At 47.6% G+C, this 65,097-nt stretch overlaps 3 protein-coding genes across 5 annotated transcripts; all 3 read left to right on the forward strand.

Moving 5' to 3' along the window:
• Positions 1-7,465: 7,465 nt before the first annotated feature.
• Positions 7,466-28,441, forward strand: LOC136529681 (subtilisin-like serine-protease S). The gene is made up of 12 exons (XM_066522757.1): positions 7,466-7,933; positions 8,047-8,056; positions 8,218-8,321; positions 8,418-8,515; positions 25,108-25,266; positions 25,574-25,691; positions 25,766-26,300; positions 26,389-26,483; positions 26,562-26,804; positions 26,876-26,990; positions 27,078-27,264; positions 27,340-28,441. Exons 1-12 carry the CDS (start codon positions 7,845-7,847, stop codon positions 27,900-27,902), a joined length of 2,316 nt encoding a protein of 771 aa, XP_066378854.1. The 5' UTR covers positions 7,466-7,844; the 3' UTR covers positions 27,903-28,441.
• A 186-nt stretch (positions 28,442-28,627) lies between these two features.
• LOC136527772 (cellulose synthase A catalytic subunit 5 [UDP-forming]-like) lies at positions 28,628-34,744 on the forward strand. Of its 3 annotated transcripts, none has more exons than XM_066520612.1 (14): positions 28,628-28,865; positions 29,424-29,622; positions 29,709-29,905; positions 29,986-30,061; positions 30,148-30,322; positions 30,683-30,949; positions 31,031-31,376; positions 31,783-31,920; positions 32,132-32,257; positions 32,345-32,557; positions 32,651-32,912; positions 33,005-33,192; positions 33,345-33,695; positions 33,796-34,744. In XM_066520612.1, the coding sequence occupies exons 1-14, from the start codon at positions 28,785-28,787 to the stop codon at positions 34,378-34,380; spliced, it is 3,204 nt and encodes a 1,067-aa protein (XP_066376709.1). In that variant the 5' UTR covers positions 28,628-28,784; the 3' UTR covers positions 34,381-34,744. The 3 variants fall into 3 exon arrangements, with proteins under 3 accessions (XP_066376709.1, XP_066376710.1, XP_066376711.1); XM_066520613.1 differs by having other exon boundaries at positions 33,848-34,130; XM_066520614.1 differs by lacking the exon at positions 33,796-34,744 and having other exon boundaries at positions 33,005-33,161; positions 33,345-33,625.
• A 4,362-nt stretch (positions 34,745-39,106) lies between these two features.
• Positions 39,107-41,843, forward strand: LOC136528764 (galactan beta-1,4-galactosyltransferase GALS1-like). The gene is made up of 2 exons (XM_066521747.1): positions 39,107-40,380; positions 40,806-41,843. Exons 1-2 carry the CDS (start codon positions 39,215-39,217, stop codon positions 41,149-41,151), a joined length of 1,512 nt encoding a protein of 503 aa, XP_066377844.1. The 5' UTR covers positions 39,107-39,214; the 3' UTR covers positions 41,152-41,843.
• Positions 41,844-65,097: the final 23,254 nt, after the last annotated feature.

Here is a 65,097-nt window from a genome sequence, read left to right on the forward strand (position 1 = left end):
AGCGCCGATCCGGCCAATTTTACCGGGAACGGACGCCCGGCAAGAGAGAGACGCCGCCGGATAAGCGCAGGTGCCCACGGCCCCTTGCCGCGCGCGCACAATGCATGCATTTTGTCCCCCTGTCGATGGCTGCGTGCGGCGGTGCGGCGGCAAGAGTACCGTCTGCGAGTGTTGGGAGCAAACACGAGCTCGCGCCATCGCGTCGGTGCGCGCTGCCGCCGCGGCACCGTACCGGACCTGCGCGACGCAGCCGCGCGCGAGACGTTTCCACACGGCCGCACGGTGAACTTGCCCCGTTGTCCCGGTTCCCAGGTCGTACGTCGCCGATTCATCATCGATTGGAGACGAGACGGTGCACCAGTTCGCACGAGCAACTTAAAAAAGTTACGGCATTAAGCGTGATGTAAACGATGATGTCTCAGCAGGGATTCCTGACCTCTGCTAGTAGAGTGCTAGTGAAAAAAAAAGGTTCTACTCTTATGTGTGCAGTGTAGGTGTGGAATATTTGGTGGCAAGTCATGTCAAACATGGAAGAAAACCGTGTCATCGTTTTGTCATTTTTTTCCACCTTAGGGCACGGAGCAGTACTGCATATGTCTAGCGTGCGAAAACAACTGGAGGATATGACGCTGATTTCAGCTGGTCATGGTCTCACCAGGATATTACGGTAATCAAGAGTTTTGATTATAATAATCCATCGTATAGTCAATCTTTTTCGAATCAAAATTTGATTATATAATTCGATTATTATAATGAGAGGGATATCCAAACAGGGCTGAAGTGAGTGATGGATGCCCTGTCCTGACATATGTGATTCTTTCCGTTTGTGTATCAATTTACAATTCCATGTTCAATTGGAGGATGCTTACTTCGTTAGGATAAGACTTTTGACCGTGTTTACTTTACTACCGTTTCATTTATAGTATGATTTAAAAAATGGAATATTATATATTAGTAAAAAAATGTTGATCAAAGTTTTGTTCTAGCAAAACAAAATTGGCCTTGTAATTAATTTGAAATGGAGAGAGCACTGTCATGTAGCACATGGTTTGGTCATCTTGTCCTTAATGACTCATGGATGAGTGTGTATATCGGGACAAATTCCAAATTAAAGGGGAAATTGCTGCGGTGACCCTACCTTGAACCTCAGCTACTTCCTATGTCTCCAAATGTAATTAAGCGCCCTGGCTAATAGGCATAGCTTTAAATTAGCTAGCTAGGGTGTTTAGATCCCATTATCATAAGGACTGACTGGCCCAAGACGGAAGTAAATTGGACCCTAAAAATTTAAAGCAATAACTTTAGCCTATGTAACAAGTCTTCAATAGTATCTCAATGAAATCCAACCAAAAACACCGGTAGCGCTCAAGGCTCACTCTCAATGTTTACTTCTTGGATTGTTGTAAGCACCAAAAGACCCCAAGAGAGAGGTGAATCAGGGATCTAAAAATTTAACCACGACAACCTTAGCCTATGCAATTCTATCACACCCCATTGTAGCTCTTGCCTAAGGACAAAACGATTCACAATAACATCAAGTTCTTATGGCCATCATCATACTAAACATGTCCTTAGCAAATGGCACGCTATAATATAGTCCTTAGTTGCGGAACGGAGCCCTAAAACTAAGCACACTCTATTGTGCGATATAATCCTAACAAAGAATTAACTCATATTTATTTCCAAAGTTTGTAAAGGGGCGAGGGAAAAGCTTACTTGGCCTACCTTGCTGATGAGCAACCTGTGTGCGATAGTTCTGATTGGTTTTTGCCAACTAGCAATTGTTTTGTTGTTGCCTTGTTGGATTGTTTGTGATAGTGAATAGAATATTTTTAGGGTTAGACAGACAAATCAAATTGCTTTGAGTAGTTAAATGGTCGATCCTTTTGCAAATCCACTCCTCATTACTAATGTTTTGGATTTAGATGTCTGAATCATCCGATAACGTATTCAATAAAACGTTAATACATATATCCGTATTTGTATCCAGTTATATTGTGGGATTCTAAATGAATGTATCTGAATCCATTTTTCACTACTATTCTCTATCCAGTTCCAGATCTATATTAAAAAATGTGAAATATCTAACATCATCTATATCCATGAAGAACAAACTACCAATGAAACCATCTAAAACTTATATCTATGACTAATTACGAATATAAGTGATATAAATTTTAATATTACAAATTGTATGCAATATAAAGTTTAAGTTTAATTAATTTTAATATGGCCGGTCCCAATCCATCCAAGGCCTTCTCTTTTCGGCGCATGCTCGCCTGCTCGGTGCTCCGTAGCATCAGTGACGTGATCCTAAGCTCATCTATTTGGCAGCCGCTAGATCTCTCAGGTAGGAGTAGCTAGGTAGGAATAATAACATAGGATGTCCTCAAAGGACTAGAAAATCTGAAAATGCCATGTTGTCTTCGTCCTGTGGACTGTGGCGTACGTAGGCACTAGGCAGGATCGCAGTAGCCGTAGGCTGATGATGTACAATATATTCCGCGGCGTGAAGAGCGGCAATCAACGGGAGGCGTGTTAATTATTTTTCTAACCTAACGCTAATAATTCAGCCGGCGTCCGCTTAACCTTCTCTGGACAAATCTCACAGCGGCGTGCGGTCACAGCAAAACAACACGTCTGTCTCCGGACTTGTTTTGTTTGGATTGACTAGTTGCTATTTCAAAATTAAAAAATAGTTATTTAAAGTTTAGTTAACTAATAAAATTTAGTTAGATGAGGTTTAGATCTTAACTATCTTTTATGAACATTTATTAACCCATTATATATGTAGTTTACTCAAGTGATGAATTAGTTATTGCAAACTGAGCGTAGCTTAGCTGGTCGTGGATTTTACTGTGAAATTTATCCACTTGGGTTTAAGTTCTCAACTTGACATGAGTGTTTGTATTTTTCTAAATTTTTTCAGAGTTTTTCTTTCAAGCACTCAACTCGACACGGGTGTTCGTATTTTTCTGAATTTATTCTAAGAATTTTCGGCGTTTTTCTTTCAGCCACAGGTGATGTGCCCATTGACAGATGCTCAGAGGCATAGCGTGTGTATGAGTGTCTATGTCTATATTGTGATTCTTGACTAACGTTTAGCCTTTTCATTATTCTGAATGTGTGACCGCAGCTCGGATGGTTTGGGTTCTTTGTGGCAAAACATGTCCAACGGGTTTAAACTCTCGATCTGATGTGGGTGCTCACATTTTTCTAAAATTAATGTAGGCTTTAAAGGTGTTGTTCTTTTATGAAGAGCTTGTAGCAACTTCGAATGTGCTCATAGTGAAAGGGCACTCATAGCTTCGCCCTGTTCGTTTGGACTTATTTGGCTGATAAGCCATGACTGAAAGTACTGTTGGCTAATTTGGTGTGAGAGAAAAATATTGTTTGTTGGCTGAAAAAATATGGTTTATAAGCCAAGCAAGCCCAAATGAACAGGGCACTTGTTGGATTTATTCAGTGTCTTGATTAATCTTGAGATCGCTGGCTTAATCTTTGTTTTTCGAATGTGCTCGTAGTGAAAGGGTATATGTGTATGTTCATAGTGATAAGTATGTGTATGTGTGAATGTCTACGATGTAATTCGAAAAAAATTCCAGCCCATAGACCCCATCCCTAGTCCGGGGCGTGATGTCCGTTAGCAGAGGACCAACAGCCCGGCACCGAGCCCACGAGGCCGAGGCCGTTGTTCGGTCTGCCCGCCGCCCCGAGCACGACGAGGCCGACTGGCCGAGGTCGCTGGGCTCAGCTGGCCCTGGCCCGCTCCAGGCGCGAGCGCCAGCCAGGACAGGACAGCACACAGCAGGCTCCCGGCCTGTGTCCTGGGCGCGGCAGACCTTTTCCGCTTCACGTGCGCCACGGCAGCCGTCCGTGCGGCGGGCGGCAGTACAGCGCCGCACCATGGCGTGGCGCGGTGTGCTGTGAACCGCGGGAGCGACACCACCGGACCGTTGGTTCTCGCATAAACCAGCCTGTTATTATCATCGTGAAGCGCACAAGCACAAGGGAGCACAAAGCAGGCCGTAGCGTTCACTCCAAGGGCCCGTTCGTTTAGACTGATTTTCAGCCGGAACGCTTCCCGATGATGATTGGTCGTATAAAATATAGCTACCTTCTGATCCGGATCGGTTCCGGCACTCCATTCCCTGCAAAACAAACATGCCCTAAAAGGAAACAAAAGCCACCGCCAACGATCTAAAATTATCCACCGCTTCTTATATAGGATTACTCTACTTGCATTAGGTTACAGTAGCACATAACACGCGCTCCGCTGCACGGCATAATGAACAGTGCAAACAAAAAAGCACGAACAAAGTGAATAGTAACAATAATGCTCTCCTCGAAGCGTCCATCGCTCTAGACGTGCAGTAACAGTAATGCTCTCCTCGTAGCGTCCATCGCTCCGGACACGCTATCCTGGGCCTACGGAGACCAATATGCCCGCTCCCTACTCTTACACGCTCCTATTCTGGTGGACCCCACAAATAAACAAGGGAGAACAAGAAACTGCTCAACTGGATCTAGATGCGGCGCTAGCCCCTCTTCTCTCGTTGCGCCACTCTCTCTCCCTTCCCCGGTCATCATTCCCCCCTCCCTTCTGGCCTCTCGCGCCGCACTCCTAGCTCCACCAACGCCGCATCAGGCTCGTAGTTCCCTCTGTGCATGCTCGCCGAGCAAATCTCACCGCCGCCCCTTTTCCTACTCGTTGTGGCTATAGGACAGGAATCGTGGTGAGTCTGTCCCTGGTGACCCTCCACCCAACTAGCCACGCTACCTCCGCGTCCGCCTTGCCTCCCTCCATCTCCTGCATGCGTTCATCGGGGTGGATATCTGCCAGCACATCGCCTGCTGGTATACGCGGTCGGCCCTACACTGAGCCTCCATTCGTCCAAGCAGCAAGTAGATGTTGCGCCTAGAAGCGAATGTTGCAAGCGTATGTTTCGAATGTTTTAGATTTTTTAGAGGTATGTTGCAAGTGTTTCATATGGATGTTGCAAAAGTAGATCGGGATGTTTCATATGTTGCAATGGATGTATAAGTATTTTGCAAGCGTCTGTTCGATATGTTTCATCCGTTTTTCAAACATATGTTGCAAGCATGTTTATCTGAATGTTGCATATATGTTTCACACATATGTTGCAAGTGGTTTATCTAGATGTTGCATATGTTTTTCAATGTCTTTTCAAGTGTTTTCAGATGTGTTTTGTAAGTGTTTTAGACACTTGTTTCAAGTGTTTCATCTCTCTTCAGACATATGTTACAAATATTTCATCTGGATGTTTCAAAAATAGATCGGGTGTTGCTGCTGGGACCCACCTGCCACAGCAGGTGTCCATCCGAACAGGGAAGTAGAGGGGGCACGAGCGGTCTCTGTGTGGGGTCGGGAGGCGCGGGCGACGTTTGGACGGGCGCAGGCCCCCATGTGGGCACGTGAAACGGTCGCGAGCGTCCGGGTACCGGCGTTCGGATGCTAGCACTGCCAGAATAGTAATCAACAACGCTAAATAGTGTTGAATAGAGGAATGATTCAATGAATAGTATTAGACAGTACTAAAATAGTGGCGTGTAGTAAAGGAAACATGGATGCATGAGGCCCTTGATGACCTTCATTTTATTTCCTGTTGAGATGGCCTTCATTTTATTCCATCTAATGGCTATTATTGTCAATGATGAATAGTGCTGATCAAATATATGGCTGGATGTTTTCTGTTTTTTAAGGAATTTTTATGATTAATCTTTTTTTTATAGCTTGTCTTGTGAATAATAACGTAGAGGTATATTACTGTAATAGTAAGATTTAATCTAGTGACGCGAAGTAGGAGATTTAAGCAGACATGTCAGAGACCAAAACGAGTTTGCCTCTCAGGGCCAGAGTGCAATCGCGTCATAATCAGCTCAGCTGCCCCCCTCTCCTGTGCACTTTGCAGAGCCAGTGGTACGAGTAAGTAAAAGATGGTTAATTGGATAAACAGTCTGGTCTGGAGCAAAGTTGCCGTTACAGCAAAGGTAAAAAGAATGGGTACTGGCGTACTGCGTGTATTACTTACGCGGCCGCCACAAGTGCGATCCAAGGCGATTAACGAAGTGCGGGGCTACGCTAATCCCACAGCAAAGAGCGGTGGATACAAATGCACTGGGGAAGTTTTGTTCATTAGCTTGGCATGTGTTGCCTCGTCGAATAAAGATGCAGAGCAGAGAGCAAGGCGGCTCGTTTGGTACTCCGGTTAGAATACTCCGAGGCCCGTGCAGGCGAACTTTTTTAGCTTTTTTCTGTTAAGTTCAAGCAAACTGAAATGGCTCTGGCAAGGCAAAGCTTGCCCAAACGAGTGAGGCGACGCGAGCTTTGCGAAATAACGAAACGTGTGCGGTATTGTTGAACTCATACGCCTGGGCACGATCATTCAGCCCGTTCGGTTGGCTGGTTCGTATAATTGCTGGTTCGTGAAGAAGTACTTCTGACTGGTTTATGTGAGAGAAAAATACTATTCCGGCTGAAAATTTACGATCGTTTACGACAAGACACAGCCAAACGAACCGACCGATTGTGGTTGAAAATGAGGGGTGCCCAAGATGAATAGTATTTGGTGTAAGATCTAGAACAGGAAAAATGGCTTTGATTGTTTTCTTAGTAAATTGATCTACCTGTTTACTGAGTCGACAGATGATTCTTACCAGAGATGCTCAATTTCTTACAGGCCTCGCATAGTTATTCGAGCATAATTATCCATATGCAGTGATCAGGGGCGGAGAAGTGGGGCGAGCAGGGGCACATGCCCCCATATGAATGTAAATTTTCCATTTATTTTTTTAATTCAAATAAATTTTGAAAACTTAGTAGTACTGGCCCCTCCTAAAGTTCAAAAAATCAACTTCCTGACTCCGTCCCTGGCAGTGATTCTATCATTGTTTCATATCTCTATGGTAATGTTCGTTGTTCTTGGGCTATATAAGCTCTAGATCAACTATGATGCTAAATGCATTAGGCAATTCACTGTTCACCTACTCTAGATCCATTGTGATGCTAAATGCATTTAGTATAACAGTGGATCTAGAACTTATATAACTCAAGAACTGTGAATACTACCGCAGATATATGAAACTACGATAGAATCACTGTATATAGATAACTAAGTGAGCAGAGGACGAGGACATAGGTAACGGCTGGTCTGAGGCATCCATGCCTTTCCGGAAAGCAACCGTGCCTGTCCGGATTGATGCTGCTTGCGTTCTTCAGGATACCGAGGAACCATGACCCTCACCTCAGCATCTAGATTGTATTATTGTAGACTTCATCACTTGACAAGATGTATACATACAGAGAATAAAATACAACATGTACAGTAGTTATTTTAATTCCTCTTTTGCAAGAAGGAGGGGAAAACAGATCCAGCTCTGACAGTAGATCTACTATAATAATACTCCTATTATACTTCATATGTACAGGTATTATCCCCGAAAGCAGCCATTCTACATGTTCTTTGTATCTCCGAGATCGGATACCCTATTTGTCATGCTGTCACTAGCTGAGCTTTCTTGTTCCCATACCGCATCAAGACGCTTTGGACATCTTTGTCTGCATTTATTTATGAACTCTTGTTGCCATCTTGCCTACGATTGCGAGTGGCAGGGACGAGGAAAAGTGCAGTTAACGGCCACCCGTTCCATTCCTCCGGGATTCCAGTACAGGCTTTATTTTCCCACGCATCCAGTAACTTAGCAGCAGTTTCAGGAAGCTGCTGCTTTCATACAACAGATCTCCTATACACACTTGCCATCCAAACCGCAGTCCTTCCCTTTGTATCTGCGCTGCGCATCCTGTATGTGGCTGCGTGTCTGTCATGGCTTCTTCTCCAGGCAGAGCTATGTTCTTCCTCGGGCTATCCCTGGTGCTACTAGGAGACCTTCGCTGCAGTTCTTCACACTGTTCGTTTCGGCTTATTCGCTCGTATCTGGCTTATAATCCACGGCTTGAACAATATTTTTCTCTCACACCAAACCAGTCAGCAGTACTTTCAGTCATGGCTTATAAGCCAATTCCAGCAGTTCTCAGGTTTGTTTCGGTACAATCAGTACTCTACCAACTCCAATGCACACCACTGCTTTGTTGGATTATCTCCACTGTAGTTAACTCTTCTGCACTTCATGAGCTGCCACTTCTTTCTTGAGGTTTTCCAGTGGTTGTAACACTTCCCAAATGGATGCCAACTTCAGGTGTATGTGGTTTACATGGGCAAAGGGCCGCAGGGAAACAGTGATGGCCAGCATGACATCTTGAGGCTTCACCACCAGATGCTGGCTGCTGTTCACGATGGAAGGTCCATAACAAATTCGTTTTCATTCCTTGGCTGTCGATCCCCCTCTAGCTTCCAGTGCTGTATCATGTATCTTGAGTGGATGCTTCCTCTCCACAGCTCAGAGAAGGCGCAGGCATCACACGTCTACAGTTACAGCAGCGTTTTCCAAGGATTCGCGGCCAAACTGAACAAAAGGCAAGCCATGAAATTAGCCGGTAATTTCACAACACATGGTTTCTACTTTGAGTATGTTATTATATGTACGTAGTGTTAGATTGATCTATAATCCTAAACTAGGCCTAACAGTTCAGTTGGGCCTTTCATCCGCGCCCTGATCGGGGGCACCCAATCCACTATGGCTGGAGGACCCCTGCCTCACTGCGCAATAAATAGAGATGGGGGCCGACGGCTCTACGCACGAGGTTTGCCTGAGCCGAGCTCCCCACCGACAAACCCTAAACCCGATCTAGTGAGGGGCGTATTCAGTGACGGAAGCACCTCCACTGCACAACGCCGCCATCGGTCTTCACCGCCGGTCGCCACTGCTCATCACCGACATCGTCTTCACCGACCGTCGCTGCCCTAGCGCAGACACCGACGCAACGCCCATAGCAGACGTCTCTGGATTGAAGGCCTATGATGGTCGGTAACCAAGCACTACTCCTCCCTCTAATCTCTGTCTATTTCATGTACTAGGACATGCAATTCATTTACAAGAAGTACCCGACTAGATCTATGACCTTGTGATTAGAATGGTTTTAACAATGGTATCAGAGCCAAGTTTTTCTAAGGTTTTAGATCTAGAATGGGTGAACAATAAAACACAGAGTAGATCCGTTCGGATCTGAGAAAAGAAGAGGGTCACCGAACCCTAATCCTAATCGGGTGAAGAACAGAGAAAATAAAGGGTCTCGGATCTCAAAGCCGAAACCTAACCTGCGAATCAATCACGAGGAAGAAGAACAGTGAAACCCTAACCCTAACCAAACCCTAATCTCGATCCTAACCCCATCCCCAACCCTAAATCGGATAGATCCAAGAAAAGAAGAAAGAAAAATCAAAGGAAAAGAAAAGGGGAAGGGGAAGAGACCTACCTCACCGCCGCCTCGTCGGCGCACGGGCGGGTGCTCGGGCAAAGGGCGCCGCGGCCAGGTTGCTCGACGGCGACGCACTCACCCGCTAGGGAGCGCGCGCGTCGGTGAGAGGGCCGGCGACGACGCCATCATCGTCTCCGTACCATCGCGGGACCGAGACAGAGGAGGAGGAGAAGAGATCAGGGTCAGATATAGGGTTTTGGAGGGGATCAGGGCACCGCCGCCTAGATCGCTCGACGGCAACGTGCTCACCCATTCGGGAGCGCGCACACTGGCGAGGGGGGCGGCGACGGCGCCATGGCTGCCGCTCATCGCTTGCGTTTCGCTCGGCTGCTTGCTGCTGCTGCGCTGAGGAGAGAACGGAGCGTGGCGAAGGGAGAGAAGAGAACCGAATGGTCTAGGGTTTTAGTGTCAGTCGCGGCCAGGGGGGTTTTGATCCTGCGACATCGACACTTGGCCGTTGGATCAAAACGGACGGCGTCGGTTGATCGAGTCGACTTGCGGCCCAGGCGGACGAGCGCGCCGCGTGGCTTTGCCAGCCTAGGCCCAGGTTGCGGCCTGGGTGCGGGCAGCGCGCGCGCAGAGAAGTGGGCCGAGCTGGTTTTCCTTGCTGGGTCAATGAACAGTGCTGAAATTGAGTCTTTTTTTACTTTTTTATTTTCCAGTAAAAGTTTTTTTTTCTAGAAAATGGATAAATGGCTCAAAGAAAATAGAAAATAGTTTTTCTCCTATGGGTAAAATTCATTAAATTGAATTAATTTTTCGCTGCGTATTCAAAGTTGTTATTTTCATTATTAAATTCGAACCAACGGGAGAATTTAATTTTTAAAAATGGATATGTTTTTTAGTTTATTATAATATTATTATTATTTTGACCAATGTTGATTAATGGCAATATTATGATGTTATGTCATGCATTAATTCTATTTCTGCCCAACGGTGATGTAGAATTAGTGTAGAGGACAATTGTATGTTTTAATTTTGACCAATATTGGAACTAAGGCATGCAATTTGTTATTATTATGTTTATGTTCTCACTTCATATGAATTATGTTTTCAGGCGGATACACCTTGATGGGTTGTATCAAAGAGATCTCCACTCTCAAAGGTGATACCTACACGGAGTGGAAGAAAAAGATTGACCTGGCCTTCATCTTAGCTGAGGCAGACTAGGTAGTCTTCTCACCGTGTCCCACTAAGCCTGTGGCACCGATGAGGGAGACAAACGAGGCTGATGTCGCTTGGGCAACTAAAGAGAGGGATTTTGCATCCCAAAAGATGTCCTATGACCTTGAGCATAGGAAGTGGATCACTGCCAACAAGAAATATATGGCTGTGATAAAGAACATGATTGAGCCTACAATTGTTGGCTTAATCCCAGAGTGTGACACCGTCATCGAGTACCTTGATAGAATAAAGAGTCAGTTCACTGGCTCTTCAAAGACATATGCTACCCAGCTAATAAAGCAGCTGGTGACAGAGAGGTACTTTAGAAATAGTGGCATAAGAGCGCATACCAATGATGAGCAATTTGGCATCCAAGCTAAAATCAATGGATCTAGCTCTAAGGAAGAGTTCCTTATCCATCTGATTTTTGCTTCTTTGCCTAAGGAGTTTGACACTTTTGTTGTCAACTACAACATACAGCCCGAGAAGTGGGACTTAGAGAGGCTCATGGCTATGTGTGTGCAAAAGGAGGAGAGAATGAAAGCTGCCAATGGTGGCACTATCAATTATGTGAAAGATAATAAGAAAAAGAATAATAATTATCGGTGCAGAAAGTGACCAACTAGTAAATATTTGTAGTTTTGCGGTACGTTGTGATCGGAGGTGGCCTAGCACTCAATGACACAAGATTTATACTGGTTCGGGCAACGTGCCCTACGTCCAGTCGAGGTCGGTCGGTGACTTTATTCCTGAGCCTAGGTGCTAGAAGTCTGTAGTGGGGTTACAAATGAGAGAGAGAAAGATGGGGTGTACAAGAGGTCAGGTTGGCTCCGACTGGAAGGGTTGCAGTCGGAATTTGGTGGTCCTGCGGTTGTGAGGTGTTGATATCGATCTAAGAAACTCTGGCCTCCCTTGAATCGGTGGGAGCGCATCCCCTTTTATAGATGAAGGGGATGGCTTTACAGGTGAGAGGGAGAGGGTACAGATGTCTTCGAGCCTTGTTGCCCACGTCACTGTTGATGTCGCTGTAGAATGTCAGATGCGCACGGAAGGTCGTGCTATATTCTTCAGGAAGGATGGACGCCGGTACCTACAAATACTATTTGATGCCTAGTGGCATGTGAGGAGTCGCGCTATGTTCACCTGGTACGGCAAATCCTGGTGCCCATACCGCTATCGATGTCCAGAGACACGCGGGGGGCTTACCATATGGGAGTTTTAGTGGCCCCTACAAAAACTGTGGGGGGGAGATGTCGGCGCCTACTATACTGTTTGTGCTAGGGTGGCTGTAGAGTACTGTTTTGTGCAGGGTATGGTCCCTGGTATAGTGGTTTTGACTTGTGAGCCTTGCCTTGCCTTTCTTCGCACATCCTCTGGTTCCTTCCGAACGGGGTGCCCTCGGTCGGATGGCTCCAGTCGGCTCTGAGTGCGCCGGTCGAAGAAGAACGGTGAGCAGGGTTCCTACAAGCTCCTAGTTGGAGGGACGCGGGGTCAGAGTTGGAAGTAGGGCTCCTACGAGCTCTCGATCGGAGGGACGCGGGGTCGGAGTCAGAAGTAGGGCTCAGGGCAGGCCTTCCGACCGGAGAGGCCATCCGAAGATGGCTGAAGCCTAAATTGAGTGCTCCAGTCGGAAAGGTGGGCTGAAGTAGCCGAGGAGCGGGCGTTGCTCTTCTTGGGCCTGGCCTTCCGATCGGTTGCTGGACCATTCCTTTGCCCTGTTGTTTTTAGACTCTTGGACCAAGTCTTGGCGCAGAAGCCAGTCCCCAAGGGACCCCGGGTTTATGAACCCGACAGGAGCCCCTGAGCCCCCGGGTGATTTGGCTAGAATCGTCCGGGGGATTTTTGTTTTGTCGATGGGTGCGCGCGAGCACACCCGCAGGTGTAGCCCCCGAGCCCCCGGGTGGTTCGGGCAGAACCGTCTGGGTGGTGTTGTCTCAGCAGGCGGGCGTGTTTTTAGTTTTGAGATGTGATTTTGTCAACCAAGGTGACGTTGTGTAGTCAAGGCGTTTTTAGGCGCGAAGATAGGATTGAAACATAACTTACTGATCCTGGTGTTGGTGCGTGCCGTGGTTTTGAAATGGTTAGTTCTGGAGATGGACGAGACGGAGCCCGTGGGTCCTGATGTTGGTGCGGCCTGGGCAGCTGAGGTAGTTAGTTCAGTTAGTTTTTACACGAGTTCGGAGTTGCGGTCCCTGGCCAGGGTTTCTTGGAGTGCAGTCGGTAGTGAAGCCGTTATGCGAGTTCGGAGTCACGGTCCCAGGCCGCAGCCGAATGTCGTAGATCCTGTCGATGCGAGTTTGGGGTTACGGTCCTAGAGTTTTGTCGGAAGTGAAGTTGTTATGTGAGTTCGGAGTCACGGTCCCAAGCCGTAGCCGGATGTCATAGATCCCGTCGACGCGAGTTTGGGGTCGCGGTCCCAGGGTTTTTGTCGGAAGTGAAGCTATTACGCGAGTTCGGAGTCACGGTCCCAAGCCATAGCCAGATGTCATAGATCCTGTCAACGCGAGTTTGGAGTCACGGTCCCAAGAGCCGTAGCCGGATGTTGCCGATCCTGTCGACGTGAGTTCGGAGTCACGGTCCCATGGTTTTTGGCATTTGAGCCCCCGAGCCTTATCGGGCCTTCGTGGGGGTCGATGTGAGTTGTTTTGCGCTACCCCATCTGGTTCCTCACAACCAGAGGGGCTGAGTTTCGTCGCCTGTCCTGATCGCTCAGGCTCAAAGACTAGCTCGGTGAGCTCGCTAATGGGTGTGATCGAGCGAAATCTGGGTCCATCGTTTATGACGGGGTCGACATAGCCCTCTTGTGGCATTCCACTACTCATTTACCTGCAACCTGGTAGATGTCTGGGTCATTCCAGAGACTGACCCGGGTGGCCTAATGGCCTCCCCTCGATGGAGATTCTGTGGGCTTGGCGAGAGGTTTAGTATCAAACGAGAAGGTTGAGATGACCCGGTTTGCCAGACCGGGCGAAGGCCGCACGGTGCTCATCTATGGTTTTCTCCCTTGGCTCTGTTGTTTGCTCATGTCGAATGAGGCAAACGCCGCTTCATGGCGCAACACGGAGCGTTCTGGTGCATTTCGCTGCACGTGCGATGCTTAGTTCTCGAGCCCCCAGGCGGTTCATGCTCTAACCGTTCGAGGGGTTCAGGCGTAAGAGATAAATGCGCGTATGGATGTATGAATGATTTGTAAAGAAATAGAGGAGGTAGTGTTTACCTTGACGACTGGAGTGACGGGGCTCGGAGAGCCTCAGTCGAAAAAGTTCGACTGGGACCTTAACGACCTGAGTGACGGGGTTCGGAGAGCTTCAGTCGGAAATGTCCGACCAGGATCCATGCTCGTCATCCACGATGGAGTCGGCGTGGCCTACATGGGGTGCCCCTTTGCTTCCTTACCTATCATCCGGTGTCTACCCTTACCTGTCATTCGGGTTCTTTTAGGTCTGGCCTAGGGAAGTGGGGAGCCACCCGCGTGCGGTGGTGCTTCGGTTCCTATGCCCGTCTTGTGGTAGTGGTTGATCGTGCGGTAGTGGTGGGCCATGGCCAAGCCATGTCCCTTCTGATCAGGAGCCGTTCCGTCAGGCAGAGCACGTCTCATCGGTCAGGGCACGTCTTATCTGCATTAAATGAAAGAAAGAAAATCTCGCCCCGTCGTTCCGGCTTCCCTGATCGGCGCGTCCCTCCATAACCGTTGCTCCCTTTTCCTTAAGTAGGAGAGGGGAGAGGGTTTTTGTTTCATTCTTTTGCCTGTTCTTCATCTACCGCTGCCTTCTCTCTTCCTCTTTGCCGTGAGCGTTCCTAAGAGCCGCGGAGGTTTCTAGGAAAGAAGGGGAGAGAGCGAGGGAGAAGAGAGGAACTCACCGACCTTTTTCTGATCCGGAGCAAAATGTTGGACTGGCGGACGTCCAACGTGAGGAATTCGGTGCTGGAGGCTTTCGTCATGAAGGGGTTTCTACCGCCGTAGGAGGTGGCACACTGGAGGGTCCCTAGAGGGGAGGAGTTCCCGCAACCTCATCCCAATGAGGTGGTTTCTTTCCTTACCTTCCACGAGTGTGGATTAGGATACCCCGTGCACTGGTTCCTGCGCGGGCTCCTCAACGAGTGGGGTCTAGAACTACAACACCTCAATCCAACGGGGGTGTTGCACATTGCTGGTTTTGTGACCGTCTGTGAGGCTTTCCTCGAGATGGAGCCGCAAGCGGATCTCTTCCAGCTCTTCTTCTTTGGGAGAGCTATGGTGGACTGGAGTTTGGCCGAGATCGCACCGGTTGGAGGCTTCGCCCTGCAGAGGAAGCCGTGTGCGGGAGGCTCGTATCCCGCATATTCCCCATGTGACTCCAACCGGGGATGGCATGGGGAGTGGTTCTACATTAGGAATCCGGCGGGGGCGCCGTTTCTAGCGTTTACCGGTGGGAGGCTGGTGAAACAAAAGAGTTGGTCGTGGGGCTGCACCCACACGGAGAGGCATAAGGTGGAGGCCATCGAGGAGGAGCTCTAAAAGCTCATAAGGGGTGGCCTCAATGGATTGCGGGTGTTCCACACCCTTTACCGCCGCCGGGTTGCGCCGTTGGTGGAGAGGACGCACCCGATGTGGACGTACGGCGGCCGATCGGACCCAGACCACGCGTCGCCGGAGGAGCTACCGGATGACGAGATCTGGAGTCGCGTCGGCCGAGTGCTGCAGTTGAGGCCCGGAGAGACAGTGGTGGGAAAACCCATACCGTTCAATGCCTCGATCGTGCCCACGCTGGTACGCTCCCTTATTTTGTTCGTGCTTTTTCTCTAGTCCCTTTCTTTTTTGATTTCGGTTCATTCATTCCGTAGGGGCTTGGGAGGTACAAGTCCCGGCCACACCTTCCCAAGGGACCAGCGGGCCAGGCCCGGCAGGCCGCCTAGAAGGAGGCGACAGACACCCAGAAGAAGAAGAAAACCAAGGAGGTTCAACGGAAAAAAGAGAAGAAGAAGGAGGTCGCCCGGCGCATGAGGTCCGGGGAACGTGGGAGCGACGTCAAGTCGGAACTCGCGTCGGATGATCCTACGGATTTGGACGACATGGTCTTCTCCGACGAGGAGGAGCAGGAGGTCGCGCGGCGTGCGGAGGTTCCTACGTCGAGGAAGCGTGCGGCGAGCGCGGACGCCGTTGGCGAGCGAGCGGTGAAGCAGACGTGGTCACCGCGCCTCTCGGCGGTGTCGCCGGTCCCGTTGTCGCCTGTGGCGGACGTGGTTGGGGGAGCCGGGTGGCCCGAGTAGCGGACCGATGCTTGTGCGGCGACGGGGCCGGTGCCAACGCCGGACTTGCGGCCAGAGGAGGCCCCACCTACCGTGGGTGCGGTCGAGCAGTCCGGGCGGTCTAAGGGGCAGACTGGCACCCGATCGACGCGCGACTCATAGTCGGGAGATGCCCCGCCCGCTGCTTTGGTCGGGGAACCCCGAGTCGAAGGTCGTAGCGACCTGTAGGCCGGGCAGGAGCCAGTTGGGACGACTCTGACCTCGCCTGAAGTGAGGGGGCGCGGGTCGCAGTCCAGGAGCGGTTCTCATCCTATGGGCCCATCGTTGTCGGAGCCTGCCTTCAGAGTAGTGCCGCTCGCCACCCGGTATGTTTCCTTTTGTTGCTTCTTCAACTTTTGGTGGTTGAGTCTTTTTGGAGTGTGGCTTACCCGTGATTTTTGTCAGCGGCCGGAGGATGCCGGGGTTGAGCATCGCCCCGACCCCCATGTGGGAGGTTTGGAGGCCCACTCTGCAGCGTGTTGTGGTGAGTTAAGGGGGTAGCAGGGTGGCGGTGGCGAAGCCTTCCCTCGCGGGGGTGGTGCCCCCCGGGGCGGCTGCTGATAATGTGATAGCGGCGGCGACGCTGTTGGCGGCGATCCTGGTGCCGATGGCGGAGGTGGCGTCAAAGGTAACTCTTGCGGCCCCTCCTCCGCCGGTCGCGGTGGAGGAGACTAGGGGGGCGAGCTCCCTACCTCGCTGGGTGGAGGGCTTCATGACCCATCCTTGCCGTCGGAGCCGAAGGCGCCGAAGGGAAGCGTGGCCGGGACGGAGTTGGGACGCCCGGCGGCATCTCATGCGAGTGAGGTGGTGGAGATCCCGTTTGACGACGACGTGAATACCGTGGCGGAACCGCTGGTGTCGCTGTGGGAGCTAGCGGTGGTCCGGTCAAAGGCTGGGCCCTCCGGTAGTTCATTGGAGGGTGACCTAGAGTGGCCCTACCCTGAGGACCCATCGAATGCGTGGTTCGTCCTCTAGGATTCCCGAGAACGTCAGCTCTGGGACATTTTTGGGGGGCAAGGGCATGCCACGGTGTCTGAGCTCACCAAGCTGTCCGCGAAGCTTGAGAACGCCTAGAAGCAGGCTCAGTTTGCTCGGCAGCTAGTTGAGGTCGACCTGCAGCTCACCGCGGAGGTGAGTTTTTGGTACTTCTCCTTGCCCTTTGAACTTTTCATCGGTTGTTTTTAGCATGCCTATTTTCATAGGAAATAAGGAAGGTGCCGTCCAGCAAGTCTTACTTCCTCCAGGTGGAACACGCCTAGATGGCCGAGCTTGAGCGCCGGGTGGAGTCCGCTTGCCACGAGTCCCAGCTCCGGGCGGCCAAGGCGGCCGCGGCGCTGGCGGAGGGACAACGTGCAGCGGAGCGGGCGACTGCCGCCGAGCAAGGGCTCGAGGCGACGAAAGCCCGCTAGGCGGAGACTGAGGTGGAGTTGCGGGCATCCCTGGCGAGCACCGAGACATCACTTCAAGAGGCCTTGGCAGCCCTTGAGCCAAAGCAGGCCGCCCTAGAGTCGGCACAGAAGGCCCTGGAGGCGGAGCAGAGGGCCCGGTCAGAAGCGGATCGGGAGGTGCTCACGCTCCGGGACCAGGTGATGGGGATGGAGGACGCGAGTGCCCGGCTGCTCAAGTAGGTGGCTCGGTAGGCAGAGGATCTCTCCACCCTTGAGGCCTCTCGCATCGGTGCGTACCTTTTCGTTTTCTCATGGTGTTGATTTTTCCCCCAGCCTGTTTCTGAGCTTGTCGCCCTTCTTGCAGAGCTGGGTGAAAAGGTGAAGGCGCTGGAGCGAGACCTGGAGATGACCAAGGCGAACTTTAGACGAAATGTCGAGGAGCTGGCCAAGTCCCATGAAGAGCGACGTGCTCTCGAAGGGGAGCTCAGCCAGATCCACAACGCTGCCCAGCTCGTCATCTCGGAAGTCTTCGGGTCAGCGCCAAGTGCCAGCGCGCCCACGGTTCAGCTGGTGGAGGTCCCGGACATGGTCAAGGACCTTGTCAGGAGCGGGCTGTTTTATGGAGCATCGGGGGTGCTGACCTCGGTGGCGATGTACCACCCGAATCTGGACTTCGTCACTATCTGCAGCGGGTATGCTAAAGACCTGAGCATGGAGGGCATCCAATCAATCGGGGAGAGCTTGCTGCCGCACACACGGTCGGTGTTAGAGCAAGTCTCTACCGAGTGGGTGATGGATGTTCGCCGTCAAGACATGGCCCGAAGCATGCGCGGGGAGGATGTCTCTGAGCCTACAGATAGCACAGAGCCTGGTTTGAGGGGGGGGGGGGACGTCGCCTCGGCCCCGATCGAGCCGAACGTCGTGCTGCCGGGGAGTGAGCAGCATGTGCCTTCATCGATCGCGTCGTCAGCAGATGCCGCCAGGTCGGTTTAATACCTTGATAAATATAAGTAGTTAGTAAATGTAAGAAGTTTAAGTTTGTGGTGAGGGAACCCCTGTGTAAAACGTTCGTGTGTGTTTTAATGACTGCAATCGGTTTTTGTTTTTGTGATAGAGTTGCTCCGTTCGGGGAAGCTTATTCCCTTTCGTTCCTTAGTTCTCCCTTAGCATAATTTTGTTTTAAATTTCTTTCTCTCTCGTACCTGCCCGTTTGTTCTGTAGGCTGCAACTTTGCGAGCCCGGGGTGTGGCCCGCGAGGCTCGGCCGGTCTTAGCCATAGGAAAAGGCAGGGTGCGATCAGTCGGAATGTTCTAAAGCAAAGTTACGTAAGGTAAATCAAAGGAACGGACTGCCCTTTTGTTTTGGGCAGGAAGGAGTTCCTCCATATGAAAGTAAAAGAGTACTTAAAGTAAAAACAAAAATAGAGGGGTAGTAGATCCCCCTAGTGGAGCCCCCGAGCGCCTCGAGTCGAAAAGTGTTCGGGTTGGGGTGCTCTTATAGGAGCGTTCGCTAAGTAAAGGTAAGACTGAAACTTAGGAAAAGAAGAAATGACATAGCTATTCCAAGGTCCTCAGAGAGAGCGTCATCGTTGTCGTCCTTCAGTCGGTAGGCTTCCGGTCGAATCACTTCAGTCGTCAGGATCCTTGCCCGTTGCGCCCCCTTCTTTGGTTGCTGCTTCCTCGCCTTTTTCTTCCTTTGGCCTGCCAACTTACCTCAGCAGGCGCTTGAGGAGCAGGTAGTCCTTGTAGAGATGGTTGACGGGATAGTTGTGGTTGGTGCACGGGCTCTCCATGAGCTCATGAAAGTGGCCCAGAGGGTCTTGCTGGGGCTGAGTGCCCATGTAATCTACCGCGGCGACCAATGCGGAGTTGGCCGGTCGATGGCGATCCTTTCTATTCTTTTTCCCCTCTGCGTGGAGGGGCCCTCGTCTTGGTCCTGGCATTTGGCCTTACCTTTGCCGTGGCCCCCATTGAAGCGCGGTGGGAACGGCGCTTGCTGGGGGTGTTGGACAAAGGCCCGTGGTTCCAAGCTGTCAGGGCTGGGACTCCTGTCGATGCTGCGCGTCTCGGTTTGGTCCGAGCCACGCGTAGATAGGTGGTTGGTGTGGAGCGGTCATCAGGTTAAGACAAGGTGCTGTTGTGGCCTCGTGTGGCGCGCTCAACGGCTGTTGCAGTGACAGGGTGTAGTGCCCCATCTGCTGCGTCCCTGGCTTCTCACGGAGGTGGAGTATGCCGAGTCGGTCGGCAACGAAGTCCAGGCTTCCGAAAAGGAAGGCCTGGGATGGCTCGAAGGCATGTGGAACCCACATCTCGGCGGGCGGGAGTGTGGGAAACTCCAACGAGCCAAAGCGAATCGTATCGCCCAAGCCCGTCACGGCGGGGGTGGTGAAGAAATGGGCCATCCGATGACCAAAAAGTGTTGAACGTACAGTGTTTATCCCACGGATGGCGCCAACTGTCGGTGCAGAAAGTGACCAACTAGTAAATATTTGTAGTTTTGCTGTACGTTGTGATCGGAGGTGGCCTAGCACACAATGGCATAGGATTTATACTGGTTCGGGCAACGTGCCCTACGTCCAGTCGGGGTCGGTCGATGACTTTATTCCTGAGCCTAGGTGCTCGAAGTCTATAGTGGAGTTACAAACGAGAGAGAGAAAGATGAGGTGTACAAGAGGTTCGGTTGGCTCCGACCGGAAGGGTTGCGGTCGGAACTTGGTGGTCCTGCGGTTGTGAGGTGTTGATATCGATCTAAGAAACTCTGGCCTCCCTTGACTCAGTGGGAGCGCATCCCCTTTTATAGATGAAGGGGATGGCTTTACAGGTGAGAGGAAGAGGGTACGGATGTCTTCAAGCCTTGTTGCCCACGTCACTGTTGATGTCGCTGTAGAATGTCAGATGCGCGCGGGAGGTCGTGCTATCTTCTTCAGGAAGGATGGACGTCGGTACCTGCAAATACTATTTGATGCCTAGTGGCATGTGAGGAGTCGCACTATATTCACCTGGTACGGCAAATCCTGGTGCCCATACCGCTATCGATGTCCAGAGACACGCGGGGGGCTTACCGTATGGGAGTTTTAGCGGCCCCTTCAAAAACTATGGGGGGAGATGTTGGCGCCTACTATACTATTTGTGCCAGGGTGGCTGTAGAGTACTATTTCATGCAGGGTATGGTCCCTGGTACAGTGGTTTTGACTTGTGAGCCTTGCCTTGCCTTTCTCCGCACGTCTTCCGATTCCTTTCGAACGGGGTGCCCTCGGTTAGATGGCTCCAGTCGGCTCTGAGTGCGCTGGTCGGAGAAGAGCGGTGAGCAGGGTTTCTACGAGCTCCTAGTCGGAGGGACATGGGGTCAGGGTCGGAAGTAGGGCTCCTACGAGCTCCTGATCGGAGGGACGCGGGGTTCGAGTCGAAAGTAGGGCTCGGGGCAGGCCTTCCGACAAGAGAGGCCGTCCGGAGGCGGCTAAAACCTAAATTGAGTGCTCCGGTCGGAAAGGTAGGCCGAAGTAGCCGAGGAGCGGGCATTGCTCTTCTTGGGCCTGGCCTTCCGATCGGTTGCTAGACCGTTCCTTTGCCCTGTTGTTTTTAGACTCTTGGACCGAGCCTTGGCGCAGAAGCCGGTCCCCGAGGGACCCCGGGTTTATGAACCCGACAATAATGCTAACTCCTCAAAGCCAAAGGGAAAGGGTCCCATGCTACATCAGCCTCATCAGAACAAGTCCACAGTAGAGAAAGACCAGTGTCTCTATTGCAAGAAGACAGGACATTATAAGAAAGTCTGTTCCGATTACTTAAAGATGATCATAGCAAAGAAAGGTGAGAACATTATTACGTTCATAAATGGATCTCTGTATGTACAATATTCGAAATCTACTTGGTGGATTGACTCAGGTGCAACTGTTCATGTTGCTAATTCCTTACAGGGAATTTGTTCGACGAGGACTACGCAAATAAGAGAAAGACACGTTAAAGTTGCAAATGGAGTCCGAGCAGATGTCGAAGCCATTGGCGATCTTTCTCTAGAGCTTGCTGATGGCTTCACACTTTTACTTAGAGATGTACTTTATGTTCCCTCTTTATAGAGAAACTTGATTAGTGTTTCATGCTTGGACAATGATGGATATGATTGCCATTTTGAAAATGACAAATGTATGATAACATTTAATAATGCATGTGTTGGTCTTGCTATCTTACAAAATGAGCTTTATTTGTTATCACTACGTGATGATGTGAATGTTGTATGCGATGATGGGAACGTTGCGTGCGACAATGAGAAAGTATCCTCGTCTACGGATGTAAATAGAAAACAAAAGAGAGCTCACGATGCGTTGTTGAAATTATGGCACTGTCGTTTAGGCCATATTTTGAGGGGGAAAATAGAAAGCCTAGTTAAGAATGATATTCTTCCTCCATTAGAGTTCTCAGATTTAGAACAATGCAGAGAATGCATAAAAGAAAAGTATATAAAGAAAATTAAGAAAGATGCCAAACGAAGCGCAGAAATTTTACAGATTATTCACATAAATATCTGTGGTTCATTTCCTGTAAAGAGTGTGGATGGTTATGATTCGTTCATAACATTCATAGATGATTACTCCCATTATGGCTACATTTATCTTATCAAAGAAAGAACAGAAGCATTGGATAAATTTAAGATATTTAAGGCAGAAGTTGAAAACTAACACAATTTAAAGATTAAGATAGTAAGGTCCGACCATGGGGGGAGTACTACGGTCGGCATACCCCATATGGCCAAGTTCCTGGACCTTTTGCAAGGTTCTTACAGGAGAATGGCATAGTAGCTCAATATTCTACACCGGGCAAACCTCAGCAGAATGGAGTAGCTGAAAGACGCAATCGTACGTAGTATGATAAGTTACTCCACCTTACCATTGTGCCTGTGGATGGAGGCATTAAAAACCGTCATTCATATTCTTAATAGAGTACCAAGTAAGTCGATGCTCAAAACACCGTATGAGTTGTGGACAGAAAGAGTACCCTTACTAAACCACCTCTTACGTGTGTGGGGGAGTCCTGCTGAGGCTAAAGTATTTAACCCAAACATTAAGAAGCTAGATCCCAAAATAGTAAGTTATCATTTCATTGGTTATTCAGAAAAGTGAAAAGGTTTTCGTTTCTACTGTCCGGATAGATATACAAAGTTTATGAAAACGAGACAAGCTGTCTTCCTAAAGGATGAAATGATGAGGGGAGCACGGTAGCTCAAGAAATTGACCTTGAAGAGAGGCGGGTGTATGCGCCTACTCCGATGATTCATGAGCCACTTTTCTCACTACCTGCTATCGCTGCACCAACAGTGCAAGATACTGTGGTGCCAGCACCTGTTGTTATTCCGCCTGTGGCAACAATGAATGACGATGAGGAACCTGTTCTTTAGGATCCTATAGAACCTATTGCCACACATGAGGGGGAGCAACAACAGCCTCAAACAGAAGATGTGCCAAATGTGGAGGCCCCTAGGAGGTCTCAAAGAGTTAGAAAATCAGCTATTCCTGCTGACTATGAAGTATATAACACTGAAGAATTTCAAATAGAGGATGATCCCACCTTATTTGAAGAAGCCATGAGAAGTGATCATTTATCAAAGTGGCTTGAGGCCATGGAAGATGAAATGAAATCAATAAATGTCAATAAAGTTTGGGACTTAGAAATAATTCCTAAATGAGCCAAAACAGTAGATTGTAAATGGGTCTACAAAACAAAACTTGACTCTCAAGGGAATATACAGAGATATAAAGCGCGACTTGTGGTAAAAGGCTTTACGCAAAGAGAAGGGATTGATTACAACGAGACATTTTCTCTAGTCTCATGTAAAGATTCCTTCAGAATCATAATGGCATTAGTGGCACATTACGATTTAGAATTACATCAGATGGATGTAAAGACGGTATTTCTCAATGGGGACTTAGAGGAAAATATTTACATGGCACAACCAAAAGGTTTTGTCATGGAAGGAAAAGAACGAATGAGATGCCGCCTAAAGAAGTCCATTTATGGATTAAAATAAGCTTCAAGACAGTGGTACTTGAAGTTTGATCAGATAATAAGGAATTTTTGGTTTAAAGAGAATGTTGAGGACAATTGTGTCTATGCAAAGTTTAAGAATGGAAAGTTTATCTTCCTTGTCCTGTATGTGGACGATATCTTACTAGCTAGTAGTGATGTCAGTCTACTACTGGAGACAAAGAAGTTTTTGTCCTCAAAATTTGATATGAAAGATCTTGGTGAAGCCTCATTTGTTCTTGGGATCGAGATTCACCAAGATAGAAGTAAAGGGGTATTAGGACTGTCACAAAATGCATATATAGAAAGGATCTTAAAGAAATTTAGTATGCACAAATGTAGTCCCTCACCTGCTCCTATAGTCAAGGACGACATATATGGGGATTTTCAAGGCCCCAGGACCAATATGAGATCGATCAAATGAAAGCGGTTCTATATGCTTCAGCTGTCGGAAGCTTGCAATATGCTCAAGTATGTACGCGTCATGACTTGGCATTTGTTACCGGATTACTTGGCAAATTCCAGAGCAATCCTGGAACAGAACACTGAAAATTAGTAAATAAAGTCTTGCGTTATTTGCAAGGAACGAAAAGCCTCATGATGACGTATAGAAGGTCTGATTCACTCCATATAGTGAGATATTCAGATTCTGATTATGCGGGAGATGATAGAAAATCCATGTCTGGATATGTATTCACTCTCGCAGGGGGAGCTATTTCATGGAAAAGCTCAAAGCAAACCGTCACTACATCGTCCACAATGTATGCCAAGTTTGTAGCGTGTTATGAGGCAACGGGGCAGGTGAACTGGCTAAAGAAGTTCATACCCGGTTTGAAGGTGGTTGACGACATCTATAGACCACTTAAGTTATACTGCGATAATAATCCGGCAGTATAGTATGCTCACAAAAATAAGTCAAGTGCTGCTGCCAAACACATTGACATAAAATATTATGTTGTGAAAGATAAAGTCCGGAATCATGTCATAAGTCTTGAGCATATAAGTACCAAAAAGATGCTCGTGGATCCGCTTACAAAAGGCTTACCACCCAACGTGTTCAGAGAACATGTAGCCGGCATGGGTTTAAGGGAAAACCTATAATTCCTGGCTAAAAGAAGGCCCAAAGTTAAGTATCTATTTCAGAACAGAGTGGTGTGTTGTAGCTGTTAAATCTATCGGCAATTTACCATGACGATGAAACATGCTCTATGCGCTAATCTGTAATGGAATGAACAAAAGTAAATGATATGAAATTGAAAGATGGTAGGAGATCAAGGGGGAGATTGTTAGATTGATCTCTAATCCCAAACTGGGCCCAACGGCCCAGTTGGGCCTTTGATCCGCACCCTGATCGGGGGCGCCCAACCCACTATGGCTGGAGGGCTCATGTCACACTGCGCAATAAATAGAGGTGGTGGCCGACGGCTCTACGCACGAGGTTCACCTAAGCCGAGCTCCCCACCGACAAACCCTAAACCCGATCTAGTGAGGGGCGTAGCCAGTGACGGGAAGCATCTCCACTGCACTGGGCCGCCATCGGTCTTCACTGCCGGTCGCCACTGCTCATTACCGACACCGTCTTCACCAACCGTCACTGTCCTAGCGCAGACACCGACGCAACGTCCATGGCAGATGCCTCTGGATCGAAGGCTTACGATGGTTGGTAACCTAGCACTACTCCTCCCTCTAATCTCTGTCTAGTTCATGTCCTAGGACATGCAATTCATTTACAAGAAGTATCCGGCTAGATCTATGACCTTGTGATTAGAATGGTTTTAACACGTAGCACACTGAACAAAAGGCAAGCCATGAAATGAGTCCAGCTGTGACGGCAGTGATGCCAAAAAGCTAACTCTGATGTGCGTTTCTTCAGAGATGCCTGGTGTCGTCTCGGTGTTCCCAAACACAAAAAGGAGATTGTGCACCACCCATTCTTGGGATTTCATGGGCTTGTCCACCAATGCAGAGGGTGAGGTCCCTGGATTGTCCACCAAGAACCAGGAGAACGTCATTGTTGGATTCATTGACACAGGTGAGTAGAATTGCAATAGCATACTCAGTTCAAATTGTACTGACATTTTTCAGTCAGTGTGAATATTTGTTATGTTCTTTCCATCAATAATTCCAGTTGTACTCTAGCTTACAAACTACCAAGACATGTCAGCGTTGCAACGGGCAGTATGCACCTTTCCTTCCACATGATGTTTGTGTTGTCATGTTTAAATTACGCATCAAATGATTGTTTGGCCATAAAGTTAGAAACAAAAAGGATGGCATCAGATTGATATAAACCTGTCCATCAAAATCATGAAATTCTAGTTAACTGTTTACCTTCACAGGAATTTGGCCAGAATCCCCTAGTTTCAGTGATCATGGGATGCCTCTGGTTCCTAAAAGATGGAGAGGGCAATGCCAAAGCAGAGAGGCAAATTCACCATCAAATTTCACCTGTAACAGGTACATGCTTTAAAATTAACGCACAGTATCCAGTATTGATTTTATAAAGTCACCCATTTACCCAAATACAATAGGAAGATAGTAGGAGGTAGATATTACCTCAATGGATACCAAACAGAAGAGAGTGGTTCAAGTAAAAATGCCATCAAGTTCATATCTCCAAGAGATAGCTCAGGGCATGGCAGCCATACTGCCTCAATAGCATCTGGAAGATTTGTCAGAAACATGAACTACGGAGGTTTGGGCACTGGAGGAGGTCGGGGAGGAGCCCCGATGGCAAGGATTGCAGCCTATAAGGCCTGCTGGGATTCTGGTTGTTATGATGTTGACATTCTCTCAGCATTTGATTATGCCATCAGAGATGGCGTCGACATTATATCTGTGTCTCTAGGTCCAGACTATCCTCAAGGTGACTATCTCAGCGATGCCATATCCATTGGGTCATTCCATTCGACAATCAATGGAATACTGGTCGTTTCTTCAGCAGGAAATGCTGGGAGACAGGGCTCAGCAACTAACCATGCGCCATGGATGCTCACAGTAGCTGCAGGAACAACTGATAGATCATTTTCTTCATATATCAGACTGGCAAATGGTACCTTCATAATGGTAATTTTCATTCTTAAAAATGACACCTTCAGTCTTTATTACTTATGCAGTCTTAAGAATACTTTTGAACAATGTGCCTTTCATGAAGGGTGAGAGCTTGAGTACATACCACATGAAAACTTCCATTAGAACTATTTCAGCTTCGGAAGTCAATGCAGGCTATTTCACCCCTTATCAATCCAGGTAAACAAACAACTATCTCAAAAGACAATCATGATTTCAATTATCAACCAACTGAATTTCTTGTGGACTTGTTGTTAGCTTGTGTCTGGATAGCTCTTTAAATAGTACCAAGGCCAAGGGAAAGATTCTTATTTGCCGCCGTAATGAAGGCTCCTCTGAATCACGTTTATCAACGAGTATGATTGTAAAGGAAGCTGGAGCAGTTGGGATGATTCTGATTGATGAGATGGAGGATCATGTTGCTAATCACTTTGCTGTTCCTGGAGTCACTGTTGGGAAAGCCATGGGTGACAAAATTCTTTCTTATGTCAAACGTACAAGGTTGTCTAAACTTACTATAGGAAGTGCATTTTATTGGCATGCCAATCTTTTATCTAAAGTCAATTTTACAGGCACGCCAGTACAATGATCTTGCCAGCAAAGACGATCTTAGGGTTGCGAGACGCCCCACGGGTAGCGGCATTCTCTTCAAGAGGTCCAAGTTCATTGACACCTGAGATTCTGAAGGTAACCAGCACTAAACTGAAGACTAATATAGGTGATAAATTGATTGGCATCCTCCTTAGTTTCTTCTCCATGTGTGCATTTTTGTAGCCGGACGTCGCTGCTCCTGGGCTGAACATCTTGGCGGCATGGTCTCCTGCTAAGAATGATATGCACTTCAACATTCTGTCTGGGGCTTCCATGGCATGTCCACATGTTACAGGAATAGCAGCTCTTGTGAAAAGCGTATATCCATCGTGGTCTCCTTCAGCCATCAAATCAGCAATCATGACAACAGGTAGGTATTAGTGGATAACCTGAAACTCTGAAGATAAACTAGTGTTGCAATCAATCTCATGAATCTTATTTGCAGCAACTGTCCTGGACACTAAAAGGAAAACCATAGCAAGGGACCCTAACGGGAGGACTGCAACGCCGTTTGACTTTGGCTCGGGTTTTATGGATCCCATCAAAGCTCTGAACCCAGGGATCGTCTTTGATGCACAACCTCAAGACTACAAGTCATTCTTATGTGCCACAAGCCGCGATGATCACTCCTTGCATCTAATTACCGGAGACAACAGTAGCTGCACCCACAGAGCCTCCTCTTCTGCCACTGCTCTGAACTACCCATCAATCACCATTCCATATCTGAAGCAGAGCTATTCAGTCATGCGAACTATGACCAATGTGGGTAATCCAAGGAGCACTTACCATGCTGTGGTGTCAGCTCCGCGAGGCATCAGCGTGAGAGTGACACCAGAAGTTATAACTTTCGAGAACTATGGTGCAAAGAGGACGTTCACAGTTAGCTTACATGTGGATGTGCCTCCTCGAGGTTATGTTTTTGGCTCTTTATCTTGGCATGGAAATGGAAGAGGTGCTCGCCTGACGATGCCGTTGGTAGTGAAAGTACAGACTTCTGACAAGGCCTGATTGAAGTTGATCCCCTGGAAAGATGCTTGAAAGAGGTTGCTAGAATGCTAGATTAGGCTACGAATGTAGTGTAAAGTGGTAGAACTGAATAGATGAGAAGCTAACCACGATCAATTTGTTATAATATCATATTGGTATTTGATTTGTAAATGTCTTGGATAGAATGCAACCACAGACCAAGATTCTTTTTCCCCTGATGATTGTTGTAAAATTTTCATTTCGTGACTAAATCCAAATCTTAAGAATGCAGGAGTTGCTGGATTTAACGTTCAGCTAACGAACGCCCCAAGGCTTTACCCACCAGGATTCTGCTCCTTGAAATGATCACGGATCCAAACAGATTCGAACAGATTCCTAGTACTGAAACTTGGTCGCCCCGATGGAGGAAGTGCCCATGAGCTGATTCCCCCGTGTGGCAGTTGAATGGTCGTGAAATTAGGGAGAGAAATGAAGAGATGGCCAGAGCTCGGGTCTCACCTGTGACATGTCTCCTCGCTGCGCCGCAATGGCGCCGTCGTCCCCCTCCTCGACCTCCATGGTTGCCGCATTGGCGTATTGTGTCTGGTTATCAGACTGAAACGACAGCGTGTGCTCTCATTTATCAGGCTGCCGCGAGGCACCGAGAGAGTCCGAGACCGCCCGATGGTGGCGGAGGCGGACGCGGACGCGGGGGAGACGGGTGGCGGAGGTGCCGATGGACGCGGAGGTCGTAACAGGGAGAGTGAGAGCGGGAAGGAGAGGTGGAGTGTACCCTGTGATGCGCGTGCGGCGGCGCGGGATTCACGGGGGAGGGGTTCTAACTTGGGGTTGGCGCGAAGATGGGGGGGAGCTTGGTTGGTTGCGCAGTGGACCGTGGCGTAGAGGCGGAGGCGCATCGGACGGATGGACGCTGGAGGGCTCGGTTTCCTCGTCGCGGGCTCCCGGCGCGAGTTCGTCGTCCTCAACGTCGACGACTTCTCCAAGGTAAGCCGCCGGACGTCGAGCCGGTTAACTTTTTCCCATTTTGGCTTCTTTCCAGCCTAAACGGATTGTGGGATGGTGCCAATTTTGAACACTAATTTTCCATTATTTTTACACGAAAAACATAAACTAAGCTTGATCGCTTTGTGGATATTCCCCAGTGCCACTGCCCACTGTTGGGCTCATTTATCTTATTTTTCTTGTTTTGATGTTAGATTTGGCATACCATTTCCTGGTTCCTGGTTTTCCCTCGTTGGTAAATTTCGCGGATGTTTTGGTTTGGAGGGTTTAGGTGGTTGTACTTGGAAGAAATGTTAGGGGGTGAAAGAAATGGAGAAGCATTGTACCATAGTTGGAGGAAACCCTCGTGGTGATTGGTGAAATAAATGGAGCAGCAGGCTTGTTTCACTGCATATCATGTTGCTTTAATATCACTTTTGTTACTTGAGCATGTTAGTCTGTAGGCTCTTGCTTAGTATATGGCTAACAAATCATATTTTGTTATCAAACTTTCCTTGAGCTCTCACTGTTACTAATATTTGTATTGGCGTCACATTGCAGCAAGGATCTTCACAGGGCTGTCCAGACTATATTTGTCAGATATGCGGAGATGACATTGACATACTCCAGGAAGAAAATGAGTATTTCGTCGCATGTAATGATTGCGCTTTCCCTGTTTGCCGCACTTGTTATGAGTACGAGCGTCAGGAGGGCACACAAGCATGCCCTCGCTGCAAGACCCGGTACAAACGCCACAAAGGTATGGCTTTTGCTCCTTGCGCTTGTATCAGTTTTTCAGCTTTGTTATATCCAAAATGAGAGATTAAAGAGTATTTCATCTGTTAGGTAGTCCTCGAGTCCATGGGGATGAGGAAGAAGAAGGTTCTGATGACATTGAGAGTGAGTTTGCTTCCAGTATAGCTGGAAGATCAAATATAGTGCATCCATACCGTGTCTCTGTCGCAGAAAGCTCCATCAACTCATGGGACATTGATAGTGTCAGTATCACAAACAGTGGAACAAGTGTCCATTTCTATGAAGAGGTAATGAACTTTGAAATCCCAATCTATCTACCACTGATTCTAGTAGTACTGGTGATAAGGTCACATGTTTGCTTTTGCAGCATGTTGGAACTCCAACAAATCATCATGCTCTTGTTGTTCACCCTAACACCGGAGAAATTATGCGATATAATCCCTGTACGTTTCCCTTTCAGATAGTCTTAATTTATTTTTCTTGTGCTACTGCATCGGTAGCTTACGATTTGGTTTTGCTGTTGTTTTAGTGCAAACGAGACCAATAAATCCCAATAGAGACCTAGCATTGTATGGCTATGGATCGGTTGCCTGGAAGAACAGAGTTGAGTGGAAAAGAAAACAACAGCATAAAATGCAAAAGGTCTCATCTGATGGTGAAGGATCTGATTTAAATGATTTTGACAGTGATCACGATATTCCCAGGTGAGCACATTATATTTTATCAGTAGTATCAGCAAATGTGAAAGAACGCCTTGTGCAATTGATTGTGCAAAAAAATGTTCTGTTAGTTTTCTCAAGAAACTCTCTGCTTTGGACCTTGTAAGGGCATAATTTCCCTACCTAAAGTAAGCATAGTTATATCATGTCACTATTGGTAGTCATCATGCTTTCACCTAGAGGAAATTTTAGAATTAAGCCATAAATCATTTTGGTGCCTTTTGCCAGACCTTCTGGAATCAATAGAAATATTGGCTTTTGAAATGTTTTGTTCTATCCTACATCTTTTGGTTTGTATAAAGCAAGTACTTGCTTTCTCACTGACAAGTGTCTAATACATTCTAGGTGTGCTGAAAGCAAGCAGCAACTGTCAAGGAAATTACCTATTCCATCTAGCAAAATAAACCCTTACAGGATTGTAATCAGTTTGCGGCTAGCCATTCTTGCCTTATTTTTCCACTATCGGATTCTCAATCCTGTACATGATGCTCACTGGTTGTGGTTGACTTCAGTTATTTGTGAAATTTGGTTCGCTTTTTCTTGGATTTTAGACCAATTTCCCAAGTGGCACCCAGTACAGAGAGAAACATACTTGGATCGATTATCATTAAGGTAAATTATCTACCTAAACTAAATATAGGCATAGAATCAGTTACATTTTTGTATAATTTTGTGAAATTTTGCCCCCCTTAGGTACGAGAAGGAAGGAAAACCACCAGAACTGGCTCCGATCGATGTATTTGTCAGTACAGTTGATCCAATGAAGGAACATCCTTTAATTATTGCAAACACAGTTTTGTCTATACTGGCTGTGGATTATCCTGATGATAAAGTTTGCTGCTATGTGTCGGATGATGGTGCTGCAATGCTTACTTTTGAAGCACTTACAGAAACATGTCTATTTGCACGAAAATGGGTTCCCTTCTGTAAGAAGCACAAAATTGAGCCTCGGGCTCCTGAATGGTATTTTGCTCAGAAAATTGACTATCTAAGAGAAAAGGTTCACCCAGAGTTTGTTCGAGAACGACGTGCAATTAAGGTTAGTTCATATGGCAGACTAGGGAAGTAAAGACTATTTGGACTTCATTTAATAGGCTTTTTGTTTGTTCATGACTCACTAGACCTTTGCTAAAATGAAACTGTACTTAACATCATCCATAGCATTCATACGGCCTATTAATGAGGGTGGGTGGGGGGGGGGGGGGGGGGGGGGATGAGATTTGCAAGAATAAGAACATTAAATGATGCAATTTTACTTTCACATTCTCTGTTCTGCTACTGAGAATGATGCAATATCTGTACAAGCATGCTTGCGTGCCTAAGTGCCTGCTTACAAGATTGTTTTTGCATTCTGATCTCACCTTGGTTTAATACACATTATACTTGTTGATGTGTGTTTGCAACTAATTAGACTATTTTTAACCTGCATTTTGGTTTTCATACAGAGAGAATATGAAGAATTTAAGGTTCGTATAAATGCAGTAGTTGCTAATTCATGCAAAGTTCCCGAGGGAGGATGGTCCCTACCAGAAGGAGCTCCATGGCATGGAAATAATGTTCGAGACCATGCCGGGATGGTCCAGGTTGGGTGCTTTATTTGTCTCTAAAAGCCAGCTTTTTTTAATACTGCATTTACTTTTTTTTATTGCTTGATGCACTTTGTTATGCTTTTTCTTTGTCAAACTTTGTTGAGCCTTGAATTTCCATAGAAAAAGTAATATGCAAAATGTGATTCATGCTGTTTTGTTTTGTAATTTTGAATTGTTCTTCTTACATGTCTTGTGATTTCACCAGGTCATCACTGGCCATGATTGTGTCCTGGATGATGCTGGAAATAAGTTGCCTTGGTTGGTCTATGTTTCACGAGAGAAAAGGCCTGGTTATGATCATCATAAAAAGGCTGGTGCCTTGAATGCATTGGTATGTCTTTTCTTTGAGCAAGAGCAATCATATGAAGCTGTTACATCAGTCACTTCCTCCAAGTAACAATCTCCCTTTTTATTTTAGCTGCGAACTTCAGCAATTCTGTCCAACGCACCTTTTGTCCTGAATGTGGATTGTGACCACTATATGAACAATAGCAAAGCACTACGGGAGGCAATGTGTTTTCTGATGGACCCAGTATTGGGAGAGAAGATTTGTTACGTTCAATTTCCTCAGAGATTTGATGGCATTGATCAACACGATAGATATTCAAACCACAATGTTGTGTTTTTTGATGTATGTGTGGCATGAATTGATTCTAACTTTATCCGAAAGACATAGAAGATAGTATTCTGAACAAGTTTCTGCATTATCTACTTTTCTGTACAGATTAACATGAAAGGTCTTGATGGGATCCAAGGACCAATATATGTTGGGACTGGTTGTGTTTTCAGAAGACATGCTTTGTATGGATATGATGCCCCAACTGCAACAAAACCTCCTAGCAAGACATGTAACTGCTGGCCGAAGTCATGCTGCTTGTGTTGTGGATCGAAAAGAAAATGTTCCAAAGCTAAGAAAAAGCAAGAACACCAGAAGAAACTGAAATGCAGGGATGCGTCCAAGCAAGTCCATGCTCACGAAGTGGCTGGTGAGTTTGGTTCTGTTCCGTTGCTCCTATTCTTCATTTTATGTTCTCCAAAGTACTTATGGAGCCTGATCTGCATATCTCAAAATAAATAGGAAGAGAAACTGCACCCCCTGTGCCTCAAGAAAAGTTTGAGAAGAGATTTGGGCAGTCAGATGCATTTTTGGCTTCGACATTGCAAGATAATGGTGAAGGTTGTCGCTTTGACATGCTCAAAAGCCTTGATGATTGCATCCATGTGCTAAGTTGCGGGTACGAGAATAAGACACAATGGGGGAAAGAGGTAACTTTTTGCCCCATCCTGTCTTTGTTTTTCCTTTTTCAATGTAGTTTCCAGATCAGACTCTTGAAATTGTGTTTGTGCCCTAGAAATAAAAGAAAAATTGCAACGTAGCATCCAAGAATCCTTTTAGCTAACTCGATGTAAATAACTAGGTTGGTTGGATTTATGGATCTGTCACTGAGGATATCCTCACGGGCTTCAAGATGCACTGCCATGGTTGGCGATCTGTTTACTGCATGCCCAAGAGACCAGCATTCAAGGGATCCGCTCCTGTCAATCTCACTGATCGTCTCCATCAAGTTCTAAGATGGGCACTTGGCTCTGTGGAGATCTTTCTTAGCAAGCACTGCCCAATATGGTATGGGTATCGATGTGGTCTGAAACCATTGGAGAGATTGTCATATATCAACTCTGTCATCTATCCGTGGACATCAATTCCTCTGCTAATTTACTGTTCCCTGCCCGCATTTTGCCTGTTATCTGGGAAGTTTATGGTGCCTGAGGTACTGCACAAAACAATAATATCGCTCTATGCTACTCTGCTTGTAGGGTTTTGTTTATAGATTATAGATGATGATATATATTTCTTCTTTCCTTTTACAGATGAATATCTATTCGAGCATATTGTTCATAGCTCTATTTGTCTCCATAGCAGCTACCAGCATCCTTGAGATGCAGTGGGGAGGAGTCAGAATCGATGATTGGTGGAGAAATGAACAGTTTTGGGTTATTGGCGGTGTCTCCTCACACCTCTTTGCACTGTGCCAAGGGCTTCTTAAGGTTCTTGGTGGTGTGAATACTAAGTTCAGGGTGACTCTGAAGGGAGGCGACACGAATGAGTTCTCAGAGCTGTATGAGTTCAAGTGGACCTGGCTGTTGGTCCCTCCAATGACATTGCTCTTGCTAAACGTTGTCGGAGTCTTGGCTGGTGTATCCAAGGCAATAACCGATGGATACGAAGCCTGGGGTCCACTGCTTGGCAAGCTGTTCTTCTCCTTCTGGGTTATCCTCCATCTCCACCCGTTCCTCAAGGGCGTGATTGGCAAGCAGAACAGGGTGCCAACCATTGTTGTTGTATTGTCAGTGCTACTAGCATCCATATTCTCTCTTTTGTGGGTCCGTGTAAGTCCGTTCGCCACCAAGTTTGATGGCCCAGTTCTAGAGGTTTGTGGTTTGGAATGTGAATGAGGTAGAAGATACAGTTTATATAGGCAATAGATTTATCATTTTCATAGCGTAGAGTAGTGAGAGGGTTATATTCTTTCATTAGTTACTCAACTTGTTTTTATTCTTTGGTGATTGCTGATTAGCATAGGTTTTAGTGAAGTAACGTTTTAGGAAAATATGTGTTTATGAACAGGAGGAAAATAGAAAAGGGAGAAGATAGTGCTACTGTTGTAGATATTGAGACAGGCACAATAGACTGACACTGAGAGAACTGTCCATTTCACTTGCACCGTTTCAAACTTTGAATGTGGCCGTGCTTCTTCAATCGAATTTTGGGGGTACTTGGTAGCAATCCCAGTACACAAGGTCAAGAGTTTCAGGTAAATGCCAAAAAAAAAAAAGCTCCTCCCTTTGTAAGTATCAGCTTGTCCGTCTCTAGTTTCTTTATGTTTCTGTTATGGTCTTTTCTTGCCGGTTTGCAACGACAACTGTTCCTGCTTTCTTATGTGTTCCGATTTTGTAAATTGTGTTAGTCGAACTATACTTGTCAGCTCACCTTGTGTATTGATGGAAAAAAGAAGTGAGACAGTGCTCGCTAATTTGAGCACCCAATGGAACTCAGGATTTGTGTTCCAGGAAGGACTGGTACTCTGAATTCCCATGGTAATTGCTATTGCTAAGGCCTGTTGTGCTCGATGGCGCGGCTCTCTATTACTGACGGACGCCATGCCAAGCAAGACTATGAACATCATAGGGTTATCAAGCTCCGTGTTGTTTCTGGAGGTGACTTGGAGTAGTAGTAGTATATATGTGCAATCCTTGGAAGACTAAAGCGTCTCGATTGAGCTGGATCAAACTTTGCGAAAGTAGACCATGGTCATGGCGCCAAAGCACGGGGCATTGCTCGACTTGATCGAGCAGCAAATGTAGTACTCAATTTGTTACGGGCCTCACATTAATGGACGGAGTCGACAGATGATTCTTACCAGCGATGCTCAATTTCTTATAGGTCTCACATAGTTATTCGAGCATAGTTATATATACAGTGATTCTATCGTAGTTTCGTGTCCCTACGGTAGTGTTCGCTGTTCTTGGATTACACCGGCTCTAGGTCCACTGTGATGCTAAATGTATTAGCAAGAGTAATGTTCAGTGTTCACCATCTTCGTGGTATATACTCACTGCATGAGGACTAAGAGTAGGTGAAAAGGGTCCACCTACTCTTAGCCCCAGTACCGTGAGTATATACCTCATAGTATTCAGCTAAGCCTAAAGTGGAACGTCAATGCAAGAGGAGGGGATGCTAAAGAGGGAACTAGTATGTTAGGTAGAAAAAGTAATAATGGAGAGTTAAGCACACATCCGTAGCACGTCGTCGTCAGAATCAAAGAGGACCGACCATGCACTCTCTTTCGCAGATAAATTAGAGGCACACTTTTATATTTAGCTCATGCACCAAAACGACCAAAGCGTAGCGAAGCAAAAGCAATAAGCAACTGACCATGCATGCCTGCCTTCCGGATCCGGACCCGGACCCGGACGGCAGTCTTTGGGGTTTGGTCAATGCCTGCCTGCCACGGTGATGAGAGTTTTACCCCAAAAGGGCCCCGACGTACTACCACTTCTTTTTGCCTGTTGCCGGTAAGGCGTCTACCCCCGGCATCGGCATGCACGCGATGGAGAAATGATTGATCACTACGCCCCGTCGGCATCGCGCCGCACGCTCTCGTTCGGCGCCCGGCAGGGGTGGGAACGTGGGGTGCTGACATCGGTAATAGCACGGCTGGTTTTCCACGTTTGGCCCGGCACCGGTTAGTCAGCACGCCACGCGTGGCCCGATTCGGGATGCGGGGGCACCTTGCCTGAATGCCTGTTGCGGTTGGTTGGCGTCTGCGTGCCCTCCTCAGTCCTCGACTCTAAGAGCAAGTGCAATGATACAGCCTGCTGCTGGCGAAATAAACTCCAGCCTGGCTTCCATTAAATACAGCAGCGGCAGCCAGCAGCACGTTGCACCCAATGCGGAGCCTGCGCAGCAGCAGAGCAGCCAGTAAAAACACAGCACACGCGTATCCACCTGCTTCAAGCCGGCGTTTTGCGAGACGCCCGCTCCGCACTCTCTCTCCTGTCCTCTCTCTGCCAGCAGGGATTCAGCTGGCTTGCAGCCAGCCATAATACTTGCTCTTATACATCTCCGCGCCCGTCGACCCTGACCGACAGACCAGTCACCAGCGTGCGAGTTGGGACAACCCTGCCTCACTGAATGCGTGCCGTGTGGCCTCTGAGCCGGAGCTGGTGGTAAATGTCGCGATGCGGCACAGTGGCGTCCATTGCCCAGTTCGCGCGGCGCTAGCTCTCCATAATTAGCGGCATTGTAGCGCCGAAAGCAGAGCATTTGGCTTGGCATCATCGGCGACACAGGGCGCTTCCCTGGGTTTACCTTAGGCAGTCCCAATGGTACATTGATGATGGTTTCTATCCTCATTAAATGACTTGCCACATAGGCAAAACGCCGACATGGCAACGTAATTAATGAGGAAAGAGAGCAAAAATCGTAGAAATGGTTTCTTCGTAAAGAAATCAGGTCTACTCTTGACCCAATACACCAAGAAACCATGAATTCGCCATTGGGGAGAAACCACCAGTTTCTAGGGAGCTCGTGTCGCACTCTCATTGGAGGAAGAAGATAGAGTTAGGAGAGAGAAAGAGGAAATAATTATTACTCATAGAAACCATGGATTAGAAAATAATACTTTTTTGATGTGGTATCCTATGTTATAGAAACTACTAGTTTCTTTCGTTGGGACTGCTCTTAAAAGCGCTTGTAAGGCAGGCCGCGTTACTGCGGGAGACAGGGCACGGGACACATTAATGGACGGAGTCGACAAGCGATTCTTAGCAAGAATGCTCAATTTCTTACAGAACTCACATAGTTATTCAAGCGTAGTTATCTACATATGTAATCGTTTTATCATAGTTTTATGTTTCTGCGGTAGTGTTGACCGTTCTTAGATTATATAAACTCTAGGTCCACAGTTATGCTAAATGCATTAGCAAAAGTAGTGTTCACTATTTAGTGTTCATCGCATTTGTGGTATATACTCACTGTATTGAGGCTAAGAATAGGTGGACAGTGGAGGAAGATGAAATGCTTGCTTAGCCCCATATAGTGAGTATATACCATGAAGATGATGAATACTACTTTTGCTAATGCATTTAACATAATAGTGCGCCTGAACTTAGATGACCCAAGAACGGCCAACGCTACCGCAGAGACATAGAACTATGATAGAATCAGATAAGTATACTCGAATAATTATGTGAGGTCTGTAAGCAGTGGCGGAAGCAAGGGAGGCATATGCCCCCCCCCCCCCCCCCCCCCTCCGAGGTCAGAAATAGATTTTCATAATTTGTGATATGTGCTGGCGTAAGCTTTAGGTGGCAGTGACATTCATCTCCCATATGTGGACCCCACTGTGCATAAAAAAAACTGCTTTTACCCAAGCTCAGAGTGAGAGAGCATGCTCGCAGGAGTGAGGTCACGGGGTGCGGTTTGCTCGGGGCGCGGCCCACCGAGGAGCGGCCACCGGAGACATCTTTCTTGGACCCGCCGCCGGGGCAGCCGTCGTGCGCCGTTGTGGACCCGCCATTGCGCGCGAGCGCGGCCCTCGCCGAGGGGCAAGCTTGGCTTCGGGCGGGCATGAGCGTAGCCCTCGCGGCCCGCCGGGGAGAGGCACGGGGAGGCGAGGGCCGAGCGCCACCTCCACTAAGCCCGTCACCGGGCACAGCCGCGGGGAAGGCGCAGCCGGCCACGTGATGCGGACGCCATGGGGAAGATGTGCGATGAAAAGAAATCCCGTGACAAAAAATAGAAAAAACAAACAATATACGTGAAGCTATTTTGCCAAATACTTTTTTCAAATCAGCTTAGCTTTTTCACCTAGAAACTTAATTGTGAAGCTATTTTGAAAAAAAAATCAATTTTATTGGCGAAGCTGAGCTGTGCCAATCCTAAGGACCTTTTTGGCAGGGCTTCGGCGGGCTCCGATTTCTGCACTGTAGTAGTGTGTCGGCCGCCCAGCGGTCGACAGGTGCCTACAGGAGCCGGAGCCACGGAGCTAGAAAAACGAGCTTCTCCGGCTTCGGTGAATAGTAACCGGGTGTCAGCCCCTGAACAGTCGACAGGCCGGAGCCGGAGCCGTCGGAGCACTGCCAAAGAGGCCCTAAATAGTCTAGATTTTAAAGAGATTTTAATGCATAGATTTTCAGAATTCTGAAATCTAATAAAACTATTATAATTCCTTTTTTTATTCTGATTATCAGAATCCAATCAAACGGCACCGTAGGACTGCTAGCAGTTTCCTTGGGTTCAGTTTAGTTACAGAAAATTTTGCAAAATTTTTCAAGATTTTCCATCACATCAAATCTTTGGACGCATGCATGAAGCATTAAATATAAATAAAAAATAAAACTAATTACACAGTTTAAATGAAATTCACGAGACGAATCTTTTAAGTGTAATTAGTCGATGATTAAACACTAATTATCAAATAACAACGAAAATGCTACAGTAATATTTGCAAAAAAAAATTCGCCATCTAAACACTACCTTGGTAAAGAGGACGCCGAGAAAACATTCCGCGGACCAAAGGGTCACCGGAGCACCCGACTCGAGACGCCGTGCGCCGATTCCGAGACGGCGACGGGATCAGCCTGCCATCAATCAACGGGCGTTGGCCAGCGCCGGTAACTTTTGGGCGAGAAAAGCCACCCACCAATGGAAAACCTCGTGTAATCCCCCGCCGCTGCTCTCTGTCCCAGGCCCAGCCCGGCGCGCGGTGGCAACGCGCACACAGCGATGCGGAAGGACGCTGCCGCCGCCGGCATTGCGCCGGGTTCGGCGCCCGCGCTGCTCTGCTTCGACCTCAAGCCCTTCCTCGCCGCGCTCACCGTGCTCACGCTCCTCGCCGCCGCCTGGCAGCTCCTCCCCTACCACTCCGTCCTCGCTTCCCCATTCTCGGCCGCGTGCCCGCAACCCACCGCCGGCGCCTCGCTCCCCCGCGCGCTCGCCGTCCACGCCAAGAAGGCCTCCCCTGCTTCCTCTTCCGCCACCACCAACTCCACCGCTTCCTCCTCCTCGCCGCCGCCCGGCCCCGAGCGACGAGAGTTCCGCGCCGTGGGCAGCGCGGCGGCGCTGTTCGTGCAGATGGGCGCGTACCGCGGTGGACCCTACACCTTCGCGGTCGTCGGGCTCGCGTCCAAGCCCACGCACGTCTACGGCAAGCCCTGGTTCCGCTGCGAGTGGGAGCCCAACGTCGCCTCCTCACCGCCGATGCGCGCGGCCAAGACGTACCACATGCTTCCGGACTGGGGCTACGGCCGCGTGTACACCGTCGTCGTCGTCAACTGCACGTTCCCGCGAGTCCCCAACGCCGACAACGCCGGCGGGAAGCTCATCCTCTACGCGCACTACGGGCCGTCGCGGTCCCCCGCGTCCCGCCACGAGCGGATCGTCGCGCTGGAGGAAAGCCCCGGCGCCTACGACGAGGCCGCGTTCCGGGGGACGACGCCGCACAGGTACGACTACCTCTACTGCGGCTCCTCGCTGTACGGCAACCTCAGCGCGGCGCGGGTGCGGGAGTGGATGGCGTACCACGCGCGCTTCTTCGGCGCCCGCTCCCACTTCGTGTTCCACGACGCCGGCGGCGTCAGCCCCGCCGTGCGCGCCGCGCTCCAGCCTTGGGTGCGCGCTGGCCGGGCCACGCTGCAGGACGTGCGCGCGCAGGCCGAGTACGACGGATGGTACTACAACCAGTTCCTCGTCGTCAATGACTGCCTGCATCGGTACCGGCACGCCGCCAAGTGGACCTTCTTCTTCGATGTCGACGAGTACATCTTCCTGCCCGACGGCCGCACGCTCGAGGATGTGCTCGCCGAGCTTGAACCGTACACGCAGTTCACCATCGAACAGAACCCAATGTCGAGCAAGTTGTGCATCAATAATCCGGAGGCCGACTATTCCAAGTAGGTGACTCTTGATTTTCCCCCAAATCGATCTGAATTTGAATTGCCGAACTATTCCAAGTATGGAATTGCAATGTAGGAGTAGCTTCTTGTGTAGAGTAACACTGATTGACTAAAAGGCCCAATTGTTTGTGGATTTGCTTCTAAAGTTGCTGCCTTCTTGCAATGCCACTCTCATAGAAGCAATATAGAAGCGGATTTATGCAATGCAGCTTCATTTTCCCTGTCTAGTTCATGTTTTAAGTTGTCCGGAGAATAGACAAGTCAAATTACATGATTAGGAGTCACCAATTCAGTTATCTAGTCACATTTCGATTGGCAATTGCTGCTTACATTGCCCCCCATGCAATCCTAGTTGCATTAAAGCCATTTTATTGCCCAAACAAGTGATGCAACTGATTCTTCTTCACCTCAAACTTGTGCAGCCAATGGGGATTTGAGAAGCTGGTTTTCCGGAACTCGATCACTGGGGTGAGGAGAGACAGGAAGTATGCAATTCAGGCCAAGAACGCATACGCCACAGGTGTTCATATGTCTGAGAATGCTATAGGCAACACCACGCACAAGACGGAGCACCTCATCCGATACTACCACTACCACAACACCATCAACGTCCTCGGCGAGGTGTGCCGTGAGTTCGTCTCCATCCCGCCAAAGGGTGGCCTAACATGGTCCGAGAAGACGCCCTGGTACTACGACGACAGCATGAAGCGGTTCGCCGATGCTGTGCGTGAATTCGAGAGGGATACCATTGGCGATGTGCGGCTATGACCACTGGCGGAGCCACCGCCCGGCCACCCCGGGAGGCCGGCCGGGCTCGTCGTTGATGTTCGAAAGTAAATTTTCTTTATATCCTGTAATTTTCTAGCTAAATATTTTTGCTTAATAGAAATTGCCCGGGCTTCTGAAAGCTTCTGGCTCCGCTAATGGCTCTGACCACAGAGATAAAAGGCCTGATCTCCAAGTACAGTACTATGTATTGCTGTGAGCCATTCAGGAGGGGCTTGGCGATTGCATTTCTGCCTTCCGGATGTTATGTTCCGGATGTTATGAAGGAGAAACAGCCACCCAAGTGTTTTCCTCTCACAACAATGTTTCCTCTGCCTGCTCGCTTATTGGTTTTAGTCAAGGCTTATCAGCTAGCCAATAGTATTTTTCTTTCACAATAAGCCAGCATCAGTCGGGCTTATCAGCCTAAAAACCAATCAGCGAACAGGCCGGTTACCCTATGGTTTGGGGCTATCTGAGCTGACAGAGATGCAACGAAAGCGAAGCTGCAACCTCAAGGGGAAAATGGCAGATTGTGTGCCGGTGATGGCCCTGTGACTCTGATATGCGGCGAAGGTGAGGGTTCTTGTAAACAGATAGTATGTCATCAGTGTAAATTCCATTGTTTTATTGCTCAAATATACACATTGTATTCTCTTCTCGAAGTTTCAGCAATGTAGAAACCATTCAGAACCGTGCTGCATCAATGTAGATATGATTATTTATGGCATTATTTTTAACTTCGTCATTTTATTGGAACCATAAGATGGAGAGCCTAAGATGTCAGCTGTTTTTTTCTTTCTGGCGGCTCATTCTGGAATAATAATCTGGAGTAGTAGAGGCCTAGATGGTTTTGGAATTCTTGGGGCCATAAAGGCTTGCAGCTAGGAGAGCCTAGAAATGCAGAGAGAAAAGGGTGGGCACGGCGTCATGGACTGTAGCGTTGTATGATTGGGCAAGGTTGGTTTTTGCTGGTCCATTGCAAGAGGCCGTGGTATGCAGAGCTGCTGCTGCTGCCTTCCTTGTCATGGCCCGTTGCCTGGTGGACCAAATGCCCCATGCCACATTTGTTGGCGCGTTAAGGGTGACTATTAAGGGTCTCCATAAGATCAACTCAAACCACTGTGTCATTTCGGTTCGATGTCACGTCGTCATTTTCGCGGTGGATTATTAATTGGTTAGTGTCCTATCAATCACCTGTAGATTCTTCAAAGTTGTTGAATTTCTCTCCTTTTTCTGTTCAGATTTAGGATCATTCCTTCTGTTGGAAGATTGGAAAATAATTATTTTTAGGAAAGATTGGAAATTATTTTAGTACTGTCATCACAATTCGAGGATGCGGGAGTTTATGCTCACAAGTCGCAACGAGCTGGTGAGAGTGACACGTACTCCGTACTCTGTATATGGCAAGAGGCATTCCCCCACAATAATTAGCACAACCGTTTTTTTTTTCCTACGTTCGCTTTGCTGAAAAATCAGGTTGAAAAATACCATTTGCTGTTTTATTGTAGAAGGAAAACACTATTAATTCGTTAAAAAAATACGGCTGATAAGTCAAGTGAACAGGGCCTTTATTCTTACAGAAGTAGGGACAGTTGTATGCTTGCTGTAAACTCCCGTTTTAGGGGATGTTTGGATTCAGTGACTAAAGTTTAGGAGGTGTCACATATGGATGTCGCATAGGGTGTTCGGATACTAATAAAAAAATAAATTACAGAATCCATCATTAGCACATGTTTACTGTAGCACTATATTGTCAAATCATGGACTAACTAGGCTTAAAAAATTCGTCTCACGAAACAGTCTTCGTCTGTGCATTTAGTTTCGTAAATAGTCTATATTTAATATTCTATACATGTCCAAATATCCGACGAGACGACGATTAAAGTTTAGGAGGTGAACTAAACACCCCTTAAATTTCTGAAGAGCAACGTTTGGTTCCGGACTGGAAAATGGGAGATTCTTCAGAAATCTCATGCTGTAAACTCATATTCTATATACACATGTAATCCAGCAGGACATTCTTCTGTGCTATGTCTACATACCCTTGTTGTTTAGCTGAAATTTAGTTTAGGCTAATATTTATGTTAATTTGTTGTCGAAGAAAAACACTATTTGTTCGACGAAAAGTAGCACTAACATAGGTTGTGATACGCCAGTAATAACTGTACGAGTAAAGTAGGACGCCCACCCGGTGCGCTGGATTCGGTTCCAGGCAGGCTCCCAGGCCCAGGCTTCCAGCACATGAAGAGAAGAGACCTGTCTATCCATCCACACGCAAAAAGGAGCGAGCAGGACCCGGCAAGCGGCAGGCAAGTCACACGCGCAGCCGAGGCGACAGGCAGCCTGTGATCCGTGGCCCGTGGCCCGTGGGGATCCACGGGCGCCGGGAGCCGTTGTGGACTAACAGCGCGCCGGGAACTTGAGTGTTTTTTCTGACTCTGAAAAAACACAGAGTTTTTACGCTTGCGTACGAGCGTGGCCAGGAGCACTCCAGACTTTCAGAGAGTCAGAACAAGTGTTTCAGAGGATTGAGGTCCCGGGACCCGGGAGCTGCACAGTTGCTGCTTGTCAGTCATCTGTGCATCTCGTTACAGAAGGGCATGATGTGGTGCTACAGTTGCTTCTTAACCTTGGCAACGTGGTTTCAGGGTTGGTACAAGATGCATATGACTGGACGAAATTGTTAGGAGCTGCCAACAACAAATGCGTACTCCTAGGCAAGAAAGACCATGTGGAACCCGTATTTGCTTCCCTAGATCGGGGCTCTATGACAAGGAGCCTGTTTGGCAGCTCGTATTCGGCTTATAAGTCTTGGCTTATCAGTCAACGAACAGTATTTTTCTCTCACATAAAACCAGTCAGCCATGATTTATAAGCCAATTCAGCCGAAACAAACAGGTTGAAAGGTTTTTATTTCAACTCCAACCGAGTTCTCGTATTGGTAGGGACTCGTTCATTCATTCACTCACTTGGGACTTAGATGGTTTGTTAGCAGCATGGGGGAATTGGGATCAGTGGAATTGGGAATCGGCAGCAAGCATAGGATAGATTTCAGATGGAAGAGTACTTGGGTAATATTACAAAAGTGATTACAAGTTCTTGGATAATCCCCTCAGTCCCTCCCTCACCGATACATATACGCTCAAGTGTCCTCTCTTGTCTCGCTACTTCGCATTGGACCACGATGGGCCGAAGAAACATGGGTTGGGCTTCTTGGGTCGGCGCACTCTTGGGCTCGACGACCCGGCCTGCTCAGAAGCTTCGTCCTCGAGTCGGCGCACTCCTGGGCTTGACGACTCGGGCGGCCCATGCTGCTGCTATGGGCCATCGCCTGGGTTAGCAGTAGTGCTAACACCCCCTCCTCCTTAAGCAGTGGCATGACCCCATGCCGGCGCCTGCGGAAATGGCTCCTTTAGGTGGTCTGCAGATTCCCAGGTAGCCAGATGTGGCAGAACCGCTCGCAATAGCACACTTACGGAGGCGCTCGTCTTCCACCAGACACTAAGCACCCCGAAAGCCAGCTATATCGGACGGTATCCGTCGGGCACACCCCAAGGGAGAACCCGAAAGATCCACATTTTCCCCGAGGATCCAATAATGGTAACGAGTTACAATACAAGTCCATTTCATACATCAGGGTTTCTTAGAAAGTACATTATTACAATACCAAATACCAGAGTGCGAAATGATAAACAACGGAATTTAAAATATACATCTAGCGATAGGGACGAGGATCTGTCTGAGCCCACCAGAAGAATCCTCCACACAAGGTACTTCTCATGCATCACCTGCAACAGGGGTAAATAAACCATGAGTACACAATATACTCGCAAGACTTATCCGACTAATGGGAATAATTTCCCGACTCTAAGGAATATGATAGGCTTTATAGTTTGCTGGTTTTCTTTAGCAGAAAGCAACACTAATAGTGAGTCCTTGTTCATGTCTTATTATTATTAGCCGTATTAAGTTATTATCTAGCCAGTCTGTAAGCACCTGTTCTACTTTCAAGCAAGAGTTGAGCAATCAGTTCCATTTCTTCTCCTTTCAACTTTTAGTTCTTACTACGGTGCTAAACCGCAGACAAGCCGTACCGGATTTCTAGCGATTCGCGAATCAATGTGCCCAGCTGGGTGCCCCGAAAACACACGTCCCGCTTGTACCCCAGGCATAAGCAGGACTAACCCATCACTCTCTTGTCCCGGGTGTCCAGGTCCCCGTCCAAACTTGGACTCCAAGCCCCCACTTTCTGAGTCCCGGACTTAGTGTGGTGCAAGGACCTCCATCATCTCCACCTCCAATCAGTCGATTCGGAAAGAGCCGGATCCGCGATAAGAGAGCAACAAGTCTTCCCTGCGCCCATACCCAAGTATGTGCTCGGGACAATAAATCTGTGACTTTATTAGAGTCATATGCAACGACCGGTCCTTAATCGACACGATCAGGAAAAAAGTGTAACTAAGTCATGCCCTGTTGGCTGCAGGACATAACCCCTTACACCCACCAGTACCCAAACCATATCCCTGCCCGGTCACCATTTTCCTTCCCACCATTTTATCATGAGTGATCATATTTTATTACCTATTTGCGAGTAACGGCAGGTTACTCATGCTACCGATATCCTGAGCATAGCAGCTACTCGACTTGTACTAGTAGGATTCATGGGTGGATATATTTATGCATGTAGTTTCCATAACATGCCTGTAACTTAAATGCACATCACACACACACACACACACACACACACACATATATATATATATATATATATATATATATATATATATATATATATATATATATATATATATATATATATATATATATATATTCAGTGATCATTAAAACAGGGGTTATGCACCGGGGCTTGCCTTGGGTAGGCGCCGGGTCAGTAGTGTTAGCACCAATAGGCTCCTGGGCTCCCTCCTACAAGAGGATCTCCTCCTCGTACTCCTCGATCACCTTGTCGCACTCCGGCTCGCCGACGGGCACGAAGTCTACCAGTTCATGATCTACATGCATGAAATGATAATGCAATGCTTAGGAATATAACAATAGCAGCTCTTAAAATAAAAGTACATCGATTTAACTACTAAGCTAGTTCTATCGACCACGGTGCTAAGCTTCCTATTGTTACCGATAACAAGTTTGAAATGCGACATTCGTTATTATTATAGCAACTACAGGTATTCTTATTCCTAATACCGATTTATGCTATATACGACAAATCAAGAGTAATAGATACTTTATTTAGAAACCCATTCTAAGGCTACAAAATTTACAGCAAGTACATAACAACATAGTGAACCTACTGTAAAATTTTTGTGTCTATATCTATCACCAATTATCCACAAATATTTCTACAAGTATTAACCTACCTAACATTAGCCCTCTAGTTTTGAATTTATGACCCAATACTCATCATAGCTAACTGCAATCCAACTATTCTATCAGGTAGGTGGTATTTTTGTGAACCTAACAAAATTAGTCTCACTATTTTCGGACAACTACGCAATTTACTACGATTTATCGAAGTTCAACTCTTATCAAAAATAAATAAACATTTCTACTTACTAGAAATTAAGGAAACCAAATTCCAACTCATGGCCCAACCCATACGGCTCGGCCCACGATGGCACGGCGTGCGCTAGCGATGCGCAGCCCATGCGAGGGGGTATGGCCCAGTCGGCCAACAGCCCACGACGCGAGAGACCCGCTGCGCGACGGCAAACATGCAAAAACGCCCCAAACTACTAGGTAATTACTAGCGAGCTCTAAGGCACTATTCCTCCAGTCTACGATTTTACATCTACGCCCTCGGAAAACTCTTATCCTCACATCAGCGACACCCCTACGGCCATCCGTGTGCACCAGCAGCGGTGGCACTAGCACCGATGACCTATGCCGACCACAACAGGCCTTCTCCTCCCCAACAACCGAGCCAACTCTTACCTAGGAGCGAATGCGAAAGCGCTGGGTGGAGGAAACGCGAACCGGGACACAGCAGCGAGGTCGAGCCACGACGGCGGGTAACCTGCAGTCACGGCGGTGCTGTTCCGGTGAACGTCAGCAAGGCCAGGGGCAAAACAAGTAGCAAGTGAGCTCCAGCGACTCACCACAGAACCTTACGACATGGTGGCTCATCTGGAGATGGCTCGAGCCGAGCTGGCCACGTGCACGCGAGGAGGTGCGGCGGTGCACGACGTGATGGCACGACTGTGCCAAGGGACTGCTATATGGCGGTAGGGCTAAGACTGTGGTGAGCATGGTGATGACCAGCTAGAGGAGAGGCTAGTAGAACAAGGAATTGGAACGGGATGCCTTGGTTGCGTGGTTAGTCCGACGACGTAGGCCACCCCGGTCTTATGGACCTGGCGGAGCGATGATTTCAAATTCGGTCTCTATGCTAGGGTACACGCAGTGAGATGGGGACGGTGGCATGGTCAGCTACTTAGTGGAGTCAAGGATGCGATGAATTAGACTATAGTGCTACGGTCACGATGAATTTACGAAAGGGGGGTCCCGCCGACCATGGCAACAGCGGAGGCAAGGTGCTTTGGCGCGACTTGGCTCGGCGCAAACATGGCCGTCAACGCCAAGTGCCAGTGCATACAATGATAGGGAACAACAAGGCGTGCTCCAGGCGGCTGTCCACACAGCCGAACCCGCATGTCGATGAAACTTGGTACGGCGTCATAGCGGGCAGCGTCGGACAAGAGAAACACAGCGCAATGCGACGCCGAGGTGATGGGGAGCAAGCGGTCGTCTCACGCGCGTGTCACCGCAGTGAGTCAACGGAAGCAGTATCGGGTGTGGCGATTGGCGGCGTGCAGCGCGGGACCCGGCACACCTCCGGCCAAAGCAGAGCAGAGCATGGCGCAGCAAAGCACGGTCGGAGTCTCGGACGTAGCGCGTCAGCCTCGGCGAGGTGACCCGCCCGCCAGAGAGTGGCAGCCGGCAGTCAAGGCAACAGCGCCAGGCCCTACGCATGGTGTGCATTCACGGCGGCAATGCGGCCGGCGCCTCAGCACACTGGGCGAGCCAGCAGCGGCGCTAAACCGGGCAGCGGCGGTAGCCGTGACCAGCGCACGGTGGCAGGCGGCCATGGCCCATAGTGCAAGTGTCATGCGCGTGCGTACATGCACATGCACGGCAGTGGGACGTGGCCGGTGAGGCAGTGCGCGCTGGTAAGCTAGCAGCGGTGCTAGGCCAAGTGGTGACCACGCCCAGAGCTAACCCATGTGCCGTGCACGCTTTTTAAAGCAGTCAGAAAACTTGTACACGATGCTCCAAACGCCAAACTAGCTATTCAATGCGCACGAGGGTACATAGAGCTATCAACCGGAGTCATGACATCGTGCCCCTTCCTAAGCCAGTCGCTCTACAAAACTTGCCAAAAGTGGCATCGTCGACCCTCTTTCAAACTTACGCAAAATGACATACTCCGAACGGTTTCACATCGAATTCCAATTCCGACCTACTGGATGTACTAGCTAGCTATCCTCGTCCTCGACCGCACATGTTTTATCGCCGTTCGCAAACGTTCTATAGCATTTTTGTTTCGACAAAAATTCGATTAGAATACTAAACAATATTATGTGACACGAAACGTAACATTCGTTTCTTATTTCATATAAATGTTTCCAGTGCCGAACATTGATTTATAATTCATGTCATACACATTTGCACATAAGTAAGATGCTCATGTAGTGTTTTAGCAAAAACGGTATAATGTAACACCGAGGGTGTTACAAATCTATCCCCCTTAAAATCAAAATTTCAACCCTAAGATTTCATGTGCCTAGTGTGAGGATAGGGATAGGAAATACATTTCAACACAACACTAACTATCCAGCGCCCGAGAGGAGGTGGGGGTAATGCTGCAATAGGTAACTCTCTTTGTTCCCAGGTGGCTTCATCTCTGAATGGTTTTGCCACTGCACCTTATAGAACTTTACCTACTCTATTCCTGGTCACTCTCTCCTTCTCATCCAAGATTTTGATAGGGTGCTCCACATAAGTTAAATCTGGCTGGAGGGGAAGTCCTTCAATTTCCATAGCTTCATCAGGAACACGCAAACACTTCTTCAAGTTGTGATACATAGAACACATTATGTACTAGCAGATAAGAATGTCTAGGAAGCTAGTAGATGATAAGCAGCTGGCCACACTATTGCTAACTACCTGGTATCGGGACCACATATCCGAGGGGCTAGCTTGCACTGGATGCCAAACCGATGCACCCCTTTCATAGGAGACACCTTGAGATACACATAATCTCCAGCTGCAAACTCTAAGGGCCTTCTTCGCTTATCAGCATAAGCCTTCTGTCGGCTTTGAGCTGCTTTCAAGTGACTCTGAATAATGCTCACTTGATCTCGAGCTTCTATGATGAATTTAGGCCCAAAGTACCCACGGTCTCCCACTTCAACCTAGTTGAGTGGTGTCCTACACTTCCTTCCATATAGAGCTTCAAATGGTGCCATGCGGATGCTTTCTTGGTAGCTATTATTGTAAGAGAATTCCGCTAACTTCAAGTATTTATCCCACTTCTCAGGAAAAGAAATAGCATAAGCTCTCAACATGTCCTCGAGCACCTAGTTCACCCTTTTAGTTTGGCCATCAGTTTGTGGATGGTATGCGGAGCTCCTGAGGAGATGAGTACCAAGACATTGCTGTAGTTGGTCCCAAAAATGAGAGACAAAGACTGACCATCTATCAGTGATGATAGTAAGGGGAACCCCATGTAGAGTCACAATCTAATCAAAGTATATCTGAGCGTACTTTCTGGCTGCATATCTGGTGTCCACCGGGATAAAATGAGCAGACTTAGTCAGACGGTCCACAATGACCTAGATAGAATCATAGCCCTAGGATGTGCGGGGCAAACCCACCACAAAGTCCATGAAAATATCTTCCCATTTCCAAATAGGAATAGGTAAGGGCTAGAAATATCCTAGAGTATGCATATGATCTGCCTTAACTCTACCACAAGTGTCGCACTCCACGACGTGTCGGGTGATGTCATATTTCATGTTAGACCACCAGTACAAGTGGCACAGATCATGATACATCTTGTTACTGCCAGGATGAATAGATAGTTTTGAATGGTGAGCTTCATTCAAAATCTTCCTTTTTAGCTCCTTATTGGATGGGACCACCAGTCTATCCTTATATCTCACCACTCCATGTTCATCAACACTGAAGTGAGGGCCACACCCTTCGGCCATCAATTTTCTGATGTGGGGAATTTCTTCAGGATCTTCCTTTTGCTTTCGAATAATCTGCTCCAGCAATTCTGAGGTCAATGCAATGTGAGCCAATATCTCTATATGGTAGAGAGACAAAGGTGGTTCCTCAACCTGGTATGACTTTTGGCTCAAAGCATCAGCTACAACATTGGCCTTTCCTAGGTGATAATGGACTTCCAAATTGTAATCCTTTATCAATTCTAACCATCTCCTTTGCCTCATGTTCAACTCAGACTGAGTAAAAATATACTTGAGGCTCTTGTGGTATGTAAAGATGTGCACTTTGTTGCCCAACAGATAGTGCCTCCAAATCTTTAGAGCGTGGACAACAGAAGCTAGCTCTAAGTCATGAGTAGGATAATTCACCTCGTGCTTCTTTAGTTGGTTCGAAGCATAAACTATCACACGCCCATCTTGCATAAGCACACACCCCAACCCCGTCTTCGAAGCATCATAGTATACATCAAAGGGCCTATCAATATCTGGTTGGGCCAACATAGGAGCAGTGTCAGAAAAGTCTTCAGAGCTTGAAAAGCTTCTTCACAAGCTGGGCTCCAATCAAACTTAGCTTCTTTTTAGAGCAGCTTGGTCATTGGCTGGGCTATCTTAGAGAAATCAGGAATAAAGCGCCAATAGTATCCAGCTAGACCAAGGAACTAACAAATCTGATGCACAGACTTAGGGGATTTCCAATCTAACACATCTTGCACTTTGCTAGGATCTACTGAAACACCCTCAGGTGTCAACACATGCCCTAAAAACTGCACTCGATCTAACCAAAATTCGCACTTGCTGAATTTAGCATACAGTTTGTGCTCCTTTAGTCAAGCCAGTACTATCCGAAGGTGTTGGGCGTGCTCTTCATGATTCTTGGAATAGATTAGGATGTCATCAATGAAAACCACCACAAACTTATCCAGCTCTGGTATGAAAACTGAATTCATCAGTACATGAAGAAGGCAGGGACATTGGTGAGACCAAACAATATCACTAGGTACTCATACAGCCCATACCTAGTAGAGAAAGCTATCTTTGGTATATCATGTGGCCTAATCTTAATATGATGATAGCCTAATCGGAGATCAATCTTCGAGAATACCTTGGCACCCGCTAATTGGTCGAACAAAGTATCTATGCAGGGGCAAGGGATACTTGTTCTTAACTGTTACCGCATTAAGGGGGTGGTAATCCACACACATCCTCAGAGTACCATCCTTCTTCTTCATAAAAATGGCTAGGCAACCCCATGGTGAAGAACTCGGATGGATGAAACCCTTGTGCATCAACTCTTCTAGTTGCTTCTTCATTTCTGCTAGTTCCCTTGGAGCCATGCGGTATGGATGTCTAGAGATAGGAGCAGTACTAGGCTCTAGCTCAATAGAGAACTCTACCTCTCTATCTAGTGGCAACCCCGGAAGATCTTCAGGAAAAACATCTAGAAACTCACAAACCATAGGGATGGAGGTAAGATCAGGAGAGGCTTTAGCATGGGCAGCAACTAGGTAAGACTGGATCTGAGGGTACAAGTAGAGACATCCTATCCTTAGAAGAAGGAAGCCGTAACTCCACACTTCTCCTCTTCATATCCAATACTACCCCATACACCCGCAACCAGTTCATTCCAAGAATAGCATCAATGCCTTGCCTCGGTATGACCATGAACTATAGGCGGTAAGTGTGGGTGGCTAATACCAAACTTACTGTATCCATGCGGGTATTGATGAACAATTGTGAACCCATGGTACGAATCTTATAGGCATATGGTATAGCCATAAGTGGTAAGTTGTGCCGCTCTACAAACCCCATGCTCATAAAGGAATGTGATGCACCAGAATCGAACAACACCAAAGCTAGATGGGAGTCGATGGTAAACATACCAGCCATCATCGGCTCCTACTACAGAATCTACTCAGCATCTATGAAATGCACCTGGCCAGATCTGCTGGGCACTTTCTTCTTGATTATGGTCCTCTTGACAAGCCTAAAATTTGCTGACGGTAGAGCGAGCTGAGCTGGCTGGTTCTGGGGGCAAGCTCGGGCATAATAGCCATCTTTGCCACACTTAAAGCAAGCACTTGGCTTGTTCCCAAACCCCTAATGAGGTGGGACTTGCTGTCCCTGAGATTGCTGGGGCTGCACCTGCTGCGGAGGTGCACGGTACTGTGTAGAAGAAACTTGCGAAGTCTGCTAGAGTTGTTGGAATGAAGGCCCGCCGGATGGTTGATAGGGCCCCTGCTAGACAACCTATATCTTCTGTGTGTGAGGGTGGCCAGAGGATCCAGCTGCCACCCGCTTCCTCTTCCAATCAGCCTGGGACTCCCGCTGAAAACCCTCCATGGCAATGGTGGCGTTCATCAGTGCCCCAAAGGACTGATAGTTCACCGTGTACAGCTTTTCCTGAAGGAGGGGAGCTAGACCATAAAAGAAGTGGTCCTTCTTTTTGTCATTAGTATCCACCTAACTGCCAGCATACTAGGCCAAGTGATTGAACTTATTCACATTGTTCATCACTGATCGATTCCCCTAGCGTAGCTCCAGGAACTCAGTCACCTTCTGGTTGATGACACCAGCGGGGATAAAGAACTCTCAGAATGCGGTGGTGAACTCCTGCCATGTTACCGGATGATCAGGCTACTCCATGGCATGGAAGGTTTCCCACCATGCACATGCGGACCCCAAAAGCTGTTGCGCTGCAAAGCGCACCATCTGCTTGTCGACCATGTCGAGCAGTAGAAACTTTTGCTCCAGAGTACGAAGCCAGTGCTCCACCTCCAGGGGCTCATCGAATGGGGTGAAGGTGGGTGGGTGAGCCTTGAGGAAGTCCTGGTAGAGGACGGTCCCTCAGGATGACGGGCACCACCCCCATTCCCACCGTTGCCCCTGTGGCCTCCGTGGGCGAGGCCCGCGACAGCCTGTGCCATAATGTCCATGGCACGAGCTGACTCCCGGCGAGCAGCCAATAGCTCCACCATCATCTCGGTGTGGGTCATCGGAGGTGGCGGTGGCGGAGGAGGAGCCAAAAGTGGAGCCCCATGGCTCTCCCCGTTGGGCTCATGGGCGCGACCACTCTCGTCGTGGCCCTCGCCAAGACCGCGAGCTGCCCCAGCACTGGTGCTCGTATGTCTAGACCTCAGATTCATCTATAAGAGATAGAAACCATCCATTTATAACACCTTCCCAATCAGAAGCAAGGAATCAGAGGGATGACAACACATTTATTAAAGCATTCCGTTAGTTAGTCCTATCAATTTACTAATTCAATTATACATGAAGGGGGAAATTTCAGTTGAAGTAAGATGTTATTATCATGATGCATGCTTCGACCTATACATTCACTCAAGCCAGAATATAGCGGCATTCATAAAATTGCTGGCACATCACACACTCACTTTCCATATACAAGCGATTTCTTACGCAACGTAAGTCAGTGTACCTATAGAAAATTAATTAGATAAAACCAGTGCCGCTATCCTAGATATACCATATTGCCATGGCTTATATTTATTACATAATATAATCGTATCCTACTTTTCGCAAAACTTTTGTGGGTCAAATTTTTAAGTTTTGAAAAAGAGTGATGAAACTCGTAACCATTATTGGCTCTGATACCAACTATGGTAGAACCGCCCGCAATAGCACACTTACGGAGGCGCTTGTCTTCCACCAGACACTAAGCACCCCGAAAGCCAGCTACATCGGGCGGTATCCATTAGGCACACCCCAAGGGAGAACCCGAAAAATCCACATTTTTCCTGAGGATCCAATAATGGGAACGAGTTACAATACAAGTCCATTTCATACATCAGGGTTTCTTAGAAAGTATATTATTACAATACCAAATACTAGAGTGCAGAATGATAAACAACGAAATTTAAAATATACATCTAGCGATAGGGACGAGGATCCGTCTGAGCCCACCATAAGAATCCTCCACACAAGGTACTTCTCATGCATCACCTGCAACATGGGTAAATAAACCCTGAGTACATAATGTACTCGCAAGACTTATCCGACTAATGGGAATAATTTCCCGACTCCATGGAATATGATAGGGTTTATGGTTTGCTGGTTTTCTTTAGCAGAAAGCAACACTAATAGTGAGTCCTTATTCATGTCTTTTTATTATTAGCCGTATTAAGTTATCATCTAGCCAGTCTGTAAGCACCTATTCTACTTTCAAGCAAGAGTTGAGCAATCAGTTCTATTTCTTCTCTTTTCAACTTTTAGTTCTTACTACGGTGCTAAACCACAGACAAGCCGTACCAGATTTCTAGCGATTCACGAATCAATGTGCCCAGCTGTGTGCCCCGAAAACACACACCCCGCTTGTACCCCAGGCACAAGCAGGACTAACTCATCACTCTCCTGTCCTAGGTGTCTAGGTCCCCGTCCAAACTTGGACTCCAAGCCCCCACTTCCCGAGTCCTGGACTCAGTGTGGTGCAAGGACCTCCACCATCTCCGTCTCCAATCAGTCGGTCTAGAAAGAGCTAGATCCACAACAAGGGAGCAACAAGTCTTCCCTACACCCATACCCAAGTATGCGCTCGGGACAATAAATCTATGACTTGACTAGAGTCATATGCAACGACCGGTCCTTAATCGACATGGATAGGGAAAAAGTGTAACTAAGTCATGCCCTATTGGCCGCAGGACACAACCCCTTACACCCACCAGTACCCAAACCATATCCCTACCCGGTCACCATTTTTCTTCCCACCATTTTATCATGAGTGATCATATTTTATTACCTATTTGCGAGTAATGGCATGTTACTCACGCTACCGATATCCTAAGCATAGCAGCTACTCGACCTGTATTAGTAGGACTCATGGGTGGATATATTTATGCATGTAGTTTCCATAATATGCCTGTAACTTAAATGCACATCACATATATATATTCAGTGATCATTAAAATAGGGGTTATGCACCGAGGCTTGCCTTGGGCAGGCGCCGGGTCAGTAGTCTCAGCACCAACAGGCTCCTAGGCTCCCTCCTATAAGAGGATCTCCTCCTCGTACTCCTCGATCACCTCGTCGTATGCCGGCTCACCGATGGGCACGAAGTCTACCAGTTCGTGATCTACATGTATGAAATGATAATGCAATGCTTAGGAATATAACAACAGTAGCTCTTAAAATAAAAGTACATTGATTTAACTACTAAGATAGTTCTATCGACCACGGTGCTAAGCTTCCTATTGTTACCGATAACAAGTTTGAAATGCGACATTCATTATTATTATAGCAACTACAGGTATTCTTATTCCTAATACCGATTTACGCTATATACGACAAATCAAGAGTAATAGCTACTTTATTTAGAAACCCATTCTAAGGCTACAAAATTTTACAGCAAGTACATAACAACCTAGCGAACCTACTATAAAATTTTTGTGTCTATATCTATCACCCATTATCCACAAATATTCCTACAAGTATTAACCTACCTAATATTAGCCCTCTAGTTTTGAATTTATGACCCAATACTTGTCACAGCTAACTACAATCCAACTGTACTAGTAGGTAGATGGTATTTTTGCGAACCTAACAAAATTAGTCTCACTATTTTTAGACCACTACACAATTTACTACGATTTATCGAAGTTCAACTCTTAACAAAAATAAATAAGCATTTCTACTTTACTAGAAATTAAGGAAACCGAATTCCAACTCGTGGCCCAACCCATGCGGCACGGCGCGCGCCAGCGAAGCGCGGCCCACGCAGGGGGGGGGTGCGGCCCAGCCAGCCAACGCCCCACGACGTGAGAGACCCACGCGCGACGGCAAACATGCAAAAACGCCTCCGAACTACTATGTATTTACTGCGAGCTCTAAGGCACTATTCCTCCAGTCTATGGTTTTACATCTACGCCCTCGGAAACTCTTATCCTCACATCAGCGACACCCCCACGGCCATCCGTGCGCACCGGCGCGGCGGCGCTAGCACCGGCGACCTACGCCGGCCACAACAGGCCTTCCCCTCCCCAACAACCAAGCCGACTCTTACCTAGGAGCGAATGCGAAGCGCTGGGCGAACAAAACGCGAACCAGGACGCAGCAGCGAGGTCAGGCCACGACGGTGGGTAACCTGCAGTCACGGTGGTGCCATTCCGGTGAACGTCAGCAAGGCTAGGGCAAAACAATTAGCTAGTGAGCTCTAGTGACTCACCATGGAACCTTACGACACGGTGGCTCGTACAGAGATGGCTCGAGTCGAGCTGGCCACGTGCGCGCAAGGTGGTGCGGCGGTGCACGGCGATGGCACGGCTGTGTGAGAGACTGCTATACGGTGGTAGGGCTTAGACTGTGGTGAGCTTGGTGATGACTAGCTGGCAGAGAGGCTAGTAGAGCAAGGAATTGGAACAGGATGCCTTGGTTGCTTGGCTAGCTGACGGTGTAGGCCACCCTGGTCTTATGGACCCAGTGGAGCGACGATTTCAAAATTGGTCTCTGAGAAGGTGTACATGCAGTGAGATGGGGACAGTGGCATGGCTAGCTACTCAGCGGAGTCGAGCATGCGACGAATTAGACTATAGTGCTGCGGTCATGATGAATTGAAGAAAGGGGGTCCCACCGGCCTAGGCGATAGTGGAGGCAGGGTGCTTTGGCGCGGCCTGGCTCGGCGCAAACGTGGCCGTCAATGCCAAGCGTCAGTGCATACAATGATAGGGAACAGCAAGGCGTGCTCTAGGCGGCTGTCCGCATGGCCGAGAATGTAGGTTGACGAAGCTCGGCATGGCGTCGCAGCAGGCAGCGCCGGACAAAGGAAATACAGTGCAACGCGACGCCGAGGTGATGGGGAGCAGGTGGTCATCTCATGCGCGTGTCACCACGGTGAGTCAACGAAAGTAGTACCGAGCGTGGCTATTGGTGGCGTGCAGCGCGAGACCCGGCGCACCTCTGGCCAAAGCAGAGCAGAGCATGGCACAACAGAGCACAGTCGAAGTCTCAGACGCAGCGCGTCAGCCTTGGCGAGGTGACCCGCATGCCAGAGAGTGGCAGCCGACAGTCAAGGCAACAGTGCTAGGCCCTACGTGCGGTGCGCATTCATGATGGCAATGCGGCCGGTGCCTCAGCACACTGGGTGAGCCAGCAGCGACGCCAAACCGGGCAGCAGCGGTAGCCACGACCAGCGCACGGTGGCAGGCAGCCATGGCCCATAGCGCAAGTGCCATGCATGTGCATACACGCACAGGCACGGTAGTGGGACATGGCTGGCAAGGTAGTGCGCGCTGGCAAGCCCGCGGCGGTGCTAGGCCAAGTGGTGACCACACCCAGAGCTAACCCATGTGCTGTGCATGCTTTTTAAAGCAGTTAGAAAACTTGTACGCGATGCTCCAAACGCCAAACTAGCTGTTCGATGCGCACGAGGGTACATAGAGCTATCAACCGGAGTCATGACATCGTGCTCCTTCCTAAGCCGATCGCTCTTGAAAACTTGCCAAAAGTGGTATCGTCGACCCTCTTTCAAACTTACGCGAAATGACTTACTCCGAACGGTTTCACGTCGAATTCCAATTTTGACCTACTGGATGTACTAGCTAGCTATCCTCGTCCTCGACCGCACATGTTTTATCGCCGTTCGCAAAATGTTATATAGTATTTTTGTTTCGACTTCCAATCGTCGACCCTCTTTCAAACTTACGCAAAATGTTACTCCGAACGGTTTCGCGTCGAATTCCAATTCGTTTCTTGTTTCATATAAATGTTTCCAGTGCCGAACATTGATTTATAATTCATGTCATACACATTTGCACATAAGTAAGATGCTCATGCAGTGTTTTAGCAAAAATGGTTCAATGTAACACCTGAGGGTGTTACACCAGAGAGACTGGCATGTGGGACCACTTGATGAAAACTTGCTCCACCGGGGTGATCTCCAGAAGTCCATTGGCGCTGCAATATGCGTTCTAGAACCTAGAACATAACAAGATTAGTGGGAAATACTGAGCTCACCTAGTTGGTGCCCGAGGAATGCTTCAGTTGAGAAACATGGAATATTGGGTGGACTGAAGCTGAAGATGGCACTTGTAGTTTTTAAGCCACTGCCCCAATGCGCTCCAAGATATGGAAAGGACCAAAGAACTTGAATGACAACTTATGATGAGCACGGCAAGCCACCGAAGCTTGGACATAAGGCTAGAGCTTGAGGTAAACAAAATCTCCCATGTTGAAGGTTCTCTCGGTCCTATGTTTATCAGCTTGACGGCGCATGCGATTCTGAGCCCGCTGAAGGTGTAGGAGCACCAGACTATGCATGAGCTCACGGTCTATCGATACGGGACCCACGGGATACCCCATAGGGAAGGGAGAAGATCTAGTCTAACTAGGATTCTTTCCATGTAATATTAGTAGTAGTATTATTCTGTAATCCTACTAGGAACTCTCATTGTAAACCGACTAGGACTCTGGCCTCCTGACTATATAAAGGAGGGCAGAGTTCCTGAGAGCAGAAGAGAAGGTAACACAACACTTTACAATCAATCCAACACAAAGGCTAACGCTGACTGGACATAGGGCTATTACTCGATCATGATCGAGGGTCCGAACCAGGATAAATCGACTGTCTCTTGCGTTTACTGTTGAATTCTGCATACGCTGAAGCCCGAACAAACTGCCCCAGGTACCCCCGTGGCAGGCAAATCGGTGGTAAAACATCGACAGCTGGCGCGCCAGGTAGGGGCTTTCGGCGAATTTGCATCCGAGAGCTCGACAGACCTCGACAACATGATCTTCTCGCCGGGATCAACCTTCATCTTCGATTCATGGATCTGTGAGGCAGGCAACGATGGCAAGTTCCAAAGCCACCTCCTCGAAGATTCGGATCACCATGAAGACCTTTCTATTTCGGCGACTACGACAGATCAACTCGCCGGAAGATTCGCATAGCTCATGATGTCCAATCCAACTCAGATTTTGCGGCTTTGCACATCCGACTCAAACTCAGGCTCCGCATCTAAGATGGAGTCTTACCCGAGTTCTTTTGAGAAACCAAGTTCTTTTCCGGCAGGATTCCAGAACACAACTTTGGCCTATCAAGAATACAACTCAGAGTCCTTTCAAGAAATTGGGTCCTTTTCCATTCAGACTCCACAACATGGCAAAATCTTATCAGGCATGGCCCGAAGGATCCCTTGATCCAGTGCTTAGAATGCCACTGAAAGGAGCTCAGGAAGGTCTCGTACTAACTATAACATCTCAAGACTGCATCGTCCACTGGCCAGGTTCTGTTCCTAAGGATAGCGGTACCCAACTAGTCGGCACGCCGACAATAGCAATTCTACCCTACCAAGAAGGAGACTCGATCTGCAACCTTGAAGCCTCTACTAAAGTTATCAACGACTATGACAGTGTGGAAACCAACGCTGATAACAGAACAATTCACACACGAGAAGTATTCATGGTTTGTCATCCTTGATCACCATTAGTCCCCCTAGAAGCACCTGACATCAAGTCATCGAATGAATCTGAGTCCAACATATCACCCTTCATCTAGGGGCATGATGGTGAGACTGAAAATCAGAAGCAAGCCAGAGAAAGGAGAAACAAATTGAAACAAGGATGCCAACACCGTGCTAGGCAGTGCAAGGAAGCTTGGGTCAAATATGAGTCAGATCTGGCCGAGTACAATAGAAGAAAATTAGAACAAGAAGTCGAAGAAAGACGCACGGTGAATACACCCTACAATAGGATCTGAGAAGCACTAGAAGAACTCAGAGCAACATCTCTTCCCATTGAAAAACAGGAATAGCTCCGAGACCTTCTCTGGTCAACGACACTAAGGGTACATGACGGAGAGACCTGCTCAAGACTACCTGCCAGGTCAACGTCCCATAGACGGGAAGATCAAAATCAAAGGAAGTTCGCTTTTGAGAGACTCGGACCAAGTGGAAGTCATAACAGAGAAAGTAGAAGGGACCATAGTCAAAACTACTGAGTTGAACAACCAAGAAAGACCAGAAGCAAAGTACCTATTTAGACAGCCCTGTAGAACTACTCTCATCAAGACAACAGTTGGCTAGAAGGAGGTGTTGAATCAGAATACACAGAAGCTGGAACGCATGATAGATTCCCCTATTTTGCAAACAGACTTGCTTCAATACGACTACCTCACAAGTTCAAGCCATCCAACCACTCTAAATATGATGGCAAGACTGAACCAAGGCAGTGGCTCAGGATTTACTCGCAGTCGATTGAACTAGCCAGAGGAGACGACGATATCAAGACCTTGTTCTTTCCCATGGCCCTAGAAACCATGCCCCTCCAATGGTTCGACAAATTAAATCCAGGGTCAATCAGGAATTGGGAGGACTTGCAAAGAGTTTTCTATGAAAATTTCGTGGGTATCATTACGCACCCCATCACCCATGCAAAATTAAAAGGACTCAAGTAGAAAGGAGGTGAAATTCTTAGAAATTACTATCGATGATTTGGCGAACTATGTGCTCAAGTACATGACATCATCGAATGAGAAGTAATCGAAGCTTTCTCTCACGGAATCATGGCTAGGTGGCAATTTCAGGACTTCTGCAAAGAAAACCTGAGAAACAATGAAGAATTCAGACACATAGTAGAAAAGATGATTACTGCAGAGGAGAAGACACGAGAAAGGTTCTCGGATAGGAACAACCAAGATAACCCGGACAAGCGAAACCATCAAAATATCAGACATCAGGAAAGAAAGCGTGGACCAGACAACACCGTAGCGGTGGCTAATAAATCAAGGAAGTTTTCCAAACCCAGAAGGTATGACAAGATTGAAAACATGCATTGCATCTGGCACCCTAAAGGAAATCACACCATTGGAAATTGCTACACCTTCAACGACCGATACACAAGAAAAGATAATAAGGTAAACACTAAAGAAGACAATCAGAAAAAAGATGAAGACAACCACGAAGACAAGGGATTCCAAAAATCTAGGGGGACAGTAGCAGTGATCTTCGCTAGGGCCTCAGATTCTAGAAGCAAACATCAAGAAAAGCTAGCTCTACGAACCATCATGGCCGCAGAACCGGCTACTCTAAGATATCTCAATTGGTCACAGTATCCAATCTAGTTTTCAAGAGAAGACCAATGGACTAGCATAGGAAACACATGCCATTACCCACTGGTTCTAGATCCAATTATCGCTAGTATGACTGTCACAAAAGTACTAATCGATGGGGGAGCCGGACTCAACATTATTTTTTTCAGAAACGCTAAGAAAGATGGGACTACAACTCACCGGAATGATTACACCAACGAGCACCCCTTTTTATGGGATAGTACCCGGCAAGGCAGCCATGCCACTTGGACAAATCACTCTACCGGTTACTTTCGGAACTCCCTCAAACTACCAAACAGAGTTCATCAAGTTTGAAGTTGCAAACTTTGATTCATCATATCACGCAATCCTCGGGCGCCCAGCACTAGCAAAATTCATAGCGATACCGCATTACCCGTACCTATTGCTTAAGATGCCAGGGCCTAACGGTGTCCTTTCCCTTCGAAGTGATTTGAAGTGCGCTTTTGACTGCGACATTCAGGCAATTCAAATTGCAGCCAAAGCACAAACCGCCAATGGTAGAAAAGAAATAGCCACTATCACCACAGAAATGAGCCCAGAAGAACTAGAGATGCCAGCTAAAAAGCCCAGCATCCTCGCACCACCTAAAGAAGCCAACGTCAAGCAAATCGACCTGGGCACCGGTGATCCCTCCAAGATGGTAGCCACCAACGCCCACCTCTCGGCAAAATAGGAACTCGCGCTCACGAACTTTCTTTGGGACAACAAAGATATCTTCGCTTGGAAGCCTGCTGACATGCCAGGTGTCCCAAGAGAGTTGGCTGAGCACAGAATCGATATCAATGAAGGCTCCAAGCCTATGAAGCAACGACTACGATGATTCTCACCCGACAAGAAGGCAACAATTAAAAAAGAAATCACAAAGCTAATGGCAGCCGGATTCATCAGAGAAATCCTTCATCCAGATTGGCTAACAAACCCAGTTCTAGTACAAAAAAAGAATACGGGCGAGTGGCGCATGTGCGTCGACTACACAGATCTCAACAAACACTGCCCGAAAGATCCATTAGGGCTACCACACATTGATCAGATAGTTGATTCAACAGTAGGATCTGCCCTATTATCCTTTCTTGATTATTATTTAGGATATCACCAAATCGCATTACAGGAACAAGACCAGAGCAAGATATCTTTCATCACTCCGTTCGGTGCCTATTGCTACAAGACCATGTCGTTTGGACTCAAGAATGCTGGTGCCACATACCAAAGAGCTATCCAAACGTGCCTTGGTGATCAGATTGGTGAAAACGTAGAGGCATTCATGGATGACGTAGTAGTAAAAACAAAGAACCCGAATACATTAATTGAAGACTTAAAGCAAACCCTTGAAAACCTGAAAAGGTGGAGGTGGAAATTGAACCCAAACAAGTGTGTATTCGGAGTTCCTTCAGGACAACTACTCGGATTCTTGGTCAGTCATTGTGGAATCAAAGCCAGCACCAAGCAAATTTGAGCCATAACAGAGATGGGCCCTCCATGAAGTGTCAAAGATGTGCAGAAATTAACAGGCTGCATGGCAGCCCTCAATCGTTTCAAATCAAGACTCGGCGAAAAAGGGTTACCTTTCTTTAAACTACTAAAGAAGACAGACAAGTTTGAGTGGACAGAAGAAGCCAACGAAGCTTTCAAAAGACTTAAGGCATACCTAACCTCCTCGCCCGTTCTCACACCTCCAAAGAAAAATGAAGACATGATGCTGTACATTGCGGCAACTTCTACTGTGATCAGCACAGCGATAGTCGTAGAAAGAGAAGAAGAAGGGCACGTATATAAAGTACAACGCCTAGTATACTACATCAGCGAAGTACTGTCAGAGTCAAAAATCCGGTACCCGTATGTGCAAAAACTACTCTACGCCCTCCTGATCACTTCATGCAAGCTTCACCACTATTTTGAAAGCCACAAGATTACCGTGGTGATAGATTTCCCACTCAAAGACATCCTACACAATAGAGATGCAACAGGGCACATATCTAAGTGGGCAGTTGAACTTGGTGCTCTCAATATCGATTTCACCCCATGGAAGGCAATTAAATCTCAAGCCCTTGCCGATTTTGTTGCCGAGTGGACTGAAATTCAACAACCTATGTCAAATACCATCCTTGACCATTGGAAGATGTACTTTGATGGATCACTCAAGTTAGGTGGAGTCAGTGCAGGCGTTCTCTTCATCTCTCTAGATGGAAAACAACTCAAATATGTCCTTCAGATATTATGGCAAGATACAAACAATGAAGCAGAATACGAAGCCCTCATCCACGGGCTTTGAGTGACAATTACCCTTGGAATCAAGCCATTACTCATATATGGTGATTCGGCAGTGGTCGTTAACCAAGTCAACAAAGATTGGGACTACACCAAAGAAAACATGGGCGCTTATTGTGCCGAAATACGAAAACTCGAGAAATATTTTCAAGGATTGTAAATTCTACATGTCCTATGCGATTCTACTATTGTGGCAGACGTCCTCGCCAAGCTCGGATCGGATAGGGCGAAGGTCCGACCCGGTGTATCCATAGAGGAGTTATCAGCTCCCTCTATCAAACAACTCAGTGAGATAACCCCTGAACTCCCAGCTAAAAACACCCAGATTTTGGTAATCACCACCTCATGGACCTAGGTTTTTATTGATTACATCAAAGAGAATAAGTTGCCAGCAGATAAAATAGAGGCTACCCGAGTTGTTCGTAGAAGCAAGAACTACGTCCTAGTAGGGGACAAACTGTACAGAAGAGCCGCATCTTCAGGGGTACTCCTAAAATGTGTCTCGTTTGAAAAAGGCAAAGAGATCTTAAAAGAAATACACTCAGGTTGCTGTGGAAATCATGCCGCTTCAAGAACACTAGTCGGCAAAGCATTCTGCACCGGATTCTACTAGCCAACCGCTTTGAAAGACGTAGAAGAACTCGTCAGAAAATGCAAAGGTTGTCAAATGTTCGCAAGACAAGCTCATGTACCTGGTCACAATCTCGTCTGCATCCCACCCGCTTGGCCTTTCTCCTGCTGGGGGTTGGATCAAGTAGGACCTCTCAAGAAAGTAAAGGGCAGTTTCGAGTACATCTTTGTAGCAATTGATAAGTTCACCAAGTGAATTGAATACAAACCACTCGCAAAATACAGCGCAGCCAAAGCAGTCGAGGTCATCCAAGACATTATGCACCACTTTGGCATGCCCAATCGAATCATCACAGATTTGGGTTCTCCATTCATAGCTATAGAATTCCAAAGTTAGGCACAGGATTGCGGCTTCAGCATAGATTACGCATCAGTCGCACATCCAGAAGCCAACGGACAGGTAGAAAGGGCTAATGGACTCATACTAGCTGGATTGAAACCAAGATTGTATGAAGAACTAGTGGACTATGGATCCAAATGGATTGAAGAATTACCCAAAGTAGTATGGGGGCTATGAACTCAAATAAGCAGAGCCACCGGATACTCACCTTTCTTCCTAGTTTATGGATCAGAAGCCGTACTGCCTGCCGACTTGATCTGGACGTCACCAAGGATAGAACAATATAACGAAGGAGAAGTAGAACACACCCGAAGATTAGAGCTCGATTGTACAGAAGAAGTTAGAGTAAACGCTACCGTTCAATTAGCTAGATACCTCCAAGGTTTAAG

This window comes from Miscanthus floridulus, chromosome 19 (genome assembly GCF_019320115.1).
Source record: "Miscanthus floridulus cultivar M001 chromosome 19, ASM1932011v1, whole genome shotgun sequence".
Lineage (NCBI taxonomy): Eukaryota > Viridiplantae > Streptophyta > Magnoliopsida > Poales > Poaceae > Miscanthus > Miscanthus floridulus.

Bases quoted from the DNA above. Each gene is read 5' to 3' on its own strand.
- LOC136527772 (XM_066520612.1), top strand. From the start codon at position 28,785: ATGGACGCTGGAGGGCTCGGTTTCCTCGTCGCGGGCTCCCGGCGCGAG. The intron at 28,866-29,423 runs GTAAGCCGCCGG...GTCACATTGCAG, and splicing joins ACGTCGACGACTTCTCCAAG to CAAGGATCTTCACAGGGCTG. The intron at 32,558-32,650 runs GTATGTGTGGCA...TTTTCTGTACAG, and splicing joins ACAATGTTGTGTTTTTTGAT to ATTAACATGAAAGGTCTTGA.
- LOC136528764 (XM_066521747.1), top strand. From the start codon at position 39,215: ATGCGGAAGGACGCTGCCGCCGCCGGCATTGCGCCGGGTTCGGCGCCC. The intron at 40,381-40,805 runs GTAGGTGACTCT...AAACTTGTGCAG, and splicing joins CCGGAGGCCGACTATTCCAA to CCAATGGGGATTTGAGAAGC.
- LOC136529681 (XM_066522757.1), top strand. From the start codon at position 7,845: ATGGCTTCTTCTCCAGGCAGAGCTATGTTCTTCCTCGGGCTATCCCTG. The intron at 26,484-26,561 runs GTAAACAAACAA...ACTTGTTGTTAG, and splicing joins TTCACCCCTTATCAATCCAG to CTTGTGTCTGGATAGCTCTT. The intron at 26,991-27,077 runs GTAACCAGCACT...GCATTTTTGTAG, and splicing joins TGACACCTGAGATTCTGAAG to CCGGACGTCGCTGCTCCTGG.